Below are 72,089 nucleotides of genomic sequence, written 5' to 3'. Positions count from 1 at the left end.
AGGATGCTTACCTTAACCTTCCATCTCCCAGGTAACCAGTCTCAGAAATATTGGCTTAAAAAGTCAGAGAATGTTCCTATTAGAATTTTTTTTAATCATGGGATTTATAACACCTCACAAAACAGGAATGGACCAAGTCTAAAGGTTACAGCTGAGAGTCACTAAAGCTTTAGGAGCAACCACTGGTAATAATAATCAGCTGGAATCAGAACACAGCTCACCCTTCAGCGCTTCGCTCAAATGCTTACCATTCCTAAAGCTGTAGAGCCTTTGACAAGCGAGGCATATCAGGGGGGATTTAAATTCCTGATTTTCTGGCATTTTTCAAGCTATAAATCCCACACATTCCTAGAACCACATCATCCCATAATCAGAGCTGAGGGCTGCAGTGGGGTTCTGATTGCTGCTCAAGTCACACTGGAATAGGAGATTCCCGCTTCCCTCTGAGCCTTCAAACAATTCTTGTTGAAGGACTATTAAAGATTTTTTTCAAGCCTTCTGAAGTGAGGCCAAGAGGGGATTACATTTATCCCAATACTCTACCAGGTCTTTCTCATCCTTGGATATAGCCACCTCTGGATTTTTCTAGAAAATCCCACTAATCCATGTCTGCATACTCCAAATGGTTTGAATGGTCAGAAGGAAACAATTGAAAAGGGTCTATAAACAAATGAAGTCGATTCATAGTTTCTCAAAGTAGGTTCAAGGACTGCTTGCATCGGAAATTCAGAATCACTGGTGATGTTGAGATTCAGATCCTCCAGCACAACTGACACATACCGAATGGGAGCTCCCAGAAGAGAGAGGACTTAATCAACTTAGCAAATGTCACCAGCTGATCCTTTTTGTTTGGAAAGCCACACATTAAACCTTAATCTCGAAAAGCGGAGCCCAGAAATCTGCATTTTTGACCACAGGGCCAGGCACAAGTGTGGACCCATGAATGCTTGCTACGTTAAAATGAATGCATCTATTATCTATTATATTAATTTCCTTAGAGAAAAAGTCACTTTAATTTTCCATTTCTTTGTTTTCACTGTTCTTCAGATAAGCTCTTCCCTCCCACGGCTGTGTTCTCTCTCCCTTCCTCGGAACCTTTGCAGCAGGGTCTCCCCTCTCCTAGGCGGCAGTTGATGTTCCAGCAGGAGCACAGGGATGGTACCCAGAAGGCCTCTGTAGCCTTGATGAAGTCCTTCTACTGCTCTGAACACCAGTTTCCTCATAACTTGAGCTTCTCAAACTCCAATTTGTACCACCTCGTGGTTTAACTTCTCTAACACTGGCTAGTAAAGAAGGAAGTGGAAGACAGAGAAAAGGAAAAGTGAGAAGTCTGTATAGTTCTTGTCTAGTTAACACTCTTTTCCAGTAGTTGGAGAAAATGAAATGAGAAGGACTTCCAACTGTAGAACTTTCTAGTGTCTTTTCTCCCTGAAGCTCAAAGTTTCCTACTCTTTAATTTTTTTTTAATGTGTATTTATTTTTGAGAGATAGAGAGACACAGAGTGCAAGTGAGGGAGGGGCAGAGACAGAAGGAGACACAGAATCTGAAGCAGGCTCCAGGCTCTGAGCTGTCAGCACAGAGCCCAACGTGGGGCTTGAACTCACAAGCTGTGAGATCATGACCTGAGCTGAAGTTGATCGCTTAACTGACTGAGCTGCTCCAGTTTCCTACTCTTTAAAACACGAGAGTTTTTACCATGAAAACCCCCGAGTGGGCTCACTATGGGCAGTGTGATTCCAGAAGAGCCTGTGGTGTGATAAAGGTAAGAACAGGAGGCAGTCCCAAGTGTATGAAGAGCAATTGAACTGTTGATGGACTGACTTTTATACTTCTTTTCTCTTGAATGGACTAGCCCAAATATATTTGTATGGTGTTTTGCCTTTTTGTCCATTTTAAAGACACTACAGAAAGGAGGCAATCAAAAGGCTTAACATCACATTTTGTTCTCACTCAATAGTTCTAAATCTATAAAGATTAGCAACAGGAGAAATAGAGAGTTGGGAGGGCGTATGCATTACTGGAGCAAAGGAGAGGAATAAAATAGTTGGCATATGTAGTAGGTGTGTTGGGTTATGTAATGGCAAGGTTAGCTCAGTGGTATCCATCTCAGAACCATCCCAACTCCCCCTTAAGCTCTGCTTGCCTTGGAGCTGCCTTTTGATGACTCTAATATGCAAGCCTCTAGAGACTCTGCAAGACTCCTCTCTGGCCTGCCAAGGTGTGGGGATGCTCTGTTTCCTCTCAGTGCTAGGAAGGCAGTGTTTGACTTTTCCAAAGGGAGTTTTCCTAGCAAACTAAGGAAAAACAGAGCCAATTTGCCATAAACACATAGAAGCATGAGAAATCCATAATTCAATATAGGCTCAGCTGACTTAACTCACTTCCAACCAAATTTGGCTTTGCTGGCACAGATCCTGGAGAACCAGTCCCAGAGTCTTCTCCTTACCCTCTTCTGGCTAAACAAACATGCTCCATCTCTCAGCCAGAAGTCAAGTTGGGTTTGTCCCACTTTTAGGCCTGGCAGGAATCCTAATGCTTTCCTAAACATCATTCCCCATACGTTCCTGGAGGGAGATGTGAATGGAAGAGAGCTTTTGAGACAAGAGGTCAAGGTCTAAGTTCCCTATGGTCAGTGACAAGCTGTGTGATCTTGTGCAAGCTATTTACCATCTCTCAGTCTCAATTTCCTCCTGTCAAAATGAAGACACAGTGCTGGCTTCATGAATTGCCAACAAGATAAGAAGAAATGCAAACACCTAGGACATCCTTTTCCCCTAAATCATAAGGTACAAGTCCCCAGATCCACCTATCCTCCTGGTTCCTGTGCTCTATTTTCTCCCTTCTGGGGATCCTGCCCTGATCCATGACTTGAGCATGGAGGAAGTATTCAGGATGAATGGAAGAGAGAACAAAGCAGAGTCAGGGTGCCTTGCTAAAAGAAGTAAGTCCAAATCAGAGGAAATGAGGACCCAAACTAAAGAATAACATCAAAAATAGAGGGTGAATATGGAAAATGTAATGAAGGCAGGATCTCATTGGAAGTGCATGCTGAAAGCACAAGAGAAGATCAGCCATGGCAGGGAGGGAAGAACACTGCACTTGGAACCAAGAGACCTGGATTCAAGGTCTTTGTTCTACCACTTACCAATTTCATAAACTCTGAGAAGCCCCTCACTTGTAATTCTCATTTTTGTCTTTTGCAAGAACAAACAAACAAGCAAACTGGAAATAGCTACAAATTAAGTGAGAAGCTGCATAAAATGCCTGAAACATGATAGAATGGACCATTATTCCATAATGGTCACTTTAAATCTTACTCTGACCTTGAAGTCACTTATCTTTCTTGTGCCTCAGTTTATTCATGTGTAAAGGTTGGACCTAAGTGAACCTTGAAGGCCTTTCCAGCTCTAACATGTTTGTATCTATGAGGAAGTGGTGAATTTGGTTTGTACATGTCAAATGCAAAAGTTTCCTGGTCAAGCTGTTAACACAGATCAAGTCTCTAAAGAAGTAGTTCTCAAAGGGTCACTCCAGTCCTGGGGGGGGGGGGGGGGTACTGAGGAAATCAATGGGTAGTCTTAGTTGCCAAAAATTATGGCAAGACACTACTGACTTTAGAGGACAGGAACAAGAGATGCCATGATGTGTGCTATGTGTGCAGTACAAATGCAACAATGAATTGTCCTGTGTGGCTTTCACATGTTTCCCTACATAGACAAGTAGGATATCGGTTCTCAAAGCATGGTCTGGGGACCTCTGGAGAGCCCTTAGACCATCTCAGGCATGATCATGGTCTAAATTGTTTTCACAGTGATACCATCATATTATTTGCAGTTTTTACTGAGTTGACACTTACAGTGATGAGACAAAAAGGAACTGTGGATAAAAATGTTGGTGCCTTGCACAAATCAAGGTAATAGCACTAAGCTGTATTGCACTAGTGATCACTGCATTCTTCACTACCATGCACTTGTAGTTAAACTAACAAACAAAAACAACAAAACCCTCCATTTTCATTTTCGAATGTCCTTGGTGAAATAATAAAATTTATTAACTCTAATTTATTAACTTCATTAACTCTCGACTCTTGAGTACACACTTTATACTATTTTGTCTGACAAAATGCTACAGATCAAAATACAATTTGTTTGAGTTGCAAGCTGAACTAGCCATGTTTTTCATGGAATACCATTTTTACCTGAGAAAACAACAGGAAGACAAACTAGGATTATTTAGATAGGTATCCTGCAGACCATTTTCTCAAAAACCAATACTTTCTTGCTTATTTCCAAGAAGACAAAAAAGTACATGTTACAGAAAATAACTTTTAAACATTCAAGAAAGAATTAGAATTGTGGGAAATTCGTACCCGCCACCATGAGCTTGATACCTTTTCAGCACTTGATCTGCTAAGATTGGTGGCAATATTAGTGAATGTGATTTATTGATTTTGTATGATGAAATGTGTCACCACTTGGAAGATCTGTATAACCTAGTGAGCTAATACTTCACAAATGACCAGGGTACAATGTTACAAAATCATGCTTGGTTAAAAAAAAAAAAAAAAAAAGATCGATTCAAAGTACAAGATAGACCAACGGAATTTAATGGAACAGAGTACAAAATATTCATTGATATGATTTCAGATCCCACTTTGAATAGCCTTTAAGAAACTACCACTATCTTTCTTATCAAAGAAAACTTTCCACAATACCTGAAAAGTCTACTATAGCACTTCTACAATAAATCCAAATACATATCAGTTTAAGTCTGGATTTTCTTCAAAAACTTCAAGCAATGGGGCGCCTAGGTGGCTCTGTCGGTTGAGCGACCGACTTCAGCTCAGGTCATGATCTCATGGTTTGTGAGTTGGAGCCCCGCGTTGGGCTCTATGCTGACAGCTCAGAGCCTGGAGCCTGCTTCAGATTCTGTGTTTCCCTGTCTCTCTGCCCCTCCCCCACTCATGCTCTGTCTCTCTCTGTCTCAGAAATAAATAAACATGAAAAAAAAATAAACTTCAAGCAAAATACCATATTGCAATAGATTGGATACATAAGCAGATAAAGGAATATAGTTGTGTTTGATTAAGCTAGGTATCACAGAGATTTGCAAAACTGTCAAATATGCTACTCTTGTCACCAAATTCTCTTTTGTTTGGGGAGATGTAATTACTTCTAATAAAATGTTATTTATGTTAACATGTAATTGTATTATTGCTATTTTAAAATAAATCATAAATATTGTTAAAATTTTGTTTTAATTTCTAATACAGTAAATATCAATAGCTATAACCCACATGAGCAAATGCTCCTGAGGTCCTCAAAGAGCTTCTGAGACCAAAAAGTTTGCAAACCACTGACACAGGAAAACATTCAATTATGTAAGCCTAGAATTTGACTCTATTTTATATATAAATGCCAAGTACTTCTGTATCTCCTAAAGTATACCAACTTCCTGGAATGCAACTAGCAAGTGAATCAGTGGCAGATTGTATGTTTCTTGGTTTAAAACTTGACCAAGATCTTCTGACCATTTCATAAAGTCACACCACCAAGGGCAACACGAGTCATGATATTAGAGTTGCTGACACAGTACACCTGTATTTTCTGGCTTTGTAGTTGTGTCATCCCTGTGATTGTTTGGTAAGGCACAACTTAAGACACTTCATTTTGTCTTCCGATATAGTTGTGCCCAAGGATTTGCATACTGAAATACATACTGTATTATTAATTTTCCTTATATTTTATAATACAGTTAAGACATTTTTAAATCATGTATGTAGATAATTTACATTGTTTATGAATTTCATAATAGTAAAAAGGACATTAGAAAATATTTGTTATGAAAGGGGCACTGGGTCTGGTATGTTGAGAATCACTGCTCAGAGGCTGGTATGAGAGATTTGAGGATTATCTTCATAGAGTGGATAGATGAAGCCACAGGGAGGAGTCATCTTATGATATGTCTCATTCAGAGTTCCATGCCTTTAAAAGTGATGGAAGGGGGCCCCTGGGTGGCTCAGTCGGTTGAGCGTCTGACTTCAGCTCGGGTCATGATCTCACAGTCTGTGAGTTCGAGCCCCGCGTCGGGCTCTGTGCTGACAGCTCAGAGCCCGGAGCCTGTTTCAGATCCTGTGTCTCCTCTCTCTCTGACCCTCCCCCATTCATGCTCTGTCTCTGTCTCAAAAATAAATAAACATTAAAAAATTAAAAAAAAAAAGAAGAAAAAAAAAGTGATGGAAGAATTAACCACTGGGTAGAAGATGTCCCAAAAGAATGCTGCTTATGAAAGTTTGTCCAAAGTTTCCCAGCAATGTGCTACGTCATTGTCAATCTCTGACTCTAATCTCCCATTTGCCCGCCAACTCCTGTACATATGCTTTTTCTCCTTGGACTTGTTTCCTTGCTTGAATCAACAGATTATCACATCCCACTTCCAAACCCACTCTACTAGCCACACTTTCCTGGACACTTGACCCCAGCCCACCCTGGTTTGGAGCTCTACTATAGCTGGACTTTAGCTCTAGAAAACGACCTTGACACCCGACCACAGAAAAAACTGGAGATCAAAGAGGCCAAGTATAAAAAGCAGAAATATGAAAACAATGAAATTCTTTGAGAAGACAAGAGGTTAAGCTCTTGCTACACAGCACCTTCCAGTGCCAGTTAAGTCTGTTTCTCTCTCCCATGAGTTCTGAAATTCATTCAGTTTCACATTTTTATAAAATGGCAAAATGTCTCAGCCTCTTAGCCCATGATTAAAATCCAGTTGTTTATTTATAGGGCCATTTGTTGCTGAAACCTCTCCTTAAAAAAAAATAATAATTGCTTCTCAAGATGGTTTTCCTCTATCTGCCAGAAGATGTCATTTTGGGATGAGGCCATTCAAACTTACTCAAATCTGAGCGATAACTCAGCTAAAATGAGGTCAATGTAAATGACTACCCACAACGGGGGAAAAACCTGTTAAATTAAATCCAGAGTAAGTACCAACATATCATGTAGTGAGAGTTACATGTGTCAAATGAAGGAGTGTTATGAGGATTAATGAGTCCGTTATTAAAAAACGCTTTGGGATTCTTGGATGAATGGCATTGTTGAAAGTGGGGGTAGGGCTGGCATTTACAGATTGTAGCTATATCAAGACCTTGTACCTGACTCTGGGGAAACATGGAGAAAGCAATGGAAGAACTTAAAACAGATTTTTTTTTTTACTGATTGTTGTATTTTATATTACACTTAGCAATCCAAATACTTCATTTAGCAAAATATATGGGTAGATGCAAGTGTCTACTTTGCAAAGTTCTACGAAAAGTAATGTAAGCTCATCTGAGAATCTCAACATTGTGTTGTAGTTTATGAAAGAAACACTGGAGCAACAGCAAGAACCAATTCAGAACGAACTTATCCTTACCCCCCAGCCCCGCCACCCCCCCCCCCCACCCCGCTGGTGGTGTGTGTAATAGGCAAATGCCAAAGATGGAGAATGTTAAGGAATTCTCTGTTGGGGAAGTACAGACTAAGCCAGAGGCAATGATAGGATTACAGGCTGTTTCCCCACAATGTTTGATGTTGTCATGGATAGTGGAAAATGCAGTCAATCTCCTGGTTGTTTCTAAATGCCTGCAAGTCTCAGCGAGGCTTCCAGATGACTGATTTTGTTTTTTTCTTTTTCACCTGGAAGTTTTCACTTTGCAACATGTGAGTCTGAGATCTCATCCTTTGAAATCTGTATAAAATTGTCTCATCTCAAGTCTCCTATCACCGTTTTTACAGGGTCTGCCACCCTAAATAGCTCTCTGTGACTTCCCAGGGACTGAGTCTTCGTGGTCTCCTTTGGCTGTGAGCTCCTGTTGTACCTTGATCCTCCCTCAGTCTTCTGCTGCTATTTACCTCCCATCCTCACCAATCTAGCCATGGAGTCTAGGTCTTTTCCTGGACTTCTCCAAAGCCTGCTGACCTAAAGCATTCAATGGATAGCAGCACATTTTACTGGGCAGTTGGGCAAACAAATGGCATTTAACTGACAGGAACAAAGACAATTTGAAATTACATTAATAGATACTCCTGTCCCCAGAGTTCCCCAGTCACCCTAGCACCAAGAATTGCCCATTGGCCACTTTTCTCCTTAAGTTTCAGTCTCCTGCAATGCCACTTGGCTCCAGGGTCTGTCTCTGCCCTCCTCTGCCTCCCTTCTCCTCTTCTCTTTCCTACTTCCAAACTCCTATTCATTTTCTATACAGAGCTGTTCAGCTACTTCTTTGTGATCTCCTTCTAATCCAGGCCCTCAAAGCATCATCTTCCATCCTTGATGCAAGTTATCAAGGTGTTTTCCTGATTAAAACCATCTGTTCCAGAAAGGAATGAAAATAATTCTTTTCCCAAAAAAGATTCTGTTGCCTCACATGCAGAAGCCTTGACCACACTGCAACCACCTAGGGCCTTTGGAGGGAGTCCTAGGCACCAGGTACTTTTCTTTCCTTGCCACTTCCTGGTGAGGCACTTCAACCAGCCAGTGCCTGCTTGTCATCCATGGACATGATGTCCACTTCATGTCTAGCAGAAGTGACATTATCCATGCTGAACTCCATCCAAACTATATTGTATGCATCCCTCTTGAACACTGATATATTCATGATTTTAAATGTCCCAACAGTAAAAGAGATATCTCACGGCAGAAAATTATAGATTCCAATATGGAATACCACTGAGCCTGTTCAGAGAGGAAGGAAGAGATCCCTAGATTGAAGAGATCAAAAGAATCATTTGTTTATTTGTGGGTGGGGTTTTTTTTGAGTTAGAACTTTTTATAACTGAATTTATTATTTGCAATAGATAATATATGCACAAGGTATAAAATTCAAAAGGTACAAAAGGGTATAGAGTGAAAAATAACTCTTCTCTGTCTTGTCTCATAATTTTCTAGCCCCCCTTCCCAGAGGCAAGCCCAGGTAACAATTTCTTCTGCATCCTCCCAAAGATTTTCTGTGCATTTACAAACATAGATATTTGTTCATTTTTTTCCTTAGCTTGTTCCCACTCTGTATATTCTTCTGCTCTTAATTTTCTTAATGTTTATTTATTTTTGAGAGAGACAGAGACAGAGACAGAGCACGAGTGAGGGAGGGGCACAGAGAGAGGGAGAGACAGAATTTGAAGCAGGCTCCAGGCTCTGAGCTGTCAGCACAGAGCTTGATGTGGGGGTTGAACCCACAAACTGTGAGATCATGACCTGAGCTGAAGTCAGACGTTTAACTGACCAAGCCACCCAGGTGCCCCTCTTTATTTTTTCATTTACCAACGTATCTTGTAGATCATTCCTCATTAGTAGATAGATTATAGTAAATAGATTATTTCTATTGGCTCCATTGTTTTATATTATATGTATCTACCATAATTTAGTCAACCATTGATGGACATTTAAGTGGTTTCAGTATCTTCCTAGTATGAACATTCTTGCAATGAATTCCCTTGTGGATATGGTATTTTAACCACGTGCAATATATTTATAGGATAAATACTTTGAAATGAAACTCTTAGGCTAAATTGTATGTGTGTATTTTAACTTTATTAGATACTGTCCTATTGCCCTCCATAGATTCACTAATTTGCCCTCCAGCAATGTGTTGAAGAGACACAAATTTATCTGCACTTTAAAAGATGGGTAAGAGTTTGAACAACCTATAAAAGGGTGAGCAGAATTCTGCTAAAGAGAAGTGGCTTACTCCTGGTCCATAAGCACCTTGAAAGCAACTATGCTGTTTATCATCATATCTTCCAGCCCCTAGCACAATGTCTGGTGTGTGTAAATATGCATGTAGTTGTTGATAAGTGAATGGTACCATAACAGTTTAGAGGTGGGATCTAAACTTAGGCTGTCTGAGGGGGAGAGAGTAGTTCAAATGACCTAAGGTGCATGTATTACAGGGGAGAAGTGACCAAAAAAAAGTTGAAAATGTGAATTGTTTCTTTTTTGTCATCACCCAGGAAACAATTTTTCCTCTAGCCATTGTTATAGTCAGGATGAAAAGAGAAAATATGGTAAAATCTACCTTGGATATTATAAACTTCCATGAGAAAAAATATTGATCATATCATCCTAGAAAGAACATTGACTCTGCTATTTTTCCAAGCAGCAATCATTAGTTTTGTCAATATGTAGCCATTGGATCAGGATGTTTTAAGTCCAGACTAATGGTCTTGGCTGCCCTTAAGGTCAGGCCAATTGTTGGGGCTGCCTCACTGGCCAGCAATCCATCCTGATCTCAGCATTTGGAGATATGATACAGATGAGTTTTTCTGTGGTCAGCCACTCCAAATGTGTGGAGACAACCCAACACTATAATGGGAATGGAATTCATGAATTCAGTTATTGGTTTAACAATATTTATTAGAAGGTAGGTAAGCTGATGATATAGAGATTATGGAAAGGTTTTATGCACACACATGCATACACACACAGAGAAAGTTATACATATAATTCATTAAATGCTATCATCTGCCAAGCAGTGTCCTTAACAGCATTGCTAGGTTTCACAACTATAGCTTAAAGTATGCTCGACCCATTTTACAGACAAGGAAACTGACTTCTTAATCAGTGAATTGATTCTCTTGTGATCACTCAACTAATAAAATGAAGAAGTGAGAATTCATGCCTAAGTATATGAGGCTCTAAACTCATACTGCTACTATACGGTTAGACTTGAATTGCAAGCATGAACTAATGCCATGGGCCATTCCCCATTCTTGCCACTATCACACATTTCTTTCTTCAGAGGCTGTCTCACTGAGTCAATGACATGGCAGCATTTATAACACACAGTTAAACCTCAGTCTCACTCACATGCAGGCCAATTCCTCTGAGTCACCAGTGTTATATCCTTTCTGCAGAAAGAATGGAGTAGGCTTCAGATCTAGTAATGGTACAATTGTAGTGCACGACTTTCTTTCCAGAACACATCTGATCACCCTGGACGTTGGGGGTATTTCAGCATTTATACTCTACATTTATCACAATATGTTGCCTGCAATGTTTTTTTTCTCTCTCTCCCTCTCTTCTTTTTTTCCAGTACCTGGCTCATTAAAGAGACCACGAGTCATTTTAAAACCAAATTGAGTTTAAATACATTTCCTTGACACATCTGTTTTGTTAAATGTATCCCACGAAACCAACATTAAAAGCCAATGCCATTAAGAGGGCATAAGGTAAGCTCATTTAGTTGACCAAATTGTATAACACAATGAATTAATATGGTAATACGCCTTTGGAGACCAGCAGCAGATAATGGAGGTGAACAGAGGAGCTCCAGCCTGGTTTTGGAAAAGCAAAAGCAATTCATCATTATGCTGTAACAATATAGGAGAACATTTCTCATTTCCCACTCGCCTGCCCCCATCTGAAAACCTTTTGGTTGTACTTTTTGAACACCAACTTCAACCAGCATGACTTTGCTCACTCAGACTGCTGCATTGTGGCGACCCAAAGAATTCTCTTATTTGTGCTTTGAACCAGCAGTAAATAAGTGAAGATTCCAGTTGTAGGTAAGAGTTGGTGGGACATGCATCTGTGAGAGCCATGCCCTTGTCATTCTGCAGAACAACTAGCAAAATTATTCTCCAAATAGAAGGCAAAATCAGGGAGCAAAGAGAAGTGGGTAGAACAGAAATACTAGCAAAGATTCTGGCCATCCTTCCCTCAGAATTAAGCTTTAGAAATGATGAATTACGTAAACTGACAGTCATTTCTTGGACTCAATCCTTCTCCCTGTAGCTTGGATTTCTGTTTCTATCCTGCCAGAAAGAAACTAATTAAAGCTTATTGTGTCTGGTCAGCAAGAATGTATCCCCTAGCTGCTTACAAACAAAAACAAAAACAAACAAGAAAATGCCAACTATCTCAATAATGTTTTCCCTCAACTATAAAATTAGATATGTTCATTAGAGAAAATTTTAGAAAACACAGGACAGCACAAAGGAGAAAATGCAAAATCATTTATAACCTCTATGCTCAGAGATACCACTATTAATATTTTAGCATATTTATATCTCTTTCACATACCATTAAATAGCCTTCAAACATAGGATTTTAATTGCTATATAAAATGATTTTTTTTTTAAATTTTTCAACGTTTTTTATTTATTTTTGGGACAGAGAGAGACAGAGCATGAACGGGGGAGGGGCAGAGAGAGAGGGAGACACAGAATTGGAAGCAGGCTCCAGGCTCCGAGCCATCAGCCCAGAGCCCGACGCGGGGCTCGAACTCACAGACCGCGAGATCGTGACCTGGCTGAAGTCGGAGGCTCAACCGACTGCGCCACCCAGGCGCCCCTAAAATGATTTTTTAAAACTTCTGAGGTTGAACATTTAGGTTTTTAATTTTGTTTTCAATTATAAACAAAGCTATAACAAACAATTGTCCATAAACCTTCTGCCCAGTTTCACTTTCTATTAGGACATATTCCTAGAATGGCATTCCTGGGCCTGGGGTGTGAAGAATTTTAGAGCTCCCATGTTAAATCCACCACCCTTAAATCCTCATCCTTGTTGGCCTCTCAGCAACTCCCAACACTACAAGGAGTAGTTGACCACTACTCCTTTCCTCCTTTGCTCTGTGACACCGAGTTTTCCCAATTCCCACTTACCTCTTGCTCACAGTCACTTTCTGGGTCCCCTCCTCTGTCTCACCGTCAGCGTTGAAGTTCCTTGGGTTTCCATCCTATGCCCTCTCCTCCTCTGTATCTATACTTTCTCTGAGTCTATCTACTCTCAGGATTTCACTAACAGTTCCTATCTCTAAAATCCCCAATTAAAACATCTGTCCCGGCTCCCTCTTCGGCATCTAAAATGCACACCCTAGATTCCTGGACTTCTCCCACTTCAATGCTCACAGGCCTTTCAAACCCACAATATTATCACACCAATTCTTTTGTCTGTTTTAGAAGAAGGATAAATAATAGGAACAGTGTGCACCATTTTCTTGTTCTTGATTATAATGGGAATGTCTCCTGTGTAGTGCGTTTAGCAAGATGTTGCTTGTTGGTCTGAAATAGAAATTTTGATCTTATGAAACTGTACAAAGGAAGACCTTTCCTTCCTGGTATTTGGACTCCACCATATGTTTGCAGTGTGTAATCCTACCACGCAGTCTGACCCTGTGCCTTTATCAATGATCTTAGCTTTGGGTGGTAAAATTAACCAGTGCACAGGGGTGCCTGGGCGGCTCAGTCAGTTAAGCATCTGACTTCAGCTCAGGTCATGATCTCACAGTTCATGAGTTCGAGTCCTGCTGTGCTGACAGCTCAGAGCCTGGAGCCTGCTTCAGATTTTGTGTCTCCCTCTCTCTCTGTCCTCGAAACTAAGTGCAGACTGAATAAACAGCATTTTAAAACGCTACTAAATTAAACCTAGTGTTTTCTCATTCTGTGTCTTTTCAATCAACAGATTCTAAAAGCCCAAGAATTATCATATGGGAGTACATGACATCTTTTTAAGAGTAAATGAAATCTTCAAAGCCAAAATTGATCTGGTCCAATCCCTTCATTTTATAGATGAGGCCTGGGTAAGTTAAGTGACTTACTTAGGGTCACTTATTGAATTAATAACTGGGATGGATCTAAATATTTGTACTCCTGATTATACATCAAAGGCTTTTTCTACTAGATTCCTTTCTAAGGAATGTCAAACTCAAAACATGGCTTTATGCTTTCAGATTGGCTTCATTTGACGTGGGTTTTTTGGTTTTTGGTTTTTGGTTTTTGGTGTGTGTGTGTGTGTGTGTGTGTGTATGTGTGTGTGTGTAATTAGTGATAGCTAAACACAAATATCCTAGAGAAGCTGAAAAAACAGCTGGTCTTCAGAAAATAATTATTATTAGATTTTCTTAAAACACTTATAATGGAAAAAATGCCCTTTTTTCTTTGTAAGCCACCTTAGGACAATGACAACAAAGTCTCCATGATTATGACCTGCTGTTCTCTCTTGCAAGCATATAGTTACCCTGGTAGAGACCACATTTCCCAGCCTCCCTGTGGCCAGGCGTGTCTGTGAAATTAATGTGAACAAGTACTGTCAATAGAATGTGAACAAAAGTGACGTGTGCTTCACTTGCTTGGAAGGAGATTTCTTTTTTTGGATTTTTTTTTCTGACTTTTCTCCTTCTCTGACACAGCTTTGGTTTAGCAGACAAAATTAATGCCCCCACATTATGGTAGAGCAAAAACAGGCCAGGCACCAAGGTATCTGGGTGGCTGCATAGAGCATAACTGCCCATCAGCCTGGATTATTAAAGCTTTGGCCCATGTCACTCGTACTTTGGGGACACTTTGTTATAATCATTCTGTCTCTACTATAACTTATACAGTTAGAAAATTCTTTTGCCCTGTGTGGGCAATGAGGAAAAAAATTAAGTCATCAGCTTGCCCCACTGGCCAAGATATATTTAATTTCAGATTAGTCTGTACAGTATCTGACTGAGGGAGAAAAATGTCAACTCTGTGTTTTTGGATCAAAAGGGTGGGTCTGATTCATGTTATAAAAGTAAGCCATAGATGTCTAACCCGTATTTTAGGGATCTCCATCACCTAACAAACATTAAAAAAGAAAAAAAGAACCCCCTAAAAAACAAAAAAACTCTCCTCCTGTTTTCATAATTCCTAGTGAAAGAATTATGTGAGCAGGCAGAGAAAAAAAAAAAACCATGAGAACCCTGCTGTGCATTTCATTGAAAAAATATTTATACTTCTAAAATCTTGATACAAAGACACTAATTTAAATAATATTTGTCATTATTAAAATATTTTCATGTTGATCTTTTAAACTACTCTTGCTACTCCCTCCTTTACACTAAGGGAGCTTTGTAAAAGGCCTTCTGGGAAGGAGATAGGGAATTCTAGGTCCCTTTCCCCTTTGCCACATCCTTGAATGCCCAATCTGACCTTGTATCTGAACTCATACCCAGCCACAGTTGAATTGGGAGAAGAGGGCCTATAAATAAATTTGGGTGCCCAGGTCTTCCTGAGAAATAAAGTGTTCCCTGGTGACCCCTCTTCTCAAGGACACAAGAGCCTGAAAGCAATGCTTTTAATGCCCCTGCCAGCCACCAAATTGATGTGAGGATGGGAAGCTCTACAGAGCCCATCTCTATAGAGATGTTCACCTCTCCTTTCCTCTCTTTCTCCATCTTACAAAGTAAAACCAAAACCAAGGTCCACTCTTATCCTGGAAAGTACCACCCCTACCCACTGGGCATCTCCAGGGACGATGGATTAAATGAAGCCTCCTAGGGGTGCCTGGGTGACTCAGTTGTTGGGTGACTGACCAGCTCAGCTCATGATCTTGCGGTTGTTGGGTTCGAGCCACGCATTGGGCTCTGTGCTGACAGCTCGGAGTCTGGAGCCTGCTTCAGATTCTGTGTCTCCCTCTCTCTCTGCCCATCCCCCACTCGTGCTCTGTTTCTCTCTCTCTCTCAAAAATAAACGAACATTAAATGAAGCCTCCTATTCCTTTCCGGCTTAAAAATCTCATACTTCCATATTTCTAATTGGATATTTTTTTCTCTCCAATGGGGAATAAGACTGCTCCCCCCATCTGCTCTGTCTACCTGAATCTCTCTTTCTCAGCCTATTTATAACTCCCATTGTTCCCCAAAGGACTGAAGGTGATTGAGTGCTCTTTAACACAGAGTACCTCTTTTTGTCCTTGTCCAAACATTCAGCTAATGTCCTGTTTTTAAGTTAGTGATTTGAAATTAGTTGATCTGAAATCCACAGTCTGTCTTTGTCATTTAAAAAAAGCGGGGTGGGGGCGGCACTGGGTGGCTCAGTTGGTTGAGCGTCCAACTTCGGCTCAGGTCATCAGATCTCCCAGTCCCTGTGTCAGCAGCACAGAGCCTGGAGCTTGTTTCAGATTCTGTGTCTCCCTCTTCTCTCTGCCCCTCTCCCACTCGCTTTCTTTCTCTCTCTCTCTCTCTCTCTCAAAAATAAATAAACATTTTTTAAAAAATTAAACAAACAAAAAAAGAATTGCTATTGTAAATGTGTTCCCATACCCCCCTCCCAACATGTGAAACAGACAGACTGAGTCAATTTTGGTCCATTGCTCCCGTCTAAGTGCAGAAATATGTAATAGAGAAACCACCACCTCAAACTATAGGGAAAGGATTTCTTAGCTCTTTTTAAGTTTTTCTACTCTGATCCAGGGATGTTCAGGAACTTTCCAATCACTGTCTAAAGGAATTGAAAGTTCTTCACAGAATATAACCTTCTCCTGCTGCTACTACTGGCCCAGTCAGTACCCACCAATAATCGCTAATTCAGTGTTTTGAAAATGAGATGATACTGAAACATTTTTAAGACTGTGGTATGACAGGCAAAAAATAATAATTTGTAATAGAATTCTGTTCACAATCTGTTTATATTAGTTTAAAGGCTGAATTGACTGGCATATCTTCAAAGAAACAGCAGTTAAGGACACCATTATTTGATTGTTTTGTAATAGTGAGCAAGTCTGTGAAAAACTTTTTTTTTTCCTCACTCAATTCTGTCTTAAAACCATCCCTTATGTAGAGACAACACTTTTGACTGACTTTAATCAGGTTAATTATCCTCCCAAAATTTAATGATTGGATTTTGCATAATATAAGGAGCTGACACTACCTAAATCTCATATCATATTATAGACTGATACAATAGGTCTCAGGGAGATGAGTATTAGAACTTTGGGTGGGATATTGGGTGAACGGTGCCAAAAATCATGTAAATACATAGTTCCAGTTAATTTATTTTTAAGCTCATCCTCTCCATCTAATCCAGACTCCAACTTGGATCATAGAAATCTCTTCCTTCCTTTTCTGGCGGAAACAAAAGTCAACACAGCTTCTCTCCCCAGTTATAAAATAGACAGACCAATATATTTTTGAAGACCATATTCAATGATATTCAAGTTTAGAGATAATGTTTTATTGCAACCATTGATTATAAATAGTGCAATAATTCAAGCATTCACCTTCCTTCCATTGTTTGACCCCAAAATGTTAAGTATAAATATGTGATGCTCCTCTGGACAAATGAGATTTCAGGAAGCAGAATTGCTTTATGATCAAACTAAAACCTATTTAATAAAAAGCCTTTAGTAGAGCTGTGGTTTAAAGCCAGTCAAAAGCAATGACATATGATAAATGTTCTACTTCAAACGCGCACATTATAATCAAATCATAAGGATAATTCAACCCAATGCTTGAATTGTTCCTGTGTTCACCATTTATATGTTGAAACTCCATATCATACTCAGAACTAAGGAGGAATCGACATATTTTTTTAAAAAGTATTGCTTTTCTTACTTCAGATGGAGGGAGGTTGGCTGCCTCTATTCACATTGCGAAAACACACACACACACACACACACACCCCACATCACAGCTAACTCTATATATACTTCCCAAGTGACTTCAGGAGCTCATTTAGAAAGATGTATTACAGAATTCATGCATTCTTTAGGAAAAAATCCTGAACCTTCCATTTTTAATAGTTAAACAATCCTTATTTCTGAAGTCAACTGTGAATACTTATGCAAGCTTCAAGTTAAAAACTTAAAGAGAAACATTTGCTAAGTCATTGTCATACTATGGATCAAGTTTGATCCATCTCAATGATTTGAGACCACCTAAATTATTAGTGATACCTTAAGTCCAAGACTGAACCAGGTAGTGTTTCCAAATTCCCTATAGATATTAATCATAATTCAGGATATGAAATTAGAATTCCAGAAATTCTGTGGAATTCCCACAAATCATAAACTATTCTTAAAATCCTTTCAATATTCCTCATATACTTGGCTCATTATCATGGATATCTTAAAAATTGTTTAATTAATAAGAAATATTACCTTTAGCAGTATTTATGAAGAACTGTAGCCTACAGAAAATATTAGAACATTAGAAAACACCAGCAAACATTATTGGTTAATATTTTTAAATAAAATTCAGATCTCTTAGGAAAATCAATAGCACTAAACAGAATCAAAGACTAAATTGCCAATTCAAGATCATAGTTTGCTTCCCAAACTCATTATTTCTTGGAACACCGTTACTCATAGGATTTGTATAAAGTATACTATGGGATTAATATTTATTTTATTTGCAAGAATGAATCACCGTTAGCAGCAGGCTGGCCCATGAGCACATACTAATCATGACCTCAGCTACAAGCAAGCCTGGCTGATTAGATTGTGACACTTCTCCTCTGTGCTCCTAACCAGGTTCCGAGAAATATCAACTTTAACCTTAGAATTTACATGCTAACGTTTCTTGCTCTTGCTTTCAATTTGATGTCAGTGGATTCTTTCTGATCGGTAGCTGCTCTATGTTCATCATTAAGCTTTAATTCTCACAGGAGAATTACACTTTTTTCCTTATTCCCAAATTCTTGACAGGATTTTCTGTGGATTTAGAAAAACATTAGTTTCCTGAATAACGTTCGAGCAGAATTCCCACATGGACACACTAGGTTTGACAGGAGAAACAGGTCAGTGAAGTAATGCAGGGTTTCATAATGGCATTTTGCAGTACTTTTAAATGGTACCCAGGAAAACTACAAGAGTCATGGAAAATGAGTCTTCAGCCATCTTTTCTCTTAAACTTCACCACTAGCTTTCTAACCCTCACCCCCTTCAGCACCATACAGACAGCATCTCTCTTCCCTAATACTAAATCCCCTGGGAACTTCACTTGGATCCAACTCATTTCTAGTCACTAAACTGATTCTGGCAAGACTAGGCCCAGAACTTGGGGTCCAAACCGTGCTCCACAGTACCCTCTGAACTTAGAGAACACCAGAGAAATGCTTGGGGGTAGGGCACACGCAGCCCCTCGTCTCTGCTTTCAGCCAGCCGCACTACATCTATCAGTTTCACATAGTTAGATTTTGCAAGGATTTATTGTTTGTTTAAAGGAACAGTTCTACTGCTAAAAAAGAAACCATAGACGCTGACTCAGAGTATCACAGAAGGCTTTAGTGACCCATGGTGGGACACATCTCTGGGAGACTGAAGTCAGTTTCAGAGCAAAGCTTACAAATCCAGTGCAGGATTGGGCCATAGGAAAGTAGTGTGTGGGTACCAGAGCCCAGCCAGGGCGATCTCTTCTCTACTCAAACCTGGGTGATAAGCATGGAAGGACTTCACAAGACCCACCATGGACTGAACCAGACCTTCTTGGTCTTTCTGGCCATGCATTACCCACTTGAACCATTCCAGTAGGCCAAGAACAAAGCCAAAAATAGAAAGGCCTGAAAACTCTCAATTGCTTTGTATTTTTCTAAGTCTTTTTCCCCTAAAATGAGTTTCATGCGATATTGCAAACATTTCCATGGGGATTACAAACTGGGGCTCCTCATCCTTCTTGTCTTCCTCTTTCTCTTCCGCCTTCCTCTTTCTTTTCCTCCTTCTTGCCTCTGCTGTTGCTACAACTCATTCTGCTTCTGCTTTTTTTTCCTAAGGAACAGAATCATTTCACTTCCTCAGCTGTCATGGAGAACACAGTCTACTTTGCCAGCCAATCAGCTTAGACTCTCTCCCTTCCTCCTGGGTCCCATTCCTTCGAAGTTCCAGGCCAGTAACTGACACAACTGCACTTTCTCTGCCCCATACCCTTGCTCACACTGAGCCTTGAGAATGGGTGTCCTTCCACACAAAATCTCTACCTGGTGAGAGCCAACTTGCTCTCAAGTCTCTGCTCACACACACTTGAGCTGCCAATATTCCCCAAAGTCACTTCAGTCCTCCTGAAAGTGGAATGATCCATCATGGCACATAACACTCTGCCTTACATATAACACATTCTCAACAAATATAAGGAAGTAATCAAACTGAACCTCCCACTCCCCAAACACACAAAATGCTCTTTATGTAGCAGGCTAGGTTATTGACTGGCTAACCAAATAGGAGAAGGTGAGTTAAACATCCCAGAAGGGTTATGCTGTCTTGGGTCTTCATTTCATGGTATGCATTTTAACTCGTACAAAATGAAAAGAAACAAAAAGATCCTGGATTTTATTCAAGCGGAAAATGTTTCCAGATTTTTTTCAAAATTTCACAGATGCTCATTTTATAAATTTTTCAAATCTTATGCTCAGCGTTGTCAGAACAAATCTCAGCAAAAACCTGATAGCTCCCTAGGGCAGCAAACTCATAGGTTGTGTCAGCAACAAGAACGTGGGGTGGGACACAATGCATGTCACTCTGAACCGCATGCCCCCCTTACTTCCTTGCCATCCAGCCCTGGTGACCTGGAATGTGGAATCTCCACAGCAGCAAGGGAATGAAAGACTGTCTCACAGGGAACAGATTAGACTGTGCAAACATATGCACTGAAGAATTCAAAACAAAAGCTGTCTTGTTGAATAAACTGCAACTTCAATGATAAAGAGGGACACAATGGGTCAATGTCCGCTGCTGCTTCAATTTCCTCTTCCGTGAAATGGGAAGAATAACTCCTTACAGGGCTGTCAAGCAGGTAAAACAACATACCTTACACACTGTGTGAAAACAGGGATTATGTCTTGTTTACAATCTTTGCCCCAGAGCCTAGCAAAATGCCTGATCAATAGGCGCTCAGCATAGGGCGCCTGGGTGGCTCAGTAGGTTGAGCCACTGACTTCAGCTCAGGTCATGATCTCACAGTTTGTGAGTTCGAGCCCCGTGTCGGGCTCTGTGCTGACAGCTCAGAGCCTGGAGCCTGCTTCGGATTCTGTGTCTCCCTCTCTCTCTCTGCCCCTCCCCCACTCGCACTCTGTCTCTGTCTCAGAAATAAATAAGCATAAAAAATTTTAAAAAAAATAGGCACTCAGCATGTTGGGGACTCAGACAAACATGAAAATGTCCCAAGAAATGTTGGGAAGGAGGGAAGGAATTCCCACAATAAATAAACATAAAAAAATTTTTAAAAAAATAGGCACTCAGCATATTGGGGACTCAGACAAACATGAAAATGTCCCAAGAAATGTTGTGAAGGAATTCCCACAAGGAAACACTGGGTTTGACAGAACAGGTCGGTGAAATAGTGCAGAGTTTCATGATAGCATTTTGCTGTATTGTCAAAGGGGACCCAGCAAAAGTCCTAGGAACACTGGGAATGGATGAATAAGTGGATAAATAAATGAATAAACCCTTAGCATGGGGCTTAGTATCTATTTAGAGTTCACTGAATGGAAGCTTTCAAAGTAGACTTCATAAAGAGAGTAACTCAATCCGCAGAGCACCTGCTGCTAAGTGCCTGCTGCTCTTTCAGGCCAGGTCAGGCTGAGGCTTGTATGTATGGTCCTATGGGAGGGAGGGGAAGGACTTGACCTTTAAAGCTCTGTGGTCACCTCTGCAATATACTTCACAGTGAGCTTTTACCTAACTTAGGTAAAAGTATTTGAAGAACTCCAGAACTTTTCCTTAAACCTGCAGGGAACTAGAACATTCTGAAGAGTGGGAGCGATCTGCACCGACTTCAAAGTCCCAGATGCCTATCTTCCAGCAACTTTTTGCCCTGCTAGAGCCCTTCTAAGGCTGTTCACTCTTCCTCTTAGCACCTTCTGTCTCCCGAGAGTTAACAAAAAGACAAGGGGGTGAAGCAGGAGTCTAGGACCTCCCTGTCTTCTTGACAATCCCAGGTGATTTACTTGGTTCTTTTGCCAAGTATTTACTGAGCACCTACTAAGCCAAGATCCTGAGAATACAATGGTAAACAAGACATGTTGCTGCCTCTGGCAAGGAGGTGATACAGATACTGAAGTAGGATGTGGGGATAGCAAGGCAGGGACGAGTGGTAGGACCGGAGGGGGCAGCTCTGTATGCTCAGGGGATAGGCTCTGGAATGAGCCTCTGGCATTATCTGAGAAGTATGGGGTGCTCATGTGCCCCCAAATACCTCCTCATGGGCCTGACGTCTGAACTATCATTATGCCATTAGAAAAGAGCACCAAAAACCCTGAGGCCAGCAATTCTGACCCTTCCTCTTTTAACAGATGTGACATTTGAGTCCACAGGGACTAAGTGACTTATTCGACACTGTGGAGCTAATTCAGAACAATACTAAATCCACACTCAACGCCTTGGGCCTTCCTTTCAGTGTTAACAAACCACATAGGGGTCTCCCCTTTGAATCAGAGCAGTCTCCAAAAGGGAAGGGACTGGGAGGAATCACAGCCCTTCATTGGAGCACTGTTAGTACATCAATTCCAGTGATTATATGCCACAAGCCACTTAACGGGGACGTCACTCTGTTCTCACGCCTCGGCAGCTACTAGCAGCTCTCACCTGCCTTCGGTTGCTGCTGTCTGACTAATCTGACATCTCTGAGACCCTGGCTTTAGAAACATAACAGCCAACACATATATGGTGTTTGTTAGGTGCCAAGTACTGATCTAAGTGCTTTTGCATGTATCAACCCATGTAATGCTAACAGCAACCTATTAAGTAGTTAGGTCCTAATATTATTCTCACTTTGCAACTGAGAAAATTGAGGCACAGAGTAATAGGTAACTTGCTTAGGGCCACAGAGCAAGTTTGTGACTGAGCTAGTTTTCAGACCCAGGCAATGAGGCCCCAGAGTCCATGCCCTTAAGTGCTACCCTACGCTTACCCCTATTATCTTCTGCTGTGTAAAAACTACTCCAAACTTAGCGGCTTAAAACAATACAAATTGGTTTTGTCCACCATTCTGTGTGTGACAACAAACAGAAAACAGTAGAGACTGTTCGTCTCTGTTCCACAATGTCTGGGGCTTCAGCTGGGGCGGCTCAAATGACTTCCCAGGGGTTATATATCTGGGGTCTCAGTTCTCCTTCACGTGCTCCATTCATGAGGTTAGCATGGGCTTCCCTACAGCATGTGGTCTCAGGGTTCCAAGAAGGGGCATTCCAAAGTATCAGGGCTTACAAAGCTTCTACTTGCATAAGACTTGCTAAGTGGCCAAAATAAGTTGCATGGGCCAAGCCCAGAGTCAGTATGGAAGAGGAATACATAAATGTCAGGATGCACAGTTCAATATGGGAGAGGAATACATAAATGCCAGGATGCACGGTTCATCTAGGACCACCAGTGGAACATCTTACTACAGCAGACAAGTAGGATGTAAAAGTGGGCTGAGAAGTGCAGATCCAGGGCACCTGGGTGGCTCAGTCGGTTCGTCTGACTTCGGCTCAGGTCATGATCTCATGGTTTGTGGGTTCGAGCCCCATGTTGGGGTCTGTGCTGACAGCTGAGAGCCTGGAACCTGCTTCAGATTCTGTGTCTCCGTCTCTCTCTGCCCCTCCCCCACTCGCACTCGGTCTCTCTGTCTCTCTCAAAAATAAATAAACGTTAAAAAAATTAAAAAAAAAAAAAAGAATAGCAGATCCTGGGGCAGGGTTTCTGCTTCTTCATCTTCCTGTACCTTCTTTTACAAGGAACATGCTCCCTATAGGAAGAAGAAGCTGTAAGCCAGTGCATATTACATTACAGAGTGTAGGAATAAGGTTCTCTAGCCTCAGAGACAGTTGTCATTTTTGTACACAGAGGAGGGCATCAATTGATTCACAGTCTGAATTTGTTTTCACCTCATTTGAAGAGACCTGAGTTTGGTTAAGCCACAGGAGACTGAACAGGTTAATGGAAAATTTTTTTGAAAATAATAAATTTCCAGGGACTTCAAGAGGGACTACAGCTGTAACTGTTAAAATTAATAGGATAAAGTAGAACAAAAAAACGTGTCTTTAGCAAGTTTGTCACACAATAAGGCCTGACTGGAGAACCTATTGTAAAGAGAAAAGGGTAGACACCAAGAAGTGTAACAATAAATAACTAAATTAATACTAGCTTAAGATATCATTTAAAAGAAAAAGTGAGCAGTTTAATAAATTCCAAAATTACTAGGTGAGAAGCTTGAAAAAACTACCCAAGTATCCTTTCTTTGTTCAGAAGATAATAGAACCATCTACAAATTTCTGTCCTGTGAGTTATATTCCTACTTGTATTCCCATACTAGATGAGTCATTTCTTTCTCTACTGCTTTATTTCCTCATTTTAGCTTTCACTAACAGAGACAAAAACCCAATTTTTAATTGTAAAAGCAGTTTTTGGCCCTATTCTTCACCTAAAACCGATCAAAGTTAACCATACTGTCACAGATATTTCAATTAAAATTATATGTTCATTTCTTCTCACATATGTATATTTTTATCAATGCTACAAGCATCATTTTAACATATGAACTACTAATATGTACATCTATCTATATTGTGTGTTTATGAGCATGAACTTGCGTTTATTCTCTTCTGAAGTGTAACTAAAGTTGAATCAGGCAATGTGAGACAAAGCTGTAAACCAGCACACAGAACGATTTGTTTGTGCTTAGAATCCACTTGTCCCAGCACCATCATTGAGAGATAAAAGTACACACCCTTCAAAATATGGCTACAGTTGAGTTCAATTACGTTCACTCTCAGCCAGTTAATTAGAAAGAATTCACTCAGTAATGTCATTATGTCACCCTTGGGACTAAATACATCAGAGGGATCAGACAAAACGTGGCAGCAAGAATTTCCAGGGCTGGAGAGAGATGTGATGGTATTTTTCAGAAAGCTTTCCCAAATCAGTGTGGAGAAACTCTTGAGTCATTTTCAACCACTAACTCTTCTAATATGAGAGCCCATTGCCAGCAAGTTCGCAGAAGATCATAATTCAGCAAGAGTTCCTTCAGAAGCTGAGTGATCTTTTGTGATTTAAGATTCCAAAAATACAAAAGAAAAGAAACATGCAATTTTTGTAAGAGCCTTGGACACGGTACTTCTAGAAATGGAGACATATCTTAGGTTCACACTGCCAATTTTCTAGAGTTCAAGTAGAGAGGTCAAATCCATACACAGAAGTTTTAAGCCTTCTCTAGTGTTCCCACATTGTGCCTGGGCACAGAATTTTGAGAAGATCTGAATCTGCTGAAGAGAGAATTTTAATTCACACCTCCTAGGAAATGTGATAACTCCACTAGAACAGTCTGCACTTTACAAAGTGCTTCCAGGTACGTGACATCATCTGATCCACATGTCTATGCTTGAAAGTGTCCCCATTTTGAGGTTAAGAACACAGGATGGGAGATTTTTAAGTGACTTATCCAAGGTCATGCCCTCATGAGTGGCAGCACTGCAAGGTGACCCCAAGTCTCCCCCTTGCTAGATGGTGCTCTTTTCATCAGACAGAGCCTCTCCCTGCCACCTCCTCTGACTCCCTTTGGTTCTTAAAAGTGTTCTTGAAAGATCATCTCCATGACTGAGAAGCTCGCGACTGGCATATTTAGTCACCTCTGTGTATCCATGGAGTAGAGATAAGTATCTTTAAAAAGATGAAATCTCTGGGATGCCTGGGTGGCTCAGTCGGTTAAGCGGCTGACTTTGGCTCAGGTCATGATCTCGCAGTCTGTGAGTTCGAGTCCCGCGTCCGGCTCTGTGCTGACAGCGCAGAGCCTGGAGCCTGTTTCAGATTCTGTGTCTCCCTCTCTCTGACCCTCCCCCATTCATGCTCTGTCTCTCTCTGTCTCAAAAATAAATAAACATTAAAAAAAAAAAAGATGAAAGCTCTTGGGGCGCCTGGGTGGCTCAGTTGGTTAAGTGTATGACTCTTGATTTTGGCTCAGGTCATGATCAGATGGTTCGTGATTTCGAGCCCCACATCAGGCTCCATGCTGACAGCACAGAGCCTGCTTGGGATTCTCTTTCTTCCTCTCTCTCTGCCCCTCCCTTGTTCATGCTCTCTCAGGCTTTCTTGCTCTCTCTCTCTCAAAATAAATATCTCTGATGGGGGGTGGGAGGGAGGGGAGGGTGGGTGATGGGTATTGAGGAGGGCACCTTTTGGGATGAGCACTGGGTGTTGTATGGAACCAATTTGACAATAAACTTCATATATTGAAAAAAAAAAGAATAAAGACAGTTTTACCTCAAAAAAAAGAAAAATGGAAATGCTGATATTAGTGATAATATATTTAAGATGTTTCTGGAAATTATCAGATAGGCCAAAAATGTTGCATCTTTCTTTTTTATAGCGAGTTTATTTTGGCTTAAGCTCATCCATTGTCTGGCCAGTTGTTGAATTAATATAATAAAAATAAAGATAATATACTGAAAAAAAATAAAAAAATAAATATCTCAATAAACTTAAAAAAAAAGAGAGATGAAATCTCCTGAAATGAGAATTTTGTAATACGGTACGTTGCTGAGAATTTCTCTTCTACAGAACAGAAAGCAAGTTGAATTAGACTGGCTACTCCCGTCTGTTAGAGTTCTAAGATTCAGAGTCCCTGACTTCTTTGGGTAAAGTTTTTCTCATCAGTACAGAAGGTCTCAATTAGAAGATCTTTCAGGCCTATTCTGAGCTTAAGATTCTGTGATGATAGTTATGATCCCTAAATCTTCTTTGAGTTATGATAGCTAGAACCCCCCTCCTCTACCCCAGCCAGAAATTACTACTATTAAGATACTTTTCTTCTTGGGAAAAGCTATCCTGAAAGGGGCTTCACAAAAGGGAAGAGAGTTAAAATTTATAATTGCCTACGCTGCTAGTTTATATATATCTCATTCAATCTAACCCTCACAATATCTTATTATTTTTATATTAGAGGAGGAAGAAAAACAGGTGCTGAGAAACTGACTAGTTGGTACAACATCACAAAAGCTATTATTGACAGAGTTAGGATTCAACCTATTTGCTTTCAAAGCCCCTGTTCTCTTTCCATAAAGCTATTTTGATAATGGACAAGCGAAAGATGAGGAATACAGACAAAGATGAAGCATTATTCCTTAAATAACAAAAAAAGTAATGTGGAAGGTTGAACCCCTCAGGTAATGAGCCGTCACAGGACTGAGAATATAGATTTTATGGTCCCCTATTCCCAAATTCTGTCCAACTGAAATGCCGTGGAAGCAGAAAAAGCACTGATCTAAGAGGCAAGACAGCAGACTTCTGGTCCTTGATGTTCGAGCAAATACATTTTTAAATGCATGCTCTAAATCAGTAGCAGTTCTGCCCACAGGCTAGAAAGTAACACTAACAGTAGCTAACATTCTTGAGATGTTTGTGTTGTGCTGGGTACCGTTTAGAGCACTGTACCCGACCTTGCTTCATTTTCGTCCTTCTGACAACCTGAAAAGGTAAACCCATTTTGTGGATGAGGAAAGCAGAGCGCCTAAAAGTGATGTGGCCTCCCCAAGACTGCAGGGTAAGTGGCAGAGCTGGAATGTAAAACCAAGGAACCTGACTGCAGGTTCACAAGTGCTTAACCATCCTGCTTAGAGTACAAGGCATGTGTGTGTGTGGCTAGATGAACATTCAGAAACGCAAATCCAAAAACGAGATTAGGGGAGCAAGTCTTCAATGAAAAGCCAGATGCTGCACAGAGGGAAGTTCTACACAGTGTCATTATTGTATCATTTCACTTTGGCTTCTGTGAGAGACTATACTTGAGTATCCGAACATTTTGGTCAGAGCACCTGCTATGATCACCTAAAACTGTCATTTAACAGAAACCCAACAACAGTGGCTTAACTGAATCGAGGTCTATTCTTCTCATATAACAAGCAGTGCAGGGCTGCAAAGCTGCCACACTGTCTTAGGGACCTGTCCAATAGGCTCAGCTCGCCTTTCCCGGCCGCTGCCCCTAAGACAGGTGCTTTCAGACTCTTGCTTGAAGAACGAATGCTGTGCGTCTCTATGCCATCCGATAGGCAGCGACTTGGCCACATGTGGCTATTTATGTTTAAATTAAGTTAAATCCAAAATTCAGCTCCTCAGTCACACTAGCCACATCTCAAGTGCTCGGCAGTCACGTGGGCAGGTGGTTACTATATTGACTGGAGCAGATATAGCTCGTTTCCGCCATCACTGGAAGTATTATTACACAGCACTGCTCTAGACATCACATCTGCGAACGTGGCAGGAAAATGAGGAAGGGGAGAAAAGAGCTGAGTGCCAAGTGGGGCTGTTCCCTCTCAATGAGAAAACAACAGCTCTCATGGAGTCCTTACCCAGTGGAATTCTGCTTTCACTTATTTGGTCAGAATTATATCACTTGATCAGTCCTAGATGCAAAGGGAATTTTGTGAAGCGGGCCTATGTCTACCCTCCACTAAAATGGGAGCTGTAGGTAAGGAAGAGGACAGAATACTTGACTGGATAAGTAAGTAGCTGTCTTTGCCAGACTCAGCATCACATGTGAGTTGTGCTTTAAATTAGGCCAATTTACCAAAACAGAATGGAAAAATCAGGCAGTAAACATCTGTCATCACGCAGATGTGGGGCCCTGGGCATGCAAAGGCAGTAAGTCAGTGATCACTGCCACCTGGTAGTGCCTTGCAGGAATGAGTGGACAATGAAGCCGGAAAAAAAAAATGGAGACAGAAAAGTATTCATCTAGGTTTGTCCAGAAAGAGCCCTGGTTCTTGAACCTCAGGCCTTCACCAGTTGCAGTACAACAACTGCAGACTGGTGAGCAAAGAGAGCGGCTGTGCTGTGGGGCTGGGCAGCCCATGGTCTGCCCTGTGGAGCGAACAGTGAGGCAGACTTAGCTACTGGCCGAGTGGGCAAGAGCCAACTTCTCTGGGGTGGCCGTATGGTCCAATATGGCCTCTGAAGTGCACCTCCTTACAGACCCCCTTGATGAGATGCGCACTTTTGCTGGGCTCTGGTTGTGCATGGCACAGGAGTGCTCGCCCTATGGATCCAATAGCAGAAAGAAAGCTGCAGAGAGCTTTCAGGCCCCGGGCTGACAAAGTCCTAAACTCCTACAGTAATGAATTCAAGTTTTAGTGGCATAAAAATGAGATGTAACAAACATCTGGCAGCCTGCACAGGCATTAAGGGGCTGTCTTGGGATGATAGTGAGCAAGATGAAGGGGCCGCAGCTACAGGAGGGCAGACAAACAGTGCTTCAACATTTTGTCCCTGGCTAGTCTTACAGGAAAACAAAAAATAGTTATATATAAATCTGTAAAGACAGAAGGCAATGAGCTTACATCTTTCCCCTATTGTCACTACCCCTTTGCCTGACTCCAGTTTTTGACAGATGCTTGTTTTTTGCTGTTGATAGAACAAAAGGATGACTTAGTTTTAAATGCATCAGGAGACAAGGAGGACGATTTGTTTGCCCGTAAGTAATTTTCCACAAGGAAAAGCAACGATGACACTTAGTTATTTCATCTCTAACAGATGTAAACTCATCCCCAAAAAGACATCTGGAGGCTGAAACACCAAACTGATATGTTGCATCAATGATCGTGTGAATGGCTATTTCAAAATGAGGAGATGGCAAAGAGAAGTTTGAGAACACATTTGGAGAGTAAGATCTATTGCTATCTAGGGCTTTTAAGTAAGTAAATAAACACCCAGCCCTGAAATTATGGTTCAGTGTGGGGTGAAGGATGGAAAGAGGAAAGGGAGGGAATTCTGTCTGGCATGTGCTGCAAAGCTCTGAAACTTGAGCATGAAACACTTACCTTTCCTTGAAGAGAGAGCCTCCCCATTGCTAATGCTGAGACCAATGACCGGAGTCACATTTACCAAAGAAGTTAGGGACTGATCCAGATGTATTAGTTTCCCGGGCTGCTGTAACCAATGCCACATACTGGATGGCTTAAACAACAGAAGTGTGTTGTCTCACAGTACCAGAGTCTGGAGGCACAAAATCGAAGCGTTGGTAGAGTTGGTTCCTTCTGAGGGCTGTGGGCTCTCTTTCGTATCTCACCTGTCCCATGTATCTCTGATGGCTCCTGGTGCTTTGCTGGAAATCATTGGTGTTCCTTGGCTTATGGCAGCAGAACTCTGATTTTCACACAGCCTTCTCCCTCTGTGCATGTTTCTTTCTGTCCAAATCTCCACTTTTCATAGAGACACAGTCATATTGGGTTAAAGGCCGCACTCATGACTGCATCTTAACCTGATCAACTGCAAAGAAAGGCCCTATTTCCAAATAAGGTCACATGCACAGGTATCGGGGATTAAGACTTCAATGTTTTTTGCGGGGTAACATGACTAAATCTGTAACACCAGGTAATTTTGGGCAAAGAGTTACTCCCCTTTCCATCTTGTCACTATAGACCAGGCCATGTAAAAGTAAACTTGATGTATCACTTTTGTTCCTTGGGAAATTATTAACATCGAAAAACCAGCCCCTCTCATTTTCTGGATGTTTGCAAGCTACAGCCTCTTTCTTTACAAAGTTCACATCATGTTGTTGCAATCTAGGACTCTGTATTAGAAATTTCCAATAGTGTCTCTACCTCTTCACCTTCAACCCACTCCAGAGAGTCAAGACCTTGAATTTGGAACATACTCCTGAAAGTGTACTATTTCCATTGTTTGATACCTTCCTGAATCTCATTCCAAAACTGGAAAGTTTGGATAGTCAATTCAATTCAACCAACCTTTACTGAGAAATTCATCTGTGTCAGGCATTGTGCTAGAGATATAAACGCGAACTCCATGAGTTGCCACCTGAGTACTACTGAAAGGAGAGTCCAGATGGCTTGTCCTTCCTGACCTAATCACATTCTTAGCCCTTATGAAGTGTCAGAGTGGAGGGTAAGGTGGAGAGCTCTGCTTTGAAGCAGGTTGCTCTATTTTGGGGGGAGAAATGAAAGAAATTAGGTGATTTTATTTTGAGGGTTCAGATATCCTATGAGCCCACTTCCAGCTCCACATGAGTGTTCTTTTCCTGTTCTGCTACTTCAGGTCTGCTCCCAAGGGTTCTCAAATGTGGAATGGAATTGCCTTCCCTTTACCTCATCCTCTTCATTTCCTACTCTCCTCTCTCCCAAAAATAAGTGAATAAATTACAGAACAATGCTTAAATCATTTCCTATGAAAAAAAACCCAAGAGATCATGGGCCAAGTGAGTGTAGGGGTGTTTTGAATTTTTTTTTAATAATAACCTCCCAGAAAACAGCGCTTATGGACTCTGTTGAACACTAGTAAGTCACCCATAATTATAGCTCTTTTCAAAGCTAAATAATCTCAATTTCTTTAACCTTCTATCCCTGGTCCTATTTTCTAACCTTCTGATTATTTGTGTTGCTCTCCTCCTGCATCCTGAGTTCTTTTAAATTTTAGAGTCAAAACTGGATGCTATAATCAAATAAGCACTGAGGTCATGTGAGTAAAAGCACTGTTGTAGCCTAAGACACATGTGGGCAGGGGCAGGGAGGGGAGGGAATATGGAGTAAACACAGCATAGGATTATAAAATGCTTAAAAAATGAAATGTGTGCTATAAATGCCAAATAGCACTGGCGCTAATTGGAGAGGCATCCCTTCGGACACGTCGGCCTGTGATATAAGGCACAGAAAACATTAGGGCTGACAATTTCTCTGTTAGGAACAACCTTGTGTCAGCAGGGTTTGGGCTGCTTACCAGGAGGATGTCAGCAGCATGACAGGTTAGTGCACAGGCCTTTACTTACAACATAATCACATTTACTCTGTGACAGCAATTTGGCCATTGGGTTCATGGGGAGCTCTGTCGGTCTTGTCGAGAGTTCTCCAACAAGTCACTTGGAAATGTGTGGCAGTAAGGACATGTCATTGCTGATGCTGTCCTGCTGCGAACTCCTTTGGCCCAGACATACTATCACAGCCTTATATTATATTCAATTTGACAAAAGTTCTACGCAGCCTTCTATGTGCTACTTATAAGGAAGCTCACTGCTTCCCAAGCTCAGCTTTCCTTGAGCACCCGGAGCCTCATAGAGACCGTTTTCCCTTCAGGGCCAAGGGGATAAACCACGGGTACTCCTCATTGCTTACTGTCTTTATTCATCCTGGTGTATTTTCTTCTTCATCTATTTCCCAAGGTAGCTAGTCTTATTCTTATTTCCTCCCATCCACAACACAAAATACTTCATGGTAAGAACGTCAACTTCCAAGAGCCATCTGCAATAAGATGGTGGACCAGAGGGTATTATGCTAAGTGAAATAAGTCAGAGAAAGACAAATAAAATACGATTTCACTTATATGTGGAATCTAAAAAGCAAAACATATGAATAAACAAACAGACAAAAAGCAGAAACAGACCCATAAACACAGATAACAAACTGGTGGTTCCCAGAGGGGAGGAGTGGGGGTGGTGCAAAAAATGGGTGAAGGAGGGTAGGAGATATACAGGCTTCCAGTTATGGAACGAATAAGTCACGGGGATGAAAGGTACAACATAGGGAATATATACTGTCGGTGGAATGGTAATAGCATTGTATGGTGGCAGATGGTGGCTACACTTGTGGTGAGCATAGCATAATGTACAGATTTGTCAAATCACTATGTTGTACACCTGAAACTGATATAACATTGTGTGTCAATTATAACTTAGAAAAAAGAATATCATCTTCCAGTCTACCTTTTATTTTTTTTTAATTATTTTTTTTAATGTTTTTATTTATTTTTGAGACAGAGAGAGACCGAGCATGAGAAGGGGAGGGACAGAGAGAGAGAGGAGACACAGAATCCGAAGCAGGCTCCAGGCCCCGAGCTGTCAGCACAGAGCCCGACGCGGGGCTTGAACTCACAGACTGTGAGATCATGACCTGAGCTGAAGTCAGACACTTAACCGACTGAGCCACCCAGGCGCCCCCAGTCTACCTTTTATTTATATTACCCCTAATTTATTCTTCATATTTCTCCTTCTCCCCACCCTCTACCCACCACCCATTTTACACACACACACACACACACACACACACACACACACACACACGTACAACCATTTAGTTCCTGATTTGGGTCCCACATAAGCAAATCTACCTTGTTTTTACCTCCTATTGCAATTCATTCAAATCTCATCCCTTAAGCATCCAGGATTTATTGTGTCATTATAATCTAGAACAGAGAACAGTTTATCCAAGCACATGCACCCTCCCCTTTTCAGGCTTTCAAATTCATAGGCCTCAGTGAATGAGAAGAGATGTAATCTTGGGTAATAACAAAATTTCATGGAAATCCCCAGACATTACAGGGAGTATAAACTCAAAACAATCAAGTACAACAACAAACACAGGATTTACAAAGATTATGGGAGAGTCTGCACTTATTTTGCATGATACAAACAATTCTATTGACTCTTAAGTTTTCATTCCAAGACCTTCCTATATCATTTGGCATTTGATGAAGATGAAATGTTACAGGGTCACATGTCATGTCATTTATGATAACTTAGCAATGAGGTTGGTTGGGAAATAAGACCAGGCATGTGAAGCTCACAGATTTCTTTGCTGTAAGTTCCCAGGACCTGTTTATAATGCACCTTTACTGAGAAAACAGCTTTGATAACATTATATAGTGTGGTTCATGGATGCTATTAACCATCTCTATTGCATGTTACAAATTTAAAACGTTTTTAACTTTACAGACAATCCATAGGTTTATGAATTGAAAGCCACTGGAATAAATCATCCTTAGTAATGAAAAGGGAAAAGGGGGCATGATATAATTTCTATTTGTCAAGGTATAATGATGTCACCATCCATTTATCCTCTGCACTTAAAGGTTGAAGCTATTCAACAAATCTCTCCTCAGCCAAATACATCTGGTGCCTTAATGGAGGCCATGGCACAGGTTTCTGATTAGTTCACATATCACTCACCAATTAGAACAGAAGGTAAAACTTATTTTTTTCCTACCATGAGGAATTCATTAGAACAATAACCTTTAATGTAATGAATAATAGCAGGACCTTAAAATTCAAAAAAAAAAAAAGCATGTTATCACTTTAAGATTATCTCTCTGAATAGTTTGTAGATTAAACAGATTTGCTTATGAAGACACTATTTTTTATCCCAATCACTGTTCTGATTTTTTTTTTTTGACCAGTAATTCAGTTAATCATTAGAGGACAGAATATGGGGTAAAGGGCTACTGGTCAAGTTTTACTTAAAGATAAAATATACCTATTTACAGGGCTGCCATGAACTATTGGGGATGTTGTTCACTGCTCAAGGGAGTCAATCTGAGAGCCAATATGGGTTGAAATACAGCCTTCAATTCAATAAACAGTCCTCATGCTCTGGCATTGGCTGCATTTGCTGAGGGAATGGGGCCCATGGACACGGTGTCATACAGATTAGTGGCAGCCTTAAGGAATACTAGATATAGCATGATCTTAGGAAAAACTTTGTTAATTCTGCCTTTTTGGCTGCTCACATGCTGGGAAGTACCAGGCAGCACCAACTCTTCACCTAGGACTCAGTGCCGGTTGAGTGTGAATTAAACATGCCAGAGAGCTCCCTGAAATTCTGGTAGGTAGTAGAGAATATCACCCCTCAGCACTGTCCTAGGAGATCCATCCATTCCAGGTAAGAAAGTGTCTTGAGGAGTTCTTGAGGGTAAAAGTGGAGTCTAGGAATGCGAAGCTTCAGAGAAAGGGGGACAGGACTCCAAATATTAGAAGGGGAAGGGGGGGGTTGCTGGGGAGGTGGAAGAGGGAGAAGGAGAGGCTCCAAAAGGAAAAAGGGAAAAGTTTAGAAAAGAGAGAAAGGAACAGCATGGTCAATTCTTCCTATTGTGCAAGATGACCCCCTCTGCAAACACCTCCCAATCATCAGTGACATCTAGAAGAATCACAAGATACTTGGTACAAGTGGGTTGCTTGCAAAAAAATAATATAAAACTAGTTAAGCAATTTAATTCAGCCTCCAGGTCAAAACAGGCACATCTAGTGAAGCTGCAGCTACCAGAAAATCCCCAGGGGGGTGCCTCTGATTTTCTTCCAGCCATGAAATCTGGGGCCTGAAGACAATCTGTGTTAGAACAGGGGGAATCCTCCCCCCATCCTAACATCCACATTAGACTCTCTTTTACTGGGTGACAAAGAAAGACATCTATAACATAAAAATAAGGACTGAGTGCTCTACATACACCATCTCATTTAATCTTCAGAGCACTTCTCCTGGCAGATGGAATTATTCAACCCATTTTGTAGCTAAAGAAGTGGAGGCTTTGACACTGTTATATCATCTGCCCAGAGACCCTGCCCATGAGGAACGGAGCTGGCATTGCTATCCAGTACTTTCTGAATCCAGAGGGAGGCCCTATTCTTCTCTACAGGGCAATATTGTACCCCGCACCCTCTGGTAAAATACAGAAGAGGCCTCAGGGTGCTCACAGCTGCCCTGAACGGGATCACAGAGATTAAGATCCAGAGCTACACGACAAAAGCAGTGTGACAGGCTGAGAAAGTAAATGGCTCTCCTGACAGCTTTGCCTGTAAAATTACATTTTCAGAGCCTGGGTCTCCAAACAAGACGTGGGTTAATTTAAAAATGTGAAGGAGGGGCTCTTGGGTGGCTCAGTTGGTTAAGCATCCGACTTCAGCTGAGATCTCATGGTTCGTGAGTTTGAGCCCCACATTGGGCTCTCTGCTGTCAGAATTCACTTTGGATCTTCTGTCCCCTCTCTCTGCCCCTCCACTGCTCATGTTCTCTCTCTCTCTCTCAAAAAAAAAAAAAAACAAATAATAATAAATAAGCATTAAAAAATGTGAAGGAAGTAGAACTTTGAAAACTTAAGTTATGGAAAAGGATGAAAAGATCCCAGTGGATCCAGTTTGGCAAACTACCAGGCAAAGAAAGGGAAGTGATCATTAACTGAATGCAAACAAATATAGAAAGGCTTTGGAGGAAAGAGAGATTCCCTCCAGCCCATGGAAAATGATTCATGAAAGCGAGCACTTTTAACAAACAAACACATTTTTTTTTTTTAATTTTTCAAAACATCATTTTGTCCTCCATACCATTTGGCTGCCTTAAAAAGCAGAATTTCCTGCACTTCTGGCTGTGGGCGGTATGGACCGTGTGCTCATATTGGGGAAGCAGGGAGCAAGAGCACCAGGGACTCGGTGGTCAACTAGCTGCACACGACGAGAAGGAGGGGGGCGCCAGCCTAGTCAAACTACAGTCTTAGCATGGGTGTCCGGCTTCTCTGGGAGAATACAACTCTTTCATTCCCACACCCCAGAAAAAAATCCTGGGTCTCACTTTTCTTTGATTTTGTCTGTGGCGACCTATATCCAGGTATTACAAATCAGCCTAAGTCAGCAGTCTTCCCCCAAGAGTCAGAGAAAGGATGACTGTGGCCAGTGGGGTGTGGGGAGTTAGGGGGAAGGGAAAAAGAGCCAGCTTCTTGTCTGTTGAAATTTAGCAGGACTCCGGTCTTGTCTCTATGTAGGAGGTGGAGTGGACTGGGTATCCTTCCTCCAGTCCATTCCTGCTGTAGAAGCCACCTCCTGGCACTTAGGCAGGTTCCTAGCAGGGAAGACCGGGATGCCCATTGACAAGCCCGCCTCCCCCAGTATTCTGGGAAGCGTGTTTGGTGACCTGAGCCTTTCTCATGGTGAGCTTGCTTTCGCTTTTCCCCGTTTGCTCCACCAGCTCTCACACACACTTGCTTCAAGGTGCAGTGCTCACCCCTTCTTCCAGGAGTCCACCTGTAGCTTCATCTAAGCCCCAGGAATTTTTCCTTTTTCTGTACTTCTATACCACATATATAGCCTGTGACACAAAATCTGGTATTTGAATCTAATTTAGAGCTGTGGCTGTCAACCCTTAATTTTAGCTTGTATTCATATGGGTAACAGTGGTTTGTGGGGGAGACCTGCTTTTGAGGTCTGAAGACCTAGGTTCAAATCCTGCCTCTGTCCATTACTGTATGACCTTAGATAAATTCCTATAACCTCTCTTTGAAAAAGGGGAATAACAACACTTGCTCCACTCATTTACAGTTATAAGCATCCAAGGAGATCGTGTGTGTGAAAGTATATCGTAAAGTACACATGAACACTGTATCATTTAAACTCTAGCTATTTCCAAGAGTCCAGGACTCATGTCTTCCAATGAAGCTGTGTTTTTCTTACTAATCATCAATTACATTTTTAAAATAAAACAATATTATCTCCCTCTAAACTACTTTTTTAAAGTAGATGTGAGGGGCGCCTGGGTGGCTCAGTCGGTTAGGCAGCCAACTTCGGCTCGGGTCATGATCTCGCGGTCTGTGAGTTTGAGCCCCACGTCGGGCTGTGTGCTGACAGCTCAGAGCCTCCTGAAGCCTGTTTCGGATTCTGTGTCTCCCTCTCTCTCTGACCCTCCCCCATTCATGCTCTGTCTCTCTCTGTCTCAAAAATAAATAAACGTTAAAAAAAAATTAAAAAAAAATAAAGTAGATGTGAGAATCCAGCTTTTTAAAAAATTTTTTAAATGTTTATTTTTGAGAGAGAGAAAGAGAGAGAGAGAGACAGAGAGAGAGGGAGACACAGAATCCAAAGCAGGCTGCAGGCTCTGAGCTGTCAGCACAGAGCCCAATGTGGGGCTCAAACCCATGAATCGCAAGATCATGACCTGAGCCGAAATCAGACCCTTAACTGACTGAGCCACCCAGGTGCCCCTCTAAACTACTTTTTAAGCCAAACTATTTCCTTTCTCTTCTTACTGCAAATAAAAATTTAAATGTTAACTTGAGCATGCCTAATAATTAAATGTGGGCAATTCTTGCTAGGTTTCTGTATCTTATTAACCTTATGGTAAGAACCGAATTCTGTCTTATCTACAATACTACCTGCAGAAGAAAATGCAACCAATACAGAATTCGTGAATTTAGACAGGCACAGTCTGAATTGGGATTGGTGTATTCCAATACATTGGGATGAGTGTATCTATTATGGGTTAAAGCAGGCTCAAGGTTGCCAACCAACTAAGGGTGCAAAGAATATTATGTAAAAGATATTTATACCGCTAAAAAGAAACTCTTGGAGTCTTCTGAAAATGACTTTTTATATACAATTTATATGCTAATTATAATTCATTTGAATATATTAGATAAAGCAAGTTCCCTAAGGACCTAATGTTTGGTACGATTTGTCCTTGGGAAAAAAAAACAAAGAATAAATATTATAAAGGCTCAAGTCTTTGCAATGACCTCAAGCAAGAGCCTACAGGGTCTGCCCCACATGCTCTACCATTTTCTTCCTTCCTCCATCAGATCCAGCCACATTCGCTTCCTTGTTATTCCTTGACTTGACTGACCTGGGGGCCTTGGCTCTGGCTGTTCCTTCCACTTAGAATGCTCTATTCTGAGACACACACAGGGCTGACCTCTTCCCTTCCTCCAAGTCTTTGCCCAGACATTTCCTTCTCAAACAAGCAATACTGACCACACTAGTTGAATGTACAACCCTCCATTTTATATGCTGTTACTCTGCTCTACTTTTTGCCATGGCACTTATCACCTTTTAACATAATAGATGATGTACTGGTTTTTTTTGTTTGTTTATTTTGGTTTTGGTTTTGGTTTTGGTTTGGTTTGGCTTGGCTTGGCTTTGCTTTTTAGGTGGGTCAGCAAAGAAAAGAGAGCAGAACTAAAAAGATCTAAAGACTTCTGGGTGGCCTGTGTATTCCCAGATTTCAGGGCAATCTGAGAATGAGCCCAAAAGGGTCCCAACAATGAGACAGACATGGAGAAGGAAATTCCCTCATTGTCTCCATTCCAGAGGAAGTCCCCCATCACCCCAAAACAGAGGACTGGAGGGAGAGGGAATTGGCCAGCTCTTTAGAAGAGCCACAGCATTCATGGTAAATATCTTTTGGTTGATTAAATTTTTCAGTGCAAACTGGATCTCACAGGGTTTGCGAACAGGGTGTGTGTGTTTGGTAGAAAGACGAAAACTGGACAATGGGGGCAGTAGGTTTAATCTAACTGACATTCCCTTTTATAATTCATTCTAAACGGAATTAGATATTCATCAAAATCTATTGGACATTTGTGCCCTTCATGATTAGGCCTGGAAGTGATGCTTTTTAAATCTATAATTCAGAATGCTCATGCCTGGTGAGTCTAATTTAGTGACAGTTGATCTTTAATTTGATACTTTGCTCTAAAATGTAAGTATTACACTGGAGAAAAACGAGGGAATTGGGTTCCCCTTAGTCCAGATTGGGTAGGATTCCTTCTTGGTCGTTAGGATATGTGTTAACTTCTTATTTTTCTCTAGAACATTAACCTATTTCCCAAGTCTCCTAATAAACTTCCTAAACTCAGGATGGAAGAAAGGACTGAAAGAAGTAAAAAGAGGAAATATCACTTATTTACTTCTCTGAAAGTACTCTCTCCCCTCTGTCAGTTTCTCCTGTGGGTATAGAGCCATCTCTGTAGCTACCTGGCCTCTGCCACACCTCAGACCAGGTGCTTCATAAAGAATAACACACCTAGGGACAGCTCAGTTGGTTAAGTGACTGACCCTTGAATTCGGCTCAGGTCATGATCTCATAGCACGTGGGTTGGAGCTCCGCATTGGGCTCTGCACTGACAGCATGGAGACTGCTTGGGATTCATTGTCTCTCTCTCTCTCTCTCTCTCTCTCTCTCTCTCTCTCTCCCACTCCTGCTCTTTCTCTCTCTCTCCTAAAAAAAATAAAAAAATCAAAAATCAAAAAAAAAAAAAAGAATAACACACCTAATGGAATCAGGAAAGAAGAGTATATATCAGCTTTATTTCTCAAATGAGAATTTAGCAAGATTCACAGACTTGGCCTCTGCTAGTTACCTAACAACTGCCCTCCGGTCAAGAACAATCCTACATTGTTGGGATATGAGACTATTTTCTTTCATAAAATGCAGCAAGAGCCATGTTGGTTCCTCATTTCTTGATATTTCCCCATCTCATCCACTCCCAACAAGGTAAACTTAATCCTGTTACACCTTCTGAAAGTAGGTTTTCAAAAAAGAATTGGGTTACTATTGATTGCCAGCAGAAGAAATTCTCATTGCACACAATGAGTCTGTAAGCTGCTTCTTAATGTCCCTGCTCTGGGTGACATCCTCAGTACCTATGTTCTTTCAAGAGATGGCCACACACTGTAATATAGTGGTTGAGGTTTTTATCTTTTCCTATTAGGCAGGAATTATTTCAACACACTCTCCTTTGAAAGAAACCATGACAAGCTAAATGACAATCTGTCCTATACTGTTGTGAACCCCCAGTCACAATGACTAGAGTTTCTTTAAGCACAGACCTCCCTATAGATTAGGACATATATCTTAAGCGCCAATGTTAAAGTTAATGCAAAGGTTCAGAGGTGCAAAATAATTTAAATGTGCCCAAGTAGTAGCAATAACATCTCTAAAATCTCGGCAGTGAATTATGGATATGTGGAATATTAAAAATGCAAAGCTAACTCAATTTGCATTTGCAATGCCCCCTAGCTGTTACTGGGGAGGAGGAAATTGCTTTCTGCTGAATTCAAGGGCACACTACTTAGTGCTGTATTTAAGTCAAGGAGGAAAATCACTCATTTTTATTCTACCACTTAACGTGTGCTTATGTAATCTGTCTGGCACTGGAGTCAGTTGTCTGATATTATTTTCAATCACAGAAAGAGAATATATAATTCAATCATTACACCTTTATTTTCACTTGCTTGGCGATCTCTTGAAGCCTTATTACCACCAGTAAATGCCAGACTGTCATCAATCAGTGCTCAGCACTGGGACTGTCTCTGACAAACAGCATTAGCCAAGGTATTATTATTTTTATTTTTGAGAAGGGGTATGAGTTGAGGGCAAGGTTACATTTGCCAGATCAGATGGGACAGAATGCATTCCAGACTCTCCTCCACCTCCACCCCATCATTTGCCATCCACTCCTAGGCCATCTCTCTCCCAAGCATGTAAATTTTCGAAGGTTGGGTAGACATGTAAAGTAGTAGGTAATACACTGCAAAGCAGGAATCTGCTTTCAACTTCATGTCTTCTCCCACCCTGTTCTTCCTCCTTTCCAACTAGTCCTCACCCAACTGCTCCTTTTCATTTTCCCTGCACACTCAGCTTCATCTGGTCCATTCACCTCTGGGATACCACAGGGTAGACACAGTGGGCATTCCCAACACTGCACATTGGGCCACGATGACGCTGCTGCCAGTCACCACCCTTCTGGCAAAGGGACTCACATAGAGCAGCTCTCCAGGAAGAAGGGGCAGCAGTTGATGCTTCTTAAGATGGAAACCCAGTTAGAAAAACTGTGTGAAGGGCTGGGGTCTGTTAAAGGGGGGATCATATTCCTCTGATTTACAAATAATATGGGAGTCCCTGGTCATACTGAAAATGAGAGACCATTTGGTGAACAAGGTTGGCCATGAATCCCAGTCTAGAGAACACTACTCAATATTGGTCTGTTTCTCACTGATCTCTGTGATTGTGTTTGCCAGTCACATTGGTCATAAGTTGCTTTTTTCCCCTTTTCTCCTTGTTTCCTTGTATTTACCACCTCATCAGGAGTCATTGCTTTCTTTTTTCACTTACCCTGGGTAGATGGGACATGATTGATTGTAGTGGATCTTAGACCCCACTTTACAAGTACTGTGTAGGCTGCATACCCAGGAATTCTGACTCATTAGGTGTGGGAGGAGGGTCTAAGGATCTGCATTTTTAAGAAGAACCTCTCTCACACCAAGTGGTTCTGTGGGTAGTTCCAGACTATTCTTTAAATGGCTTTTTGAAAGCCACAGAAGGGGCGCCTGGGTGGCGCAGTCGGTTAAGCGTCCGACTTCAGCCAGGTCACGATCTCGCGGTCCGTGAGTTCGAGCCCCGCGTCAGGCTCTGGGCTGATGGCTCAGAGCCTGGAGCCTGTTTCCGATTCTGTGTCTCCCTCTCTCTCTGACCCCCCCCCCCCCGTTCATGCTCTGTCTCTCTCTGTCCCAAAAATAAAATAAAAAACGTTGAAAAAAAAAATTAAAAAAAAAAAGAAAGCCACAGAAAAGAGGAAAATACTGCTGTGTGGTCTAGTGTGAATGGTCTCCTTCTCCTATCCCTGTCCTTCTCTCTCTCTCTCTCTCTCTCTCTCTCTCTCTCACACACACACACACACACACACATGATTTGGTCCATCTGACAAAAGGTCAGGCTGTATCTTTGTTTCTGCCTTATAAAATCAAGAATCTTTTTGGCAGACTGACATAATAGGCTATAAACATTACCTTTACTTCCACGAAGAGGCAGAAATAACTCCCCAACATCAATGATGAGGCATAGGGATCCCCAGAGGTTGGCACATGAGAAACCGAATTACAGGTCAAGACTAGCTTCCTAAAACCAATTCTCCTATTTTTCTAACAAATAAAGCATCTTTAGATTTGGTGGTTTGGGAATTGGTAGCTCTATATACAGCACTCAGAAAGATGAATAATTGTAATTCAGGGGGTTATTCAAAAGCCACATTATTTCCTTATATATTTATAATGTATGTGAGTTGAAACTAGGTGAGACAGACTAATTAAGAGTATCTTAGACAACAGAAAGCTCATTTGATCCTTGGAATTGTAAGCTTGGTCTCTGGTCAGATGATATTTTAAAAATCAGAATTCAGACTATTGTTTTTAAAAAATACATCAGATAGAAATGAGAGCAGACAAATGAGAGATTTATAATCCCCATGGTACACAGTTCATAAATTGGCTGCCCTTTTATCTCTGCAGCAGGAGAAATGGGGAAATTCTGAAAACCCCAGAAGAAATAGACAGGATGTCTAAGTTAAGAATGCAAGGGGAAAAGGACTCCCTATTAAAACAAAATACTGCCCCCTTTGCCCTGCACATATCATAACTTAGCTGTTTTATTCCATTCTAGCTGGGTTTTGCTAGGTGATTTATTAGTTAGTCTGGATTTAGCACTGGAAGGAAGGACAACTGGAAAGTGGCTCCCCACAGTGTTATTTCACAAATTTTCCTTTCCTCTTGAAATTCACACATTGTGATTCCCACTGTTATCACCATCTTGTCCCAGATATAAGCAGCTTCCAATTATAATTATGTGAACCAAGTATGGCCAAAAACTCCTTGTTGATGACTTTAGCACAATTGATACCAAATAAAAGCTGACCCTCCCTTACTACAAATTTATGAAATAATAAGGGACTGCATTAGTCCCAAACTACAGACCCCTTTGAGCATGCCCTCTCAGTTCCTTCTTCTAGGTCAAATGTGCCTGTTCCAAAGCTAGTAGCCAGACACAATGAGCAATCTAATTCTTCAGATGAGAAATTGTCCTCTCTTTACAAGAAGGACTTTGTCCCCATGGGTCTAACAACTACCAATACTATAACAATACAACATCATGACATTCATACCACAGGAATTATATACATACAGTAACAGGACAGTCATTCCATCTCAAAGGAAAAGAAAGGTTTAGATTTGTGATAGATGCTGGGATGATAAATCAGAATATTGCTAAAGATAGGGCAGCATAATATGGAAGCTGGCCCAAGGGGAAATTGTTACAACATAGATAACACTGGGTTAAAGCTACAGAAAAATGAAAAGGGAGAAATCAAACTGTTTAAACATTAAACATTTGTTTAAATATTAAAGTAAAGTTAGCCTGACAGCAAAATCGATATTAAATCAGGCCTGGAAACTGTTTTACGACCTCAAACCCTGGGCTTCTTAACTGCCAGTGTCATAAATGATGTCACTTTTCAGTGTGATTGTGGCTGCTAGCAGGCAGGTCAGAAATGCCAGCTTTAATTTTAAAATGTTCATTTGTGATGTAATTTAGAGTTTACTCCCAGGGACAAATGTCACTCTCTGGGCATGAGCCCCTCAAAGTGCTGTTGTGAGCAAAATGCATTCCCTCTTGACTCCAGTCCACCCTTAACAGCATGGTTTCCAGAGGGGCCTGGGAGTTCTCTTGGGTTTGAACAACATATTTGAGAACAGTAATACACAGGTTGAGATTGTTTTCCCAGTCAGTGAAGGCAGAGATTTTGAGGAAACGCTTATGGGGTGAAAGGAAAGGAAGCTGTAGAAAGCTGTGCCTGCTGCAGAACTTTCCATGAGTAGGTTGGGATTTGAGGCAAGCCACATGGACAGAATGGGGAGTCAGCAGAGGGACAGCCTCGAGCTACCAAGTGCACAAGGTCACTTGCTAGCCGTGTGGCAAAGGATTTCCTTTACTCCCAACCTCAGCTGCTGTATTCTCAGTCCCACTGAAAACCATCCTCCCTCTCCCCAAATACTACCCCCAACCCCTAACCAGCCTGTCACAAAACCAGAAATATCTATGTTATTAACTTCTTCAGTTTGAAACACTGAAAGACCTGCTCAAATGCAAACATGTTCCGGGAAGAGACACACAAGGCTTTCCTAAGTCTGCCTCATAGAAGCTGCTGGCTTCCCTTGAGACAGGATTAGCTTGCATTGAGGGTAGCTGTTTCTAGTAAGTGAGGGTGCATTTGGTTTACATTCTTCAGATATGGATTTGGAAAGAACATAGCATGGATTATTCACTTACAGTAGTCTAGCTACACCTTAGAGATTTGTAGTTTAAGGAAGCAGTCACCATTAAGGTCCTGATAGAACAAAACAAGGGAAAACTAGAGCGTGGAATATGGGACTATGGGAGTGTGGGAGTGTGTGTGTGTGTGTGTGTGTGTGTGTGTGTGTGTAGGAGTGGTGACAATGAGAGACTGTATCATTTTGCTAGAGCTTCCTAACAAAGTGCCACACACTAGGTGGCTTAAACAACAGGAATTTATTGTGTCACAGTTCTGAAGGCTGTAAGTCCAAGATCAAGGGCCATGCTCCCTTGGAAATCTCTAGGGAAGAATCTGTTCCAGGCCTCTCTCCTCATTTCTGGGAGTTCTTTGGTTTACAGCAGCATAACTCGGATCTTCACATGGTGTCTCCCTGTGTCTTTGTCCAAATCTCCCCTCTTTATAAAGATACTAGTTGGGGCACCTGGGTGGCTCCTCAGTTGAGCGGCCAACTCCTAATTTCGGCTCAGGTCATGATTCCAGGGTCATGGGATTGAGCCCCGCATGGGGAACCTCACTGAGTGTGGAGCCTGCTTGAGATTTTTTTTTGTCTTTTTCTCCCTCTGCCCCTTGCCTGCTCATGCTCTCTCTCTCTCTCTCTCTCTCTCTCTCTCTCTCAAAAAAAAAAAAAAAAAAAAAGGATACTAGTTATATTGGACTAGGGGCCCACCCTACTCCAGTATGATTTCATCTTAACTATTGCATCTGCAAAAATTCTGTCAAAAAATGGTAACCTTTTGAGGCAGTGGGGGTAGGACTTCACCATATAAATTTTGGAGGGATATAATTCAATTCATAATAGAAAAAACAGAGGTAGGAATCAAGGAGATCCAGATAATGAAAATCACTGAGATGGGCCCCAAGCAAGATGGGAATAAAAGGGACCCAGTAAACAGAGGGATCAAAGACAAGAACTCACTCAGCAAAGAGCACAGCTTGGAACTGAGTTCAGTCTGGCCATTGCCAGCTGGTCCTGAGATACCCGTGAACACTGGTTCTTCTAATCAAATGGTGAAATGCAATGGTGTTCATTGTTCTCTTCTTAAAATCAAAGGACCATAAGAAAGAAAACACTGAGGGGCCTGGGTGGCTCAGTCGGTTAAGTGTCCAACTTAAGCTCAGGTCATGATCTCATGGTTCATGGGTTCCAGCCCCACATCAGGCTCTGTGCAGACAGCTCAGAGCGTGGAACCTGCTTCGGATTCTGTGTCTCCCTCTCTCTCTGCCCCTCCACTCACACTCTGTCTCTCTTTCAAAAATAAATAATAAACGTTAAAAAATTATTATAAAAAAAGAGAAAGAATGCAAACTAAAGCAGTTCTTATCCACCGCAGTTGCAACCATGGAAGTCAAAAGTTTTTACAGTCACAGAGGTATTCCAGGTTTCTGCAAAGGCACAGAGTTGCTACATTATAATTTTTTTAAATCACAAAAGTCACTTCTGTCTTAAAATTCTAGAATTAAAATTTTATTTTGCAATTTTTATCCATCTGATTTTCTACACAGTTTAGAATAAGATTCTCCTTCTTCCCCCCATAGATTTCCCTACACCTTTGGGTCTCTATAAACATATGGACATGATCTTTCCTGTAAAAGATGTGTTCCTATTAATGTTGGTTGTAATAAACTCCTCTGTTTTCTGTCTGCCCTAGTTCTGTCAAATTTGTGTTCACAAAGGGAAGTAGACAAGGAAATTATCCAAGAAAGACACAATTTCTAATTAGAACAACATAAACAAAATATAGCCTTGGTTTTGCAGGTGGAAAGCAATGTCTTCATCATGATCTACCTATCCATTCCCCTAGAGAGAATGTGCTGTTTTAATTTTCTCATCTATAATATGAAGGCCTGATGTTTTGCTTTGGGGTGGGGTCGGGAAAATGTTGCACAGGGATTATGGGAAGGGATAGCCTCCAAAAACTTATGTAAAAAATTAAAGTTTGGAGTTTTAAAAATATATATATTCCCTGACAACTTCTAATACAACAAGGAAAGGCTGTTACATAAACAAAGGGTGATTTTGCATTCAAGTTTACAAAAGTACAAATGCTTGTAGCCAGTCCTAAGAATAGACAAGGATGGTAATCTTTTATGTCCCATCACAAGCAAAATCATCCAGGTGACCCCTATAAAGGATTTAGTATCTACTCTGTGGCAATGTTTCCTTTAAGTGGCTTAACCACTTTGGGCAACACTTAATAGATCCTATTTTTATTTGCATGGGAGCTGAAGCAAAGAAGAAAATTTACTTAATCCAGAGTTGTAATGTATCATGCTGTGCCTTTGAGGAGGTACACAGTGTTCTTTCCAGCTTCCCAATCCAGGTATATATTATACCTTATTATATATATAATATATATATAATATAAGGTATATATATAATATATATACCTTATTATTTCACCTGGCTTTAGGATAATAACACTAACGTCAGTTTATTAGTTGGGTTACTTTAGGTTGTGAGTAACTGAAAACCCCAAACTTGTTCACAGAACAAAGAAGGTGCTACTGACATGTCCAGAGACATAGAGTGGCTTCAGATATGAATTCCTACTGAATTTAAAGCACTCCAGGGGAACCTGAGCACCCTTAGGACAGAAGCCGCACCCCAGAGAGTGTGATCATGGGGGCTGTTTACAGATAGCAACTGTTGTCCAGACAATCGCCAAAGTTCCTCCTTTTCCCTTTTAGCTGGAACAGCAGAGGATTTTCTTAAAATAGCAACTGGTCCCAGTGAACCAACACAGAGCAAGTGCAGCCAGTTTCTGTTGCCTCACCAAACCTTGTTGAATCATTGTATCATTCAAGAACACTTATTTGCAGCGACGTAGGTTTCCAGTTTTCAAGCACCAAAGAATTTGACATAAGGAAGTAGTACCCATCATGATAATAATGAATTGTTTAAACTACATTGCACTTAAGGTTGCCCTTGGACCTGTCAAAGGATTTCACCCAATCCTCATTCATTCAGATGAGCCTTGAGTGCTTCACAAGGTCCGAGATCATTGCTGTGCCCCATCTTGACTGCCCAGTGCAGCGGACTGAACACAGCCCTGCTGACAACAGTGAATAATCAGATTCATCTCAGCTGTGGCAGGGATAATTCAATGTCCACCTGAGGAGCCACAATGGCCTCTTCTGTTATTCCATCTATGAGGATTCTAGTTTCCAGTTTTACACATCAAAGGTCTTAGGTAGTTGGGAATGGAGGCAGAGTAGAGAAGGTTGCCAGGAAAGAAGATAGAACCCACACCAGGTAGCTCTCCTCTGGAAGGGCACTGAAGAAAAGGGCTGATGCCCTAAGAAGTCTGGCCTCTCAATCTCCTTAATCGCCTAAGAAGACAAGACAGGGAACATTCTTCCTCCTTTCGGCTGAGGTTTGGAGCCTGAAACCTTTGCTGGACAGAGAGTCTATCTCCCCCCAGGCCACCTTATGGCTCAGGTCCCCGCCCCTAGGCGAACTCACAGAATTCTGAGTGGCTATGAAAGTCCCTTTTGCCCAGAAGCACCAGGTTTGCAGTGTGCCCTCATTAAAGTGTGCTCCTGCAGCCAGACTGTCAGTTTCAAAAGAAAACTCCTTTTAATTTTAACTAGAGCCCTGGGCATCAGAAAGAGTAGAGAAAGGGGATTCATTTATGAGTTTCTATGGCAGATTATGGGTTTTATTTGCTCCTTTACACCACTTTTCAGTCTGTCATTTTGGTAAGGTTAACCCCGGTGTAAAATGTTCCCGTAATTATGCTCGGAAACACTCCCAGCCTGCTGCATGCCAATAAATGCCTGGAATAACTGTCAGGCTAAATGAATCCCATTTGGACAAAATGATTATTGAAAGTTATTTTAGTTCCCTATTAAGCAGTTGCGGAACAGAGCTGTAATCAAAATGTTTATTTCAATTAGAATTATTATGCTCAATAAAAAGCTCAAGTAGAAAGTAAACTACACTTTATCAAATAAAGTAAAGGCCACAGCTAGTTAAACTTCTTGTTTCACACGGCCTCTATCTTAGAGTCTGACAAGAGGCACGATTCTCAGTCCTTTCCATAGTATATTAACAGCTTTTATAGCCCAGCTTCCATCTAGCTGATCCAGAGTCTCTTGCTCTGTGTGGACAAACCCCCAATTCTTTCTTGATGGTTACCATGGCCAGCAGTGGGCATCAGCCCCTCTGTTTCCATAGCTACAGAGCAGGGGTGCCCCACCTCATGCTGAATGGCTGAGAAAAGGCCATGGGGGTTACAAAGCCAGAGGCAGTACTTATTCATCACCCAGCCCCCGCGAGACTAAATATACACGAGCATTCTCGTTACTATAGCAGCTATTTCTTTTCCTGGGGATGGATCCCAAAAGATAGCCAGGGGAAAATGTTTTTTGCTAATTAGGCCAACGTAGTCATCCTCATCAGAAAACAGCTTTTGGGGTTCATTTTAATTTTTTTGGAGAGGGTGCTAAGAAAAAGAGCCTATTCCTATCCACCCTTCTATGATCTGCATCTTGAGATGAAACCTTGGGTACCCACAAGCAAATTACTCTCCCCAGCCCCCCCCCCAAACATAACAGTTTAGTCCTAACCCTCTATGCCTGAAAGTATTGTTGGTTTTATAAATTATAATGCCTAGGTCACACCCAAAACCAATGAAGTCCAAATCTTTGGAGTGGGGTCCAGGTATCAGGGTCATTCCCATGTGCAATTAATGGTGCAAACTCTACCATGAGTCAGAGGTTCTCAAAGCATGGTCCCTGAACCAGCAGCATCAGCAGCACCTGGAAACTTGTTAGAAATGCGGATTCTCAGGGCCCATCCCATAATTACTTAATCAGAACCTGGCATGGGGCCAGACATTCTGTGCTCAACGTTGAGAACTGGAGCAAGGACGATCTTCTTTAAAACGAAAAATACAGCAAAGATGTTTATTGTTAACTCACATGCTTAGAGGAGCCAGAATCAACCCCTGACTGAACAGGAGCCAGCACTAAGCCCTGGTTGAACAGTGTTCCCTGATTGCCTGAATGTTAAGACAAAAGATGTAAGAGAAGAGGTACAAAGTAGCTCTTCACTCCGACCTAGGCAAGGGAAAGGGCCTCTAAGACCCATCATCATAGAAGCCAGGGCTGGCTGAATGAGGAAATGATGAATTAATCTATAATCAGAATGTTAAAGGAAGCTAAAATGGACCAAAAAAAAAAAAAATTAGGCAGAACTGGCTCAAAAGCAATACCTCGAGTCAGGCAGACATTTTCTTTCCCTCTTCTCTCTTCCTACATCAGTTCTCCTGACTCACCTCATATCTGGCTTCCCAAGGTCCCCATGACTCCCAGAGACCCCTCTGAATAGACAAAGGAATTAATTCATGCTAGGATCTAAATGGCTGTTATTGCACAGTATCATCTTGTGTTATTACATTTCCTTGCATTATTTGGATTTTGAACAAAGTTCCTAAGACATCTCTGCTTAACTTGGAGACTCATCCCATACTCCTTGCATGCCAGCTCCCGGTTTAAGCCTTTTACATATATTAACTCATTCAACACCCATAACAATACTATGAAATAGGCACTAGTTTGTACCATTTCACAGATGAGGAAATTGAGGCACAGAGATGTTGAGTAGTCCTCCCCAGGTTGTGGCTTTGCACCCAGGCTGTTTGGCTCTGAAGTATGTGTTCTTAACTAAGGCTAAATGTCCTCTCAGAACGAGTGGGCTTTCCAACATGGAGCTCCCGGGCTGAGAAGATTTAGGGAAGGGGCTCTCAGAGAGCTATTAACTCCATATCTTATAGTGCCAATTCCATCTCCATATTGGGCCGGGGGGGGGGGGGGGTCATGAATTTTCTACGTTGGTGTATTATTCCCTCTTCGAAAATGTGTAGTGTCAACCTTGTCTTTATAAACTTGTCCTGATCCTGCCATTCCCCTGAGTATTTGACTATTCCAGACAAAAATCCAGTTGAACTAATTATTTTGTGAGGATTTGCTTTTTTTAAAAAAAAAAAAATTATGATCCAAGTCTAGTGCTTCCAAGACATATTTCTTCAAACTTCAAGCATCTCAGAAGGAACAGGTTGTGTCAGGTTCTCTGAGAGGTCCAACATTAGGACCAAACTCCAACTTTTGAACAGAGCTACCTTCACCCGGGTGGGGAGGGATCGGAACAAGGTTTAAATTTTTTGTTGTTGTTCTACATGTTTTTCCCTGAAGTCTTTGTCAGAGCCTTTTTCTACATGCAATAAAGTCTTGAATTTGATGGAGGCATCCCCTTCTGGCTTATGGCAAGTCTGTCAAAAATAGATTACACATCTCAATTTCATCCATGTCTAAAGACCATGGAATAAAGTGGCTCAGCATTAACCCATAGAGTGCTTACTAAGTATTGCATATCAGAATCTTCTTGGCAAAAGCCTTCTTGAGCTGGCTGGGGAAAGGTTGGGGTGGCAGCTCTGAATAATCTTCCATTTTTATCCCTTGACACTTTAATTAAGATAATTTAACAGCCTGTTAAGCACAATATGCAGAATTTGCCACTAGGAGCCAATGAGGAAAGTGTCTTGGGGAACAGGGAGATATGTGTGAGGTTGGAGATCCAGGCAGCATACAGTTGGATGGAGTTGTGGTTATTACTCAGCCCAATGACTGTGACTTTCCCAAGGTCACCCAGTTAATTAGTGGACTCCCTGGATCCCACACTGCATGAGAAGTTGTGGGATATTAAATGGAACTACCCAGGCATAATTGATTGTGAGCACTTTTCTTGAAAAAGCTCAGTGTCTGGCCTTCTCAGAAATTCACAATCAGCTTATGCAAAGCCTTGGGGTGGGGGAAAGGCTGAAGCAAATACCAATGATATGACTCAAGATCCTGTGGTTTTTTAGAGGGTTAGATGGGTTGCCAAATGGAGTCTGAGATCTCCTCATCTTGTCTCCTAGTGCTGCTGTGTGGCCCATGCAGCAACTGCCTACATCATGGGTACATGGACACATGTTGGGAGTCCCCATGCCTCTGTTAGGCAGTTAAGAAAAGTGCCTCCTACTCAGGCTTGTGCAATCAGAAATAACATCCGCGCCATTAATCATGTTCATCAAGAAGCACTTTCAGGCCTGACATGCAAAAGTTCTATTATTTGGCTACACTTTTTTCCAAGACCCTAAAGAATTTATTTTTTAATTCCACCTTTTGAAAATAAGAGTCTTCAGTCTGATAGGTAATATGCATTCCACCTTAAAAGTGGATGGCATTTACCCTGTTCTCCAGAAATTATATCCATTAGTACTTCCACATATGCTTGGCATTTATCAGGATTTGTTCTGATTCTTTATTTCCAGCTTGATTGGCTAGATGCATACATCTATAAAAATCATGAAACATGATGGATTTCAAATCCACTTGTAATAGACTGAACTTCATAGTACAAACTCTTAGATTCTGAGTACCACTAACACCTCCTTTCATATTTAGGAGTCAGGAAAAAAGTGAGGGGGCAGATTTAGGGTGAGAGACTAAGTTAGGTAAAGGCCAGGAGCAAGGTGAGCCGGGGGAGGCTGGTAAAGGGAAGTAGGCTGGGGAAGCGAGGGTCATGAGTTCTGACTTATTTTAGGGGAAAATTATCCACTATTCAAAAAACATTGTGACTCTGTAATAATTGGGGGAAAAATAAAAGCTGAGAAGGAAGAAATGCATGTGCGTGCAAAGGCATGGAGTTGCAAAAGGGCCTATGAGTCACTGAGAAGCTCAGTTAGATGAGGTTGATGGTTAGAGGTGGATGGTGGGATGAAGCAATCAGGATGTGATGGAAAAGGGACAAAGTCAGTTGAGATTGGATTGTGAGAATCCTCCCCATCCTCCTTTCACCTTCTCCCCCTGCAGCTTTCCTTGACTACACGGGTTCAGAAACACATCTTCCTGTGAAACTTTCAGCCTGTATTATCCAAACCTTAAAGCTGAAAGAGACAAAAGAGGTCACTGATCCTTAATCATGTGACAGACTTCATTCTAGTACTTAACTCTTCATTTTGTTTATGTTTCTCCAGGTCTGTATTTCGACTATTTAAGAACATTACCAACAATTTCAGGAGAGGAATTTTTTTTTTGAATATTTGCTTTTGAGATAGAGAGAGACAGAGCGTGAGCAGGGGAGGGGAATGGGCAGAGACCGAGAGGGAGACACAGAATCCGAAGCAGGCTCCAGGCTGTCAGAACAGAGCCCAATGAGGGGCTCGAACCCATAAACCATGAGATCATGACCTGAGCCAAAGTCAGCTGCTTAACCAACTGAACCACCCAGGAACCCCAGGAGAAGAACTTTTTTAGATAGCTGTAACTACAGTAGGAATATACACAGTAACTTAATTAATAACCACAGTTGTTAAGGGATTTCTACATGCCAAGAGCTTCCTATGTATTATATCTAAAACTCAAAACAATCCTATGAGGCACACAGTATTATTTCCATTTTAAAAATGGGCGAGAGAGGTTAAATAAGTTGCCCAAGGTCACAGAGCTCTAAATGGAGGAACCAGGATTTGAAACCAGGTTGTCTTATTGTAGAGTTTATTTTTTTAATGCTTATTTATTTATTTGGAGAAAGAGAGAGAACATGTGCATGAGCGGGGGAGGGGCAGACAGAGAGGAAGAGAGCTTCCTAAGCAGGTACTGTGCTGTCAGCACAGATCCCGATGTGGTGCTCGATCTCACGAACTGTGAGACCATAACCTGAGCCAAAATCAATAGTCAGATGCTTAACTGACTGAGCCACCCAAGCTCCCCTAAGGTGTTTAAACAGCAATACTCTACCTGCTTCCCTAACAGGTGCTTAAGAAGTTTTTGCTGAATGAATGGGATAAGTGGATGCCAGATAAATTGCTTTTTAAAAAAATCCAAAGCCTGTTCATTGAAATACTATTAATGCATTACTTAATTCTTCACCAACTAAGAAGTTTTCTTTACCAATTCACTGATAGGCTCTATATTCAAAGAAGCATAAAGGTCCTATGAGTATTTCTCATCAGAGATCTATGAAGATAAAACTCTGTTTCATGGTCTTGTTAAGTACCAACTCTGTCAATGGCACTGAGTTCTTTCCTCTAATATATAGGAAACCTTTCTGAATGTTTTCCACTCCCAGGGAGTTAGGCAACCTGATATCACTCTACATATCAGCAGCATCTCAATCATAAAAACAAGAAATGAATCCTTACAAGATCAAGAGAGGACGAGTTTGGACATGGTACAGAGCTGACAGTTGATGGTAATAAAGAATCAATCAGTTCTCCAATTCAGAGACAGCCTGGGTGGGACCTTCATCTCTGACCACTACCCTGAAACCACTAGGAGCCAGGAAACTGGGGGAAAGATCCAGGTAAGATTTCCCTTAGAACCCTGCAGTGATGGCTGGGGGGAGACTCTTGAACTGAACGAATGCCCACTGCTATTTCACAGCCAAATGCAGGCGCTTGGGGATTTAAACCTATCAGTACTCATCCTTGGCTGGGAAACAAGATTAACAAAAAATTAAGGTGCTGACAGTTCTGTTTTTAGAGAAGTGCCAAAGCAAAATAGAAATCATGGAAAGAATCAAAAGAATGCAAGCAAAGTGGCATTCCTACATCACTTAGACCTGTGAGGAGACGTGGAGGCTTCTCTCCTGAGGAAGGAAAAGCCCTCGCTCCTAACAACATTCTGCCCAGACAAGATGCCTGCCCATACAATCCCTTTTCTGCAGAGCAGCTGTGCAGAAAAAGCACCGTCTTTTCCCATGATCCTCATGTGTTTTGACTGATGCTTGTGGGACAGTTTAAGCTCAGTAAAGCTTTCAAGGGTTGGCCAAACAAGTCTCGGACAGAAATGTCAGGCTTCAATAAACCATCAGGTCCAATGTCTCAATTTCAACTCAATGTTTAGACTGGAAGGAGAGCAGAGGAATACAGCTAACCCTTAATTTGTACTTATCTATACTCATGTTTGATCACCATGAAAATGTCCCGCTACTGCCAGATCACCAATCAATATAGGTTGCACCAGACGCATGGGGAAGATACAACTGCAAAGCTATGAGACTAAAAGACAGTAGTAGTCAGGACATAGTTAATGGTAGGAATGAAAAACGTTGCCCTTCAAGATTGCCATGGGAACTGGCCACTTATGCTAATACTACCATTCATCAAAACATAGGGATAGTTTCTGAAGCACACAAGAAGGTGTTTAATGCAATGCTGGAAAGTTCAAAAACTACCCTGTCACTAACTAGCTGTGTGACCTGAAAAATTTTACTTAAGTTCCCTGATCTTCCATGTCTTCACTGGTAAAATGTGGATACTCTTTCCTCTGATGTCTGAGTGAAATATGTTTGTATGCAAAAACTTTAATATCTTTGATATCTAGAAAGTTCTCAGTAAATAGTGCCTATAACAATTATCGTCATCATTAACAATGACAGTAATGAATCTAGATCAGCCGTTGTTAAAGCTATGGAATCTTGAGCCTCTCTGATTCTCATCTCATTTAAGTATCAGGTATGTATTACTTCATAGGGTTATTAGTGAGATAAATGCAAACATATGAAAAGCATCTAATGTAGTACCAGGTACACACTATGTGCTCAATAGATACAACTTCCTTTTAGTGACACTACATAGCATTTTTGAAGTTATTCAATCTGCAAATGGGAGAAAAGCCAGAATAAAGTATCAAATTCTAGTTTCACCGAGAAACTACTTACCTCTCTGTTTAAAACCCTATTATAATCTATTTAAAACATAAAATAAAAATTAAATCCTGGTATAGATTAAATTTATAATTGGAAACACCACAGGTATTAAACACGTATTCTTACGGATTATATTTACGTTCAAGTTAAATAAAATACCTGCAAGTAGTAAGGTATTAGAACATAGAAGCTGATGAAATTAAAGTTATAATCATGAGAGTCCATAAAATTGCATGTTCACATTATTATATAAATGTATTCCTCTTTTATTTCTGTGATGAGGCTATAAAAGATGTTCACCACCCCCCTCCAAAAAAAAAAAAAATGCAGAATCCAGGATGTCAGCTACAAAGCAGGTATGATCAGGAATTCTAGAAAGAATAAATAAGTCTGTCTTCGTTAATTAAAAGCCTATATAGAATAAAGTCCCATTGTGGTTGTGACAAAGATCAAAAGATATTTGGATGTCATCTTCAAAAGCGTTTGACACTAAGCTGGTGTGAAGTTCCAAAGCATTCTTACAGTCCTCCACTCTCTGGCATGTTTTAACTCTGAACTCAGGCTAGATCCTTCAAATAAAAGCTAGAGGTAGCTACAGAAGTTATGAGAAAGGACAAAGATTGAGAACAAAATACCCAACTAGGCCTATTAATCAGTGATAATTTAAATGATACTTTTTTTTATGACTTTTTAATTTTGAGAGAGAGAGAGCGTAAGCTGAGTGTAAGCTGGGGAGAGGGACCAAGAAAATCCCAAGCAGCCTCCACACTCGGCACTCAACCCCACAACTCTGGGATCATGACCTGAGCCAAAATCAAGAGTTGGACGCTCAACCAAATGAGCCACCCAGGTGCCCCTTAAACGATACTTCTTACAAGTTCTTCTATTTTGTATATATAGGTTACACATAAATGCCATAAAATGTTTTAATGCAGAATGAATTTTTGTATTCTATTATTTTAGGAAATCTTTGAGAATGTTCATTTCTCAGTTATTAACCAGGTTAACTCTTAGTCACTAAGCCTGCCTGTTTGGATAATTTGGCAGTTAGTCCAAATTATGGAGCACACATAGGAGGAAATAGCCTCTTGATTGATTGAGCTTAGAAATTCAAACACAAAAATTGATCATCTTCAACACGGAGGACTAAGTATCAAGATCATAAAGGGCTTTTTCAAGCCACACACAAACACACACATGTTCACAAACCCACCCATCAAAGATTCTGGCCACCTATCTACATATTAGGTGATTTTCTCTGAGAAAGGGAGCATGTGGATTGGGAGGGAAAACATACACACACACAGGTGATTCTGATACATTCCTTCTTCCCACTGCTGAGACCTACTGCTAAAAATTGATGACACATGTCACAATTATTTTTTCATATTTTTCCAAAGAATCAATCTATTTGCTGTTATTGTAACAGACTCTTATTCCAGGAAAGGCTGTGGAGATGCAATTGAAATGATGATAATTGACTTAGTCAGCTGAACACTCACTCTCTCAGCAGGAAAAAAAAAACAAAAAACAAAAAACAAAAAAAAACCCCTCAAAACAAGAATTTCATGCTTTTAGCCAGAGGCATCTGCAAAGCATGTGTTTGACCAAAAAAATGGTCATTTGAAGAAATACAAGAGCAGTTAAAAGTATAATTTATAGCATGTTTCTCACTACACATGGATCTGCTGTATGGTTTTCTGACCCTATGCTCAAGTTTATAGTCTTTAGGATACCAGGGACAGTTTTAGGAGGATGTTAAGGCCACAAGCAACAGAAAAATTTTGAATTCCTTTCATATCAACTATTTCAATATTATTTTAAAGCATTAGGGTCCACTAGCAACTTTCATGCAGAAACTCTTTCTTTTAGTTTTGATGTGCAATCTGTCAGCAACTCTTTGATTTGCTTTATTATGTCCCCCTCCTTGCTATCACTTCATTGTCTCACAGCTGTCTGCTCATTTCTGCCTTGATTAATTTCTTCCTGGGTGCCTATATGCCTGATCTGGGAAATAATGCCCCTCACTTTGAGCTGTTGGCTTTTTGTCATAATGAATTTCAATGAAATGTAGTAAGAAACTACACGGCCTTAGAAACAAATGATGCTGAGAAGTACAAAGGCTGGAAAGAGATACTAGTAGTCTATAAGTCTTACTGGAGATCAGTTTATTTCTATTTTTTAGAAAACCATTGAGGAAGGAAGGAAGGAAGGAAGGAAGGAAGGAAGGAAGGAAGGAAAAAAGAAAAAGAAAGAAAGAAAGAAAGAAAGAAAGAAAGAAAGAAAGAAAGAAAGAAAGAAAGAAGGAAGGAAAAAAGAAAAAGAAAGAAAGAAAGAAAGAAAGAAAGAAAGAAAGAAAGAAGGAAGGAAGGAAGGAAGGAAGGAAGGAAGGAAGTCACTTAACTAAAGAATAGCTGTGGTCCACTCCAGGTAGGTCCATGGCTAAGACTGAGGCAAAGTCAGTCCATTTGGACCCCTACATGCTCTCCCTCTGGTATCCATTCTCTGCACTCTCTTTCGAGTTCGTGCTTTCTCTTTAGTATATCAGTAAGTGAAAAGACTTTATTGTACTGAGGACTATTCTATTTACATTAAACTGGCATCTGATAAAAAGCTCTTGCTCAACATTAATAACAGCTTTGACCACTGGCTTCAGAAGAATTAAAGTGCCAGTATCTATAGAATATCAAAATAGCTGGTTGGAGAGATATATTTCTAACTATAATTAACTCCTAACCAGTCACTTCATGAAGCTCTTAATTTATGTGAGGTTTCAGTGTGCTGTTCTATCTATTGTTATAAAATTTATTCAAACAAGGTTTGTCGAAATAATTTTCAGTTATTGGTATGTCTCCGTTGCCTCCTGGCTAAAAACTGTCAACCAAACTGTCAGCCTTGCAGAACATGAAAGTTGTAATTTTGTATTCTGAAGTAGAATCAGATAGATAACAAAGGCAATCATTAAGTACAGAATGTCATACTTCAAAGACATTTCAGGCACTCAAAACAACCTCTTTTGTGCCCATGAATTTTCAGACCATTAAGAATTTCTCAAAAATTCAACAGTAGTTTATATGGAACATAAAATGTGCTTCACAAGTGTACTTTGAATTTTTTAATGAACCGTTTGCTGTTTGCAGCAAAGGTGCTAAAGTTTTGCTGGAACTTTGGACAAGAAAAATCAACGGACTGGAGTTATAAATACAAACATGTGCAGGGCTTAGACAGTCCTATCACCAAAACATCTCCACTAGAATAGGACTACATTTAACAACCAGTTAGGAGACAAATAATGAATTGACTTTAAAAATTTTTTCTTCAATATTTACATTCGCAAAGCATGTTGCCAAGTTTTCATATACAAAACATTAGTTCATTTGTAATAAAACTTGTACATGGACAGATACTTAGGCCTGTCCATGTACAAGGAGAGGATTCAAATACACAAATTTTTAGACTCAGTTCTGCCTTTCTTGACCACACAGCACCATGGCACATTCTGGAAAATCCTGAGATTGAAAACTTCTCCTTCCTTCAAGTCTCTCCTGATCTCCAGGGTGGTTGTGCCTGTGATGCCAGTCCTTCCTGGCACAACACTGAGAATAGTAAAAAAGTTTCTGTATAAAGTTTCTTACCCATAAAAGATGGTAGAGGAAGGTGTCATCCACAATGTTTTTATGTCCTAATGCTGTTAATTATGTTTATTGGAGTCTCTCCTGGCTATGAAATAATTATAGAATCTTCATGAAAAATACAAGGTATTTTCTTTAATCTCATGCACTTGTAAAAAAAAAAATGCGTGTAGGTACATTTTTTACTCCACCCATCATGCAAGTGTTTAGAAACCAGCCAAAAATAAAGTCCCTGGGGGAATCTCACGCAAAATGTTGATGGACACAAATATGAATGTTCTTTCATCCTCACCCTCATAGTTTCTCTGAGCTGCAAATGCCAACAGAAATACGTACCCTAAATCCTTCAATTAGGATGTCCAATAAATGCTAAGTAAGAAAGAAAAAGATTCCATGTGCTCAGCAATAGCTGCCATGACCACTGCTCATGGAAAGTTCTAATGGCTTATGGTTGTCAGGGATGGCTAGAAATGGGTGCTACAGATTCTTATCAGAAGATGGACTTATGCATGAGATTAATATCAGTACTATCTCTTTGTCCCTCTCCTGCTCTAGCAAATATCCGCATGAGGAATCCTGGGAGCAGAAGGAGGAAGAGGGACTACATGGTTCTATTATTTGGTATCCTAACTGTCAAAGACAGACCTTTCATCTTGAAACAAACTCCAAAATCTTTGTGACAATTTAAGCATGAAATGAAGACTGCCCTCATAAACCAACTTCCCTTCTTTGACATTTCTATTATCACTAATTTTCAATAATGTACACTAGATCTTGCTTAGCAATAATAAAACTACCCGTGTTAGGAGTCTAGTTTTATATAACACTCCATATGGTGGATTCATAATAAATTTCTACTGGGAATACAATCATAAACCACTATTTTCTGCTATAAAAAACCATTAAAGCACAGACATGCACAAACAAGGTAATCTGCAATAAATTTGGAAATGTTAAAATACTACAAACGTAAATGTATTCAGCCCCATTGCAATGCATGTAATTTCCATAGCTTTATTAGAAATCTTGCCTTTGCAGTGGTTTGGCGATAGGTTATAAATATAGTAGGAATGAGTCAGCATGCAAATCCCTTCTGTGAAAAAACAATTTGAAAGGTTTTATAGCCCAAAGCTGTTTATTATATTGTAAGAATAGTAATGCAAGTTTGTGTTTGGAACCTGCTGAGAGGAGATTTCTCAGGACATCCTGTTTATAAAACAGCAAGGGAGAAAAAAATTCAGCAAATTAAAAAAAAAAAAGAAAAAAGAAAAAAACAACATTTGATTTATGTAAGGTCACAGAAATAGTAGGTCCCAAATAAAGCAATTTTTAATTGATGGACTTTTCTCTGCACACATTAAGCGTCATGAGAGAGATGAAAAATATACCCCACTGAGAAAAGGAGAGCAGCGTTAGCCTGGCAACTTTGAATCCTGGAGGCAGAGAGGTAACTATCTCTGGAGATGAGAGGAGATAAGGTTACAAAAGCAAAGACAGAAGAGGCAGAATGACCGAATTGTCAGGATCAGCTACAGTCCAGCGACCTGAGGAAGGGGTGTCAGCAAAGCAGACCACCAAGGGACAAAGAAGCTGAGGCCAGCACGTAAGCCGCGGAAAGGATGGAGATGTAAGAGTCCCAAGTAGGGAAAACAACTCAGGAAAGGCGGGAGCAAGAACAGATGGCTGGATTTGGGAGTCAGAGCTCACTGGAGCCTTGAGGAGACCAGCTCAGGACCCGGTGGGATACCAAAACCAGGCTGCACGGAGGTAAGGAGTGAGTAGATGATGATGACGTGGAAACTGCAGACACACACAGTGTTCACAAGGGATGGGGGGGACTTGTTGGCTTGAGTGCAGATGCATCAATAGGCAGAATCTCTTAGGATAGAAAAGAGCTGGGGGGTGGGGGGTTTGAACCAGTGAAGAGAGCAAAACCAAAGACGTAGGAGACAGAAGTGAGTCCTGATGGGAAGGAGCTCTGGCAGGGTGTCGAGGAAATGGGCTCAAGGACATGGGCCAGGGAACTAGCTCTGGAAAGAGGTAAAGCATTTAGGCAGAAAGAAAGGGTGGCATCTGTAAAGATGAAGAGATAATCTACAGAGTAGAAGAAAAGAAGCCTGGGGGGCCTGGCTGGCTCATTCAGTTAAGCATCCATCAGACTTCAGCTCAGGTCAGGTCATGATCTCTCAGTCTGTGAGTTTGAGCCCCACGTCAGGCTCTGTGCAGACAGCTCAGAGTCTGGAGCCTGCTTCCGATTCTGTGTCTCCCTCTCTCCCTCTCTCTCTCTGCCCTCCCCTGCTCATTCTCTGTCTCTCTCTCTCTGTCTCTCTCTCTCTCAAAAATAAGTAAACATTAAAAAAAATTTTTTTTAAGAAAAAAAAAGGAAGGAAAAAGAAGTGGGTGGAACTGAGGCCCAAAGACCTTCAATGGCTTCATAAAACCAAGGGGCAAACTCAGCTTCTGATTTTTCTTAAATGTATGAATTCATTATAAAAACATATTATCGTTTCTTTGTGAGCTTCCAAAGCATCTGTGTGTATGTTATGTTGTGAGGGAGCCAAATACTATAAAAGATCCCAAACTGTCTAAACATGTGTCCTTGCAGCCTGGCAAACACGTGCGCGTGCACACACGCACATGCACAGCAGAAATGCAAGCCCATTCCCAAACCAGGTGTCATTGTATATTACATGGCTCACAGTACCCACCTATGACTTTTTCCCAATTTCCCCCTTCCTCTTTAGAAAGGCTCTTTCTGTAAAACCCCTGCCCATCTCAAGCAGAAAGGAGCTGAGTACCCCCCTCACCATCCAGAATGCATGTAAGGGCATAAACATCAGCCAGGAGTGCCTGTATGCATATCCAGGGCACATCAGCACAGGCCTGGGAATGATCCTTTTAGATAAAATGAATTATGGAAGGCCAGAAATTTTTAAAGAATTTGAGAAAAACAATGTTACGAAAGGAGGGGAGGGACAAGTCTATTTCCTGAAATGGAAGAATTCATGTTCCTGTTTGTCTGATTATGTGAAGAAAAGAGACTGTGTGAACATGGCCAGAAGGATGTGGGGGGATACTATTTCAGGATTCCGATGAAAAAAATTGACGAAGTCATTCTCTTATATGAAGAGGAAATTGGAGAGGATTGTAAGGGAATTTAAGAGAATACCAAAGATCTTAAAAGGAAGAAAAAAATTAATAAGCAGGAAATAAAGTAGTGACATGGCGGGCATAGAAAATTATTTAGGGAAGGAAAAATCAAAAGTGTGATCAAAAAAGGTAACCAGAACTCACAGAGCTATTTTGAGAGTGAAAACCAAGTGAAAAATGTCAAGTATAAGATTATTCTTATTTGACATTTTTATATAGCAGCAACTTATAAAAACATCAAACACTGACATAAGCCTTCCTCTAGCATTTTAACACATCATTATATTGTTAACAATGTCAAACGACTGTAGCCATTCATGTGACTTTTAATAGATTACTTTTATCATAAAAATGTCATTTTTAGGATAATCTGCATTCTCACATTTTTTTATATTCAGCTCTGGTCTTAAAATGTCAAGTATAGAAGATATCTGTGTCTGCAATTCTTGGGAGTCTTACCACAGATCTTGAGAACATCAGTATAAAATAAGTCTTAATTTGATATGGCCGCTGTGCTCGATTCATCTTTTCTGCAATTTTTTTCCTTTTAAAAATAATTACAAAGCACATGCATTAGGTAAAGATAAAATTATGAGTTAAAGCCATAATAGGCAGGAAATTTATAGGGAAGTCTGCTTTGGCCCTCATGAAAGGCATCCTATAACATGTTCAATCACTCGGGGTCGCATTCCCATAGGCATGATTATAGACTGGAGATTCTGGCCTGCCTACTCAGTTAGCAATGATGCTAACACCAATCACTTCACTTTCAGGGGCTAACATGTGCCAAATGTCCAATCAGATTTCTTTGGCTGTTCCTCTTAAATGTGAGGAAAACAAAGCAATTAACTAATACATCAAAGATCAGGCAAGTCAGGCACAGAAGAGGAATTAGAACTCAAATAAGTCAATAGTCTCATGTGGGAATTGGCAAACTTTTCTTGTAAAGAGCCAAATAGTCAATATTTTAGGCAGGCCACATCGCCTCTGTCACAACTACTTGACTCTTATACCATAGTGCAAAAGCCAGCAGGCAGCACATAAAAACTGGGTCTGGCTGTGTACCAATAAAACTTTATTTACAAAAATGGGATCTGGACTGGATTCGGCCCTCTAGCCATAGTTTGCCAACCCCTGATCTAGTGGATCAGCTCACACAATCTGTCAAAAATTACAGCTCAAACTCTAGCAAACACTAATTTTATCCAGACTGAATAATAATATCTAACAGTAGTGCAATCTTACCAGATGCCATGCACCATACTTTTATACAAATTATCTCATTTTCTATCCCACTCGGTAAGTACTGTCATATCTTCATTTTCAGATGAGGAAACTCAAGCTCAGACAGGTATGTGAGTTACTGAAGGTAACTCAGCTTAAAGTAAAGGAGACAGAAATTGAAACTAGGCTTCTGGATCAAAGCCTCTGATCTTAACCACTGCCTTGATGTTCTATGTATGTCATTTATGGATGCTAAGAAAACATGAAGCCATAAAAATCTGGGCATTTTCTTGAAAAAGTGATCTGTACTCTTTAAACTTACAGAACTAGACAGAAAACATTCCTTGCAGCTAGGCATCCCAAGCAGGTCCCATTTTGACCTATCTAATTGTGAGTGCACTGTTGCAAACCCACCATCCCCACACTGGAGAACAAGACCCACAACCTGAATTCTCCAGGCAGCTGATGCCAAGGACATTAGATGCTCACAGCTGTCACAGAGAAATGATCCTGGATTAGGGCAGCAAGAAGAAACATGGTAGATGAGTTTAAATCACAGGCTAACAAGGAAAGAATCAACCCTGTTATGGCCACCTGCAGACAGGCTTACACCCTGGACTTCACAACCCATCCTCTGCCACTTCACAGCCCCACTGAGAATAAAAGAAAAACAAGCTTTCGAAATAAATGAGAATGAAGATATGACGTTTTCTAACATCTGTTGTTTGCATGGCACATTCTCAACTCACAGCATCCTCCAAAGTAGGCAAGTATTATTTTATCTTCATCTCACAGATGAAGAGGGGTCACTGAGATGCAATAAATTGTTAAGGCCACATAATAAGGAAAGACTCAATGCCTGGTCTTCTGAGCAAGCCTTGGGGCCTCTTCCCCTCTCATCCAGGCTGTCTTTGAACCTTCTGAAGTGACTCACAGAGTGATAGTTTGAAAAAGAAAGCCACTGTCAAAAGTCAAACACATTACACAAACATGGATTTTGTTGTTCAACTGAGGACACTGGAAAAGACAGCCAGGATAACCCAAATTTTAAAGGATGTCCCATATTTGGTTACTTTCACACATACTATTTATAAAAATAAATAATAGAGGGGGGATCTTTGTTAAAATTTAGCCCCAGAGGTCCAGAACTTACAGGATCTGTTCTCAACTGTCTCCACCCAGAAGTACTTCCTCAGGGAGCTTTGGCTGCCTTTGGCCATATCACATCCAAGCCAATTCTGGATGTGGACGTCACAGGAGGAGGAGGGCAGCATCCCAGCCCAGTGTCTTTTGCACCCTTTCTCATCATTGCACAATGATTGCTCTTTGCCTACCTGCCCTCTTAACTCCCTTCACTCCCAAATACAGGCAAAGAATGCAAAACATCAAAGCGAGGTCTAGGTTTTGTCAACTAGATTTGATTATTCTTTCAAACATTGAGACAAACCTCTAGTCTAAACAAAATTTGTTAGGAGTTAGGGATGAATAACTGAAGACAAAGATCATCCCCATTTATCAGAGAAAAAGTTAAAACTGTATCATTTCTCCTTAAAGCAGATACATGTGCTGTTTACACATGCACGCGCTCGCGCGCGCACGCACGCACACACACACACACACACACACACACAATTACTTTTTCTAGTTTCCTTGTTGAAGAAGAAAATGTCTAATTTACATGTAGAGCCCACAAATTATAGCCATAGCAGACAAGGAAGCAGATGAAGATTGTGATTGATATTCCAAAATCTCCGTCCTGATTTCCCCATCCTCAGAATTAGCCACTCTATAAATCAAACGGACATATGAACATCTGATGTTGAAACCAGTAGGTCACATCTGTGAAAAACATCAGAAACATAAAGAACTGGATTCTTCTGTTTTCTCTGAAAAAAAAATCACCCCCTCCACTATCCCTATGACCATTTCCACCATTATACCTTAAAATATCCTGTCTCTTCTAAGAAAATATCACTTTCCACATGTCTATTGCTATTAACAATGGCCATTTCTTCTTTCCAGTTGGTTGTGCAGAAGATTAGAAATTGGCACTATTTTCCACAGTAACCCTGAATGAAACCTTGGCTGTTTCTAAGTAAGAAGCTATTATTGAGGCACACACATGTATATTGTCAGCCAGTGGCCTAATAGAGATGGAAATCTCTCATTTGTTAAGGGTATTTCTGTGTCTGCTGATCTGGGTTAATGTATCTCAGAGTTGAAGATACAGACTAAATATTAGGAGCTGTTAAGAGTTGCCTTCTACTCTTCCTGGATCACCTTATGAGAATCACCTGTGGACTGTTGGCCTTGGGTCTTCTCTCTCCAAGAATATCCAAGCAGAAATACTCATGCTATTTCTCCTGTATGAAGCCAATACCTGTGACCCACTATCCCTGGAATATGTGTCCTGGGGTCTTTTCTAGGCATGTTGATGGGTTTATATTTATACAATGTTTAGAGCTAAAAGAACTTCATAGACCATCTCAACGAAATTCCTCATTTACAGCTAAGGAATATGAGCAGTGAAGAGCGTAAGTGACCTCTACAAGGTCACACACCTTGTGGACAAGCCAGCTCACTTCCATTCTTCCTCTCATCTTTGCTCTGTTTTAGCTGACTTCATCTATACACAAACAAGATCTCTTTGGTGACCCTGGCATACACGTGCTGAGTGACCGGTGAGGAAGGGAGCAGCTCCTGGCTACTGAAACACTTTAGTCTTCATGAAGCTAGCTGATCCCTACAGAGCTGATCCATGGCTCACCTTGCACTACTTGCACCAAATGACTGTTGCACATAGTATGAACTCAACTAAATATGTGTCCAGTGAATAATATAAGTTAATCAGCCCAGATGATAGAGCCACATGGTTTATTCTGTGGTTATAAGGAAGGAAATGCATTGCCATGTGGCATACTGTAGAAATGAACACACTTTTCCCCAAATAAGGAGGCTAGGAGACATCACCAACCATAGGGCAATGGTGGCCCTCACTCTTTTATCATATATCTAAAAGTTCATTATGTTGTGGGAGAATTTAATAAGGTGCCTGGTGAATGGAACTGGGATCAAAGACATTAGAGAACCTTTAAGACCATTCTCTTACTTTATACATTTGGGAATCAAAGACTCAGAGAACTGATGGAATTTGCCCAACTTGCCCCTGACCTCAGGCCCAGCTGTCGCCACCCCTCCAAGCTGCCTCCTCCATGCTGGGGGGCCTTTGTTCCTGAAACTCAATCTCTACAACATGGAACCTTGTCTAGAGTTCAATGCTCTATACATAGCCCATCAAACATCTGCTGGCTAATTAATGAAGACTGGAAATTTAGCCCTTTAGTTTGCCCTACACCATTGGTAGGTTAAAAACCATGAGATTTTGCTGTCTGAATGCTGTTTGGGTCAGCTAAATCAAAGTGAAGATTCCTTCCATCTGGCTTAGATAGGCAATCTGACCCAACACCCCCTCTGAGACTAGCTTTGGATTCCTTTTCTTCCAGGTGGGCTGAATTTATACTTCCTCCTTTTCTCTGTTCTTACACTTTCTGGAGACTGAAAAATGGCACCTACTGTGTGGATAGTGAGAACACCCAGGCCATGATCACCAGGCTTGTCATCTTAAGTGTGTCGGTCAGACCAGCTGTCTTCTCTATAAACTCTATACCCCACCCCCTCTCCATAAATATCTGTAGGTTAGACTGATCCTTCTGCTCAACAGCCCAGGGAAATGGGGATTCTTGTCCTCTTCATTAACAGCTGAAAAAACAAGAACTCTTTGTGTAGAAACATCCAGAAAGAGAAGGCATCCTCCAAGCCTTCTTCTCTCTTTATTGTGGGCAGGAGTCAAAAAGCCTCTGCTCATGCTCAAACCCAAATCCAAGGTACCATAGACCTCCCCATGCTCTCCAACACAGACCCCCCCCCCCCAATCAGAGCTGCTATGTGTAAATTTAAGGCTTCTGGAAAAATGAAGGGATTTATCTATGTGCCTACTGCATGTGCAGGAAAATCCTTCCTCTGCAGACACCCCCTCAACCAGAGTTGCTATGTGTAAATTTAAGGCTTCTGGAAAAATGAAGGGATTTACCTATGTGCCTACTGCACATGCAGGAAAGTCCTTCCTCTGCAACCTTCTCAAATACCCATGTTTCCTGGTACTCTTTTTTTTTTAAGTTTATTTATTTTGAGTGAGAGAGAGAGAGAAAAAGAGAATCCCAAACAGGCTCCACTCTGTCAGTGCAGAGCCCAACATGGGGCTCGAACCCACAAACTGTGAGATGACAACCTGAGCTGAAAGCAAGAGTCAGACACTTAACTGATGGAGCCACCCAGGTGCCCCTGGTAGTCTTACGACCTTCTTAGAAAGTTTCCACTGTTGAATCTACTTGACCTCAGTCCTCTATCCAAAAGGACCATCCTTTTTGACCCACATATAATAAGTGCTGCCCAGCCAGACCACCCCAATCAACCTGGAAATCCATGAAATGGCATGTTGCACCCAGATTGCTCTCACAATCTGTTTGTTCCACTTTTTAGCTGACTTTCTTAACTTAAAAAGAAAAATAGAAAAAAACCCTAAAGAAATATAATTAGATTTAACTGATATGTGGAATTTAAGAAACACAACAGATGAACATAGGGGAAGGGGAGGAAAAATAAAATAGAAACAGAGAGGGAGGCAATCCATAAGTGACTCTTAAATACAGAGAACAAACTGAGGGTTGCTGGAGGGGAGGTGGATGGGGTTATGGGCTTAATGGATGATGGGCATTAAGGAGGCACTTTTTGGGATGAACACTGGATGTTATATGTAAGTGATAAATCACTGGGTTCTACTCCTGGAGCCAAGACTACACTGTATGTTAACTAAATTGAATTTAAAAAAATAAAAATTTTTTTAAATCAAAAAAGAAAAAAAGAAATATAGTCAAATAGAAAGTGGCATCCTCCTGTTTGAGAAAATGTCAGCAGTGTGGGGTCGGCAATATTGGCTGCAGTACCAACTCTTTCGTGTAGTAATGAACAAACAACAAGGATAATAAGGAGGAAGAGGGTGATGACACGTGGCTTCATTTACTGCATACTCATATAAGTCAAGCTACATGCTAAGTGCTTTCCACATATAATCTCATTTAGTAATATTTCCAGTGTAAGCAAACAGATCAGACTATTTTCTCTAAGACTGATTTTCAGATCTGTCTCACTGAGTTAATAGCTAAATCACAAGGTTGCCGTGAAAATTAAATGCGATAACAGAGATAAATGCAATTGTTAACCTCTGAAGTGATTTACAAATATCCCTTATTCTTCTTCTTACTGTTATGTTTCCATTGCTTCCAAGAACATTTGAATATACAGTCCCCAAGCCATAGCTCAGTCCTGACCAAGTAGAGATATCCTTGGCAACAGACCCTGTAGCTTCAAACACAAAACAAGGCACCCAAGTACTATCTTTCAGAAACCAGCTGTGTCTTTCACAAAATTTGACAAAAGGCTCTAAACTAAGTGAACGCCAACATAAAGGTAAGAAAGTTGCTTTCTCCTTCCCCATCCCAGTAAGGCAGTGATGTAGTTCAAATAATGTGCCTGCGTTTTGACACCCCCACCCCCACCCAAAGAGATGTTTCCAGGAAAGCCTTGCTCTCTGGAAAATTTCCCAGAATGAAGAGACCCCTGGAAACCCGCTCCCTCCCACAGGCCCCCTCAGGCAAGGAAGGGCATCTTAAAGGGGCTCCAGGCCCCCTTGCCTCTCTCTCTAGGCTCTTGCTTCCAGAAAAGAATATTGTGGTAGAAACATACAGGTTTTTTTTAAAAAAAATTATTTTAATGGGTGTCTTTTCTCTAGTTAGGGTGTTAAGTGTTTTCCTGGTATTTATGTAAAAAAAAAAAATAATAATAATCCCCTGTCCCTTCAAGAACTGAATTGCACTTTCACATTTTCCACTTTCTTCTCTCAGCACTAACTTCCTGGGAAAATGCCAACAGGAATGGAGAAGCTCTTCTGCCCAAAGAGACACTTGGCACTACGTCGTGTTCTCGAAAGGAGAATGCTTTGTCACATCTATACCTCTGCAACATGGGAGAGTACAGCTTTCTGATTTAAACTGCTTGTAGGTAAAACTACTCACTTTAAGACAGAAAGCTGTATGTTCTACTCCACTGGAGTTTTGAGAAGCTCTACCAATGCAGCCTTAAGACAGTGGCATTGCCAGCTGTGATAGAAAGCAAGGTGATGGAGGCACTGGCCAGCGAAGAAAATACCCCAGAGCGTGTTCCATAACCATCACACAACTGATGGGAAGAGGCAGCTCTTAGGGATTAAAAAAAGAGGGGGTGGTGGTGCTCACTAATTATCAGTTGTGTGACCTCACACCAGCTACTTAACCTCTCTGAGCCTAAAACCTATAAAATGGCAATAATGATAGTACCTACTACTAAACTCTCAGTACTACTTTCCTGTGGCTGGCTGTAACAAGTTCCTGAAGACTACGTAGCTTAAAGCAACAGAAATTTGTTCTCTAACAGATCTAGAAAGCAGAAGCTCAACATCAAGATGTCAGCTGGGTTGCTTCCTCCTGTAGTCTCCAAGGGAAAATCCATTCTATGCCTTTCTTCTAGCTTCTGCTAGCTACTGGCAAGTCCTTGTGTCCCTTGACTTGTACCTGCATCTCTCTCATCTCTGCCAAGGCCTCCGACATTCTGCCCTATGTGTCCTCTCTCCTTGTCATATCTTATAAGGACAATTGTCAATGGAATGAGGTGTCCATCCTAGTCCAATATGATCTCATCTCAAGACCCTTAATTGAGTTATATCTGCCAAGACCCTTTTTCCAAATAAGGTCATATCTACAGATTCCTTGTGAACAAGTCTTTTGGGGAGGCCATCATTCAGACTATTACACCCTCTTGCCAACTGAAAGAGTGAATTTAGGTCATGCAAGCCTCAAACTTTTTCTTCCTATGTGAAAAAAAACATGGGTCAGTTTCCCTGCGCCCCCACCCCCCATAAATTTCTTCACTGTTCCTGGTTAGTGGTCTCTCTGGTCAGACTCTTTGAAGCTATGGGAATACCTGTGTTCTTCCTGTCCTATGGCTCACTAGTTTGTAGATGGAACATGGGCATAAGTGATGGGAAGTATACAGTAAGGTTTTCGATGGAAGAGACATAACATGGTCTTGCTCAACCCCTCATGTTCTTGATGAAGTAAAAGAGATCTGAGAAGTGATGTGCCTTGCCCAGGTACTATAGGTAACATGATGGCACAGCCTTCATAGAGTCAGGCACCTGTCCCCAGTCCTGCCTCTTTTTGCTGTCACCTCCAACTGTGTCACTCTTCCACTGAGCCTCACAGTTGTAAGGTCACCCTCAGCATTCTATAAGCCCACATGAGAGAAGTCAACATGTCTCACACCTTACTGTATGCTCTTGGTTAATTCTAAAGGTCACACCAATTTTAGTCCCTAAAATTAAGTCCAAAATTAAGATGTAAATAAGCCAAAGTTGGCCCAGTCAAGATGCCAATCAACCTTCGATTTGCTTTTCTACATTTCAGTGTATAAGGAGAAAGTTTGGAAAATGCTTTCCATCCTACATAAGGATAATAGAATCTTATAATGTCACTTAAAACTTTGATCATACAAATAATCTCTTATATTCTGAAGATTTGCCCAATATGCCTATTGTTTGGAACTCAAATAGTCTGTTCTCTAGGATTGATATTAACCATAACAAGTACATTGCCAGGCTAAAGCCTACAAAATAATACAATTACAACAAAAAGGAAATCAATATTAATATTAACAATATAAGTAACTAAACAAAGAAAAGTTAAACTGAATTATAAAGTTAATTCTTTTATTAATTTGCCCAGAATTTCAGCTTGAGGAAAAATAGGTTTAATAAAAGGAAAATGGGAGGTAGAAGGGAGCTTTTAGGAAAGCTAATGGGGGCTTCTGGGTAGTTTCAAGGGCATTAAAGATCAATTACATTTAATTCCATTTTGAATTTATGGATTTTTTTTCCAAATGAAATATTTTATAGCTCTTTACAATTTTCAGACTGCTTTCAACACAAAATCTCACTTGCGAGAGCAGCCAGATGAATGGAGATTTTATCAAGCAACCACACCAGATGAATTCCAGCAAGTGATAAATTAGCAATTGGGAAGTGGATATTACTAGTCTCTTTCAAACCCCACCACTCTGGGTGTGGTCAGCATCATCAGCATCAACTGGGAACTTGTTAGAAATGCAGAATCTCATCTAGACCCCAGACCTAAAGAAATCAGAATCTGCCTTTTTTACTTAAAATTTTAGTTAGTTAACACACAGCGCAATATTGGTTTCAAGAGTAGAATTCAATGATTCATCACTTACATACAACACCCAGTGCTCATCACAAGTGCCCTCCTTAATACCCATCACCCATGTAGCCCAGATCCCATCACCTCCCTCCATCAACCCTTAGCTTGTTCTCTGTCATTAAGAGTCTCTCGTGGTTTGTTTCCCTCTCTTCTCTTTCCCCCCTACTTCCCATATGTTCATCTGTTTTGTTTCTTAAATTCTACATATGAGTGAAATCACACAGTATTTGTCTTTCTCTGACTGATTTATTTTGCTTAGCATAATACACTCTAGTTCCATCCGCATTGCTGCAATGGCAAGATTTCTTTCTTTTTGATGACTAATATTCCATTGTGTATATATACGATATCTTCTTTATCCACTCATCAGTTGATGGATGTTTGGACTTTTTCCATAGTTTGTCTACTGTTGATAATGCTGCTATAAACATTGGGGTTCACATATCCCTTCGAATCTGTATTTTTTGTATCCTTTGGGTAAATACCTAACAGTGCAATTGCTGGATCGTAGGGAAGTTCTATTTTTAGCTTTTTGAGGAACCCCAATTCTGTTTTCCAGAGGGGCTTTACAAGTTTGCATTCCCACGAACAGTGCAAGAGGGCTCCCCTTTCCCTGCATCTTCAACAACACCTGTTGTTTCTTGTGTTAATTTTAGCCACAGAATCTGCATTTTAAC

This window comes from Panthera pardus, unplaced genomic scaffold (genome assembly GCF_024362965.1).
Source record: "Panthera pardus isolate Hobbes unplaced genomic scaffold, ASM2436296v1 HiC_scaffold_8, whole genome shotgun sequence".
NCBI lineage: Eukaryota > Metazoa > Chordata > Mammalia > Carnivora > Felidae > Panthera > Panthera pardus.
This window is presented reverse-complemented; position numbering follows the sequence as displayed.